Below are 66,139 nucleotides of genomic sequence, written 5' to 3'. Positions count from 1 at the left end.
GAGGACCTAAGCAACTCAGTGAGATCCTGCCTCTCAATAAAATATTTAAAAAGGGCTGAGGATGTGTTTAGTGGTTAAGTATTCCTGGGTTCAATCCCCAGCACCAAAAACATTTTAAAAACATTTTTTTAAAAAAACCCGAGGCAGGAGGATTGCACGTTTGAGACCAATCTCGGCAACTTAGCAAGACCTCGTCTCCAATAAAAATGCAAAGGGCTGGAGATGTGGGTCAGTGGTAAACCACCCCTCCGTTCAATCCTTAGTACCAAAAAGAAAAAGAAAAAAAAAAAGATAAGAAAAAGGAAAGTACTTGTCCACAGACAAGTATTTATTAGTCTTGGGATGTAAACTGCTGGATTGGGGGTAGAAATGGATGGAATGGATTTTTGTTCTTCAGGACATGCTCATTCTCTTGGGTGGACAGGGAGGTGACATCACAGAGGATGACTGTATTTTAGAGATTTGTTAAAAATGAAGGCTGTATCTGAAGCTACATAGGCCAAATGAAGTTTATGGGATCCTAAACAGGAAGGTGCTACCAGGGAGAAGCAGTCAGGAGTCTCTGTTATCCTTGTTGTCCTTTATTTATTCTTTTGATAATAGCACAAAATTCTTCTTTGGGAACCAGCCAGGCCTGGCCAACTCTGAGTGATGGTGGCTGGTTTGCATGTGGCCTGGCAGGGGAATTTGAATGATGAGACATCATCCTGGGGTCATAGCTCCCATGAGGCCACCGTTCCTGGTTCTAGATTTAAGTGACCTCAAAAAGGCATCATCTGGCCTCGCTTTGTAGAAATAGTATATGCCACAATGTCACCTATTAAGAAACTGAGTATACCTACCAGAAGTTCTTCCTTACGTTCTATTTGAAATTCTCCATATTTAGACTCTATCCACTTAATGCTATCATACTATTTTTTCCATATTTCTAATTTGCACATTATAGTTGTGCATAAGGATGGGATTCATTGTTACATATTCATACACCCACTCCGTATAACAATATAATTTGGCCAATATAACTTCCTAGTATTTCCCCCTTTTATTATATGAGTTAATAAAGCATATTAATAATGTTATTTAACACTTATAATATTCAAGTATTTATTAAATGCTTATTAGATAACAAGAATGGCAAGAGGCTGATGCTAAGTGATGAGCGATGGACATTCAGCATAGTTCTTTATCCTTATGAGACTTGAATATTTCCATAATAAATCGCTTAAAGAAAACTATCATTTTTTTCACTTCCTTTTTAAAAAATTATTAAATCTTATTTGTTCTAATTAGTTGTACCTGACAGTAGAATGCATTTGTACCTTTTGATAGATCATGCACAAATAGACTGTAATCTCTCATTTTTCCGATTATACCTATTGCAGGATCACACGGGTCATGCAGTCACACCGATCATTTTTAACAGGGTGGCCATATCGTAGGAAGTACGAGATAAAGCCCAACATTGAAGAAGTGTATAAAGTAAAAGAAAGAAAATACAGAAGTCTGGTCCATGTAGAAAAGATATGAGGTATGCAGGCATGGATACACATGAAGATCTGGGAGGAGCTTGGCCTGAGGGCATCAGATGGGCACACAAATAACAAAAACCGTGAATCTGATGGGACAGGTACCAGGGCTGTGTGTCAGAGGTTCACTAGCTCCAACTGAAACCTGTGTTAGTGAATGTGCCACTTCTGCTGAACCTGACCGAAGGTGGCCCATGCAGCAGGCCACTGAGGCATCAGCCATACGAGACAGATGAAGGCAGGAAAATGGGTTTCCCGGAGCCCATCTGGAGGGCGAGAGACGGTGTCCTCTGCATGCACAAGTAAGGAAAGTAAGGAATCCATTGACATCTGCTTGGGTTGGGGAACACGGCCTCCAGCACGCATGCCCTGGCAAGAGAGGGTGACAAATTACCTTCGAAGGTTCATGGGCACTGTGACTGCAGACGGGTATTAACTGCAGACATTGCCACCAGATGATGTGGGGTTGGATTCTAGCTCTACTACTTCTTTTTAAAAATTAAAAATAATTTTACTTGTAAAATATACATAACATAAAATTTGCATCTTCACCACTTCTTTTTGTTTGTTTGTTTTTTGTTTTTAGTACTGGGGATTGAACCCAGGGGCGCTTAAACCCTGAGCCCTTTTTTTAATATTTTATCTAGAGACAGGGTCTCACTGAGTTGCTAAGTGCCTCACTAAGTTGCTGAGGCTGGCTTTGAACTCACCATCCTCCTGCCTCAGGCTCCCAAGCCGCTGGGATGACAGGTGTGCACCCCACACCCAGCTCATCTTAACCATTTCAATCGTACAGTTCAACAGTGTTAAGTACATTCATACTGTTGTGCAACCAACCTCCAGAACTCTTTTCATCTTCCAAAACTGAAACTCAACACCCAACTCCCCACTCCCTCTTCCCCCCAACCCCCATCAGCCATCTTTCTCCTTTCTGTCTCTGTGAATTTGACTACCCTAAGTACATTGCATAAGTGGAAGCATTTGTCATTTTGTGACTGGCTTATTTCACTTAATGTCCTCAAGGCTCATCCATATTGTAGCAAATATCAGAATTTCCTTCCTTTTGGGGGCTGAATGCTATTTCACTGTGTGGATATCCCACATTTTGTTAATCCATTCATCTGTCAGTGGACACTTGAGTTGCTTCCAACTTTTGGCTTTTGTAAATAATGAACAAGAATATATACTTATCTTTTTGAGACTCTGCTTCCAATTCTTTTGGAAGTGAAATTGCTGGATCATGCGGGAATTCTATTTTTAATCTGTTGAGGAACTACCATTCTATTTTCTGTGGTAGCAGCATCATTTTAAGTTCTTACTAGTGATGTGTGAATGTTCCAATGTCTCCATGTTCTTGCCAACACTTGTTATTTTCTTTTTCTTTTTTAAAAAATTATTATAGCCCTCTTGGCAGGTAAGCTTGGATGTTTTAGTGCTTGCATGTGATTTGGAAAATATGAATCTATACAGTGCAATGTGTAAGAGGCAGAGGGCACAGAAAGTAGCCATAGTTGGTGGTAGCATAGTTGGTAGTCACATTGACGAGGTTCCTACAGGAGAAGGTCACAGACCAACTAACCAGTGTCAGAGAACCCGAAAGAACCAGCAGGAGCCATGGCTGCCCAGATGAGGGAAGTACAGTAAGGCACACCCAGAAAACTGTGCTTAGCCAGGGCCGCATTCTACCACAAGAATGTAGAGGAGAGGTTGGCAGGGTACAAAGAGGAACCAGAGCTATTAAAAGAATGGAGGAATTGGTCCAGAGCAAAAGACTGAAGCTCCAAGGGGTAGTTTGGGTCATCTGTGTCCACTGTTTACAATTGCATGATGCAGAAAACCTGCGAGGAAACTGTTTTTTAAAGAAATAGGGTGTCCTGAGTAAGGGAAACGTACTAGCAATATTGCAAAGCCTTTTGAAAAGGAGAATCTGGGTACAATATTAGACCAAAATATTAAATATAAAAGTATACAAAATGAGGAATAGTTTTACCAGAAAGTGAGGAAGTACTATTTTTGGAAATCTCTGCTGAAAGTAGTTCATCTTACTGGAGGGAAACTTCAGTCTTTCTGCGTAACAACCAAGTTACAGAAGAAGGCTCAGTCTCTGGCTTCTTTGAATTTAAAAAACAAAAAACAAAAACTTTTTTTCATTCAGAGTAAATAAACATTTCCCTGTTCCTTGTCTGAAAATAAAGTCACCTTCTTTCTCTCCTCCCTTTCTACTTTAAAATATTCCACTGACCCCGCGGCCTTTGGACTCGCCTTGGCATTGGTCTCTTCTCTTCGCTTACCAGTCCGTGTGGACTGAATTCTGAACACACCTGCTCTCTTCGTTCTCTGCTGCCCCTGATCCACCCCAGCTCCAGCCTTATCTACCCAGAAAGCCAGCCACTTCCCCACTGCTACTCTCCTCTAGTCGCTGTCCTCACCCCGGCAGGTGGCTTCCCCATGGCCCCGTCTTCTTCCCTGCCTAAGTCCCCTCTCCAGCACAGTAGTCCCACCCAGGTGGGGGATGCCTGAAACCCTGGGTACTGTTTTTTCCTAAACATACGTATGTACTTATGACAAAGTTTAATATATAGACTAAGCATAGTAAGATATTAAGAACAATAAAATAGAACAATTATAATAATATTTAGTAATGAAGTGTCTTTAATATTTATGAATTTTTTTATTTCTGGAATTTTCCATTTAATATTTTTGGACCATAGTTGACCTTAGGTAACTGAAACCAAAGCAGAAATCTCAGTGGCGGACGTATATCCCGCTAACCCACCTGCTCCCCAATTCCTCAACAGCTTCACTGGCCCCAAGTCCATGTAGGACTCCTAGTTTTCTGAAGAGGGATCTAGAAAATCTTACAATGATTCTCAGGTCCGTTGGCCCCACACCATATGTAATCACTGCATCCAGGACATATGCCTTTTTAAAGTTACATTATTGACAAAATATCAACATAGCAAACAAAAATTTAAGGCAGAAACCGCCCATAATCCCATCAGCTACTTAAATCAATTTTTTTATTACCTCCACATGGAATCACTGTCCCTGTTTGGTCAATGTTTATAGACTTGTCATAATATGGATAGAACTTTTTCTCTTCCTTTTTTACCTAGCATGTTGTCCTGAGCAATTTTTCCATCATGTGACAATCTTTTTCTAATCTCTGACTTTTGCCATTGTAAACCATGCTAAGACCTGTCTTGCTACGAAGATACCTGTGGGCTGGTAATTTTATCTGTAAGATAGATTTCCCTAGCATCATTTCTGGATTGAAGGGAGCATGCATTTTTAATTTCAATACACGTTGCCAGATTATTTCCCCAAAGCATCGCTGTCATTCATGTTTCTACCAAAAATGTACAAAAATGTCTGCTTTCAAGTATATTTGCCAGCCACTCTTTGATTTTTGCCAATTTGATAAGTTTTTAAAGGTGACCCAGTTTCTTCAAGTTCCTTTTCCTCAATTACTAATAAAACTGATCTTTCCATGTTCTTTATTAACATGCATTAATTGTACAAATTAAATGGGCTTAACTGGGACATTTCTGTACATGTATATTGTGCATTGGTCATGACCCCGTCCCTCTTGTATCCTTCCTCACTCTCCCTTCCACCTGGTCCCTTCCCAATCCCTAATAGTTATCTGTTGTTGTTGTTTTTTAAATTTCCATATATGAGAGAAAACGGGATCCTTTTTTGTGTGTGTGTCTGACTTACTTCACTCAACATGATGTTCTCTCATTACTTCCATTTCCCTGAAAAATGCCAGGATTTTATTCTTCTTTTATGACTGACTAGTACCCCACTGTATACATATATACCATATTTTCTTTATCTGTTCATCTATTAATGGGCACCTTGACTGATTCCATATCTTGACTGTTGTGAGTAGTACCACAATAATCACAGGAATGCAGGTGTCTCTTTTGTATGTGGACTTTATTTCCTTCAGATATAAACCCAGGAGTGGTATAGCTGGATCATATGGTAATTCTATTTTTAGTTTTCTGAGGAACCTCTGGACTGTCTTCCACAGGGACTTACTAATTTTATGTTCCCACCAACAGTGTGGAAGGATTTCTTTTTCTCCACACCTTTGTCAGTATTTGTTATCTTTTGTTGTTTCAATAATACCATTCTTACTGGGGTTAGATGGACTCTCAGTGTAATTTTGATTTGCATTTCCCTGTAGCTACAGATATTAGCCGTTTTTTCATATACTTATTGGCCATCTGTGCTTCTTCATGGAGAAGTGTTTATTTAGGTCATTTGCCCATTTTTGTTTGGATTGATTTTTTTGTTGTTGTTAAGTTTTTTGAATTCCTTATATATTCTGGCTATTCATCCTCTATCAGATGAAGAGCTGGTAAATATTTCCCTCCATTCTGAAGGCTGTTTCTTCACTCTGTTGATTGTTTCCTTAGCTTTTAATTAAAAGCAAAAGCTTTTTAATTTGATGTGATCCCATTTGTCAATTCTTGGTTTTGTTTCCTGAACTGTTTGAGTCCTCTCCAGGAAATCACTGTTTGAACCAATATCTTGAAGTATCTCCTTATGTTTTCTTCTAGTAGTTTCAAACTTATGTTTACATTAAGGTCTTTGATCTATTTTGAGTTGATTGTTTGGACAGGGTGGGAGCTATGCGCCTAGTTCTAAACGTCTGCATGTGGATTTCCAGTTTCTCCAGCATCTTTTGCTGAAGACTGTCCTTTCTTCAATGGATGTTTTTGGCATCTTTATTAAGATTCAGTAGGCTGAAGATGCTTTGATTTATTTCTGGACTTTCCATTCTGTTCTATTAGTCTCTGCATCTATTTCTATGCCAATACCGTGCTGTTTTTGTTACTATGACTCTGTAATATGCTTTGAAATCAGATTTTGTAAGGCCTCCAGCATACTTTTTGTTCAGGATTGCTTTGGCTATTCAGGGTCTCTTGTGCTTCCAAATGAATTTTAGGATTGTTTTTCTAGTTCTGTGAAGAATGTTTTTTGTTTTTGTTTTGTTTTGTTTTGTTTTTGTACTGGGGATTGAATCTAGAAGAGCTTTACCACTGAGTTATGTCAGCAGTCCTTTTCATTTTGATACAGGGTCTAAGTTGCTGAGGCCAGCCTTGACCTTGCAATGCTCCTGCCTCAGCCTCCGGAGTGGATGACATTACAGGTATATGCTACCACGCCTGGCCCATCATTGGCATATTTATGGGGATTGCTTTGAGCCTGTAGGTTGGTTTGGATTAGTGTGGCCATTTTAACAACATCGATTCTCTCAATCTATGAACATGGGAGTATCTTCTTCAATCTCTTTCTTTGGTGTTTTGTAATTTTCATTGTCGAGGTCTTCCACATTCTTGGATTTATTCCTAGGCATTTTAATTTGTTTTATGGGATTTCTTTCCTGACTTCTTTCTCAGTAAGTTCATTATTGATGTATTAAAAAAAAAAAGAACTACTGATTTTGTATGCCACTACTTTACTGAATTCATAACCAGTTCTAAAACTCTTTTGGTGGAGCCTTTTGAAATTTCTATGCATAGAAATGTATCATTAACAAAACAGGATAATTTGACTTCCTCCTTTTCTATTTGTACACTTTTTGTTTCTTTCTCCTGCCTAAGTGCTTTGGCTAAAAGTTCTAGTCCTCTATTGAATATGAGTGGTACAAGTGGAACTCTTGTCTTGTTCCTGACCCCAGGGGCAATGCTTCCAGGTTTTTCCCCTTTCCACATGTTCATTGCTATGCTAGTCAGCTTTCATTACTGTAACAATACCTGAGATAAATGAACTTAAAAAGAGGAAAGGTTTATTTTGGCTCACGGATTTTCGGGTTTCAGTCCATGGGCAGTTGCCCCCTTATTTTTGGGGACTGTGGCAAGGCAGCACCTCCTGATGGGAGGGGTAAAGGAAGTTGTCACCTTATAGCAGCTAGAAAGCAAAGAGAGCAGGGTGGGGCCCCAGTATTCCTTTCAAGGGTATGCCCTCAGTGACCTCACTTCCTCAAACCAGGTCGCACAACCAGAAAGTTCCACTATCTCCCAAATGTGCTGCAGGCTGGGAACCACTCCTTTACTCTGTCTGCCTTTGGAAGGTATTACAGATCCAAAATACAAGCTATTTAAATTTCTCCTCCAGTAAAAAAAACTTATTAAATCTTTTCCCCATTTTCCTATTTACTTGCTGGTGTTTTTCTTCTCAAGTTGAGGACCTTTGTCTAGTGAGGACATTAACCCTTCATCTGCCATCTGTATCACAAGTACTTTTTCTCAGCATAGATCTCTCCACTCCCTCTAGTCTTAATCAGAACACGAACTATTCCTTTGTCATGGCAAAGGAGAGGCCATCTAACTTACCGTGTCCTTGGGCACCTTGCTCCAGCATCCATCTCCTCCCCAATTGGTCAACCCCTTCAAAATGGAGTGATGTGTAAGTGTCTTGGATGGTCTGAAGGGCTGAGAGTGAAAAATCAGTCTCTTAATGAATGAAGGTATGGAATTTGGGACTAGCATAAGATATGGTTGTAGAGGGGAACAGGAGCTGGATCAGGTAGGACCTTGTAGAATTTAATTTGCATGCAAAGAGAGAGTATGAGCTAGGTTGCATTTTTGAAAGGATGTCTCTAGTTGCTGGGTGGAAAATGCATGGTCAGGGAGTAGTTAGGGACATAAGGAGCTCAGTTAGGAGTCTGTTGTGATCCAGATGAGAGGGTTGGGACTAGGTATTGACAGCAGGTGAAAGGTAATTTTGATGGATCTATTTTGAGCCATAATGAAGAGTTACTGGGTTGAACTAAGAATTTAGACATGGAGCAGTAAGGGATAAGATGTAGAGATTGGCACCAAGAATTCCAGCTTAAATAATTGGAAAGAAGGAACAGATTGGAAAGGGAAACATGATTCAGTCTTGTACTTGTTAACTCTGAAATCCCATCTGTGAAATAACCAGATGGAGAGGTGGATGTTGGGAGTCTGGGGCTCAGATGCAACATCCGGTCTGAAGATATGAATTGGAGACTAAACAGCAAATAGATGATTCTTAAAGCCAGGGAAAGAGTAAGGTCCCCTGGGAGAAGCATGGAGAGTTGCTATAGTTTGGATATGGTTTGAGTGTGCTTCCCCAAGTTTCATGCGTTAGAAGCTTGGTCCCCAGTATGGCAATGTTGAGATGTGATAGAATCTTGAGGAGGTGAGATCTAGTGGAAAGTGATTATTGGAAAGGATTGATATAATTCCTGCAAGGACCCAAGTTTGTTCCCACAACATTGATTGTTATAAAAATATCAAGCCTGGACTTGAATCCCTCTGGCCCTCTATCCCATCATGTGATCCATTCTTCATGAAGCTCTGCCATTGTGATGCCATCTACTGTGAAGTCCTCACCAGGTGTCAAATAGATGCAGCTGCTCAATCTTGAACTTTTAGCCTCCAAGACTGTGAGCTAAAATCACTTTTCTCTATAAAGTTCCCAGCCTTGAGGATTTTGTTGTAGCAACAGAAAACAGACTAATGCAATAGGGAAGACAACCAAGGCCTGAACTTGGGAAAGGAGTAGCTCATAAATGAGACTGAGAAGCAGTGGGTTGAAGCCAAGACAAGAAAGCATTCCAAAAAGAGGAGAATGTGAAATGCTGCCCAGAAGGAATGGGAGGTAAGGATTGAGAGGTAACTGTTGGATCTGGAAGCACCAAGGGCACTTATCAAGAGCTGTGGCAGCAAAATGCTTGGAGCATGGGGAGTAGATTGGACTGAGTTGCAAAATTAATGACATGTGAACAGGTAGAGAAGGTATATGGAGATGCCTCTCTCAAGAAACTTAGTTGTGAGTAAAGAGTCCAGAAATAGCTAGGTGGGTGAAAAGGGGGGCCAGCTGGAGAGACACATTGTGTTTTTTTTTAAGCAAGAGACCCAACCTCAGGGGTCAATGCTGATGGAGCAGCAACCCTGAGAAGGTAAGAGAAAGGTTCAGAGGGTATCATATTAGCATCGTGTCTCTCTGGCAGTACTGGATGCTGTAAGACAGTGGGCCGCTGTACAGAGTTCTGAAAGAAATTTAATTTTCAAAACCCATGCTCCACATCAAGTCAACGTAGTATTCAAAAGGAAAGCACAAAATAAAGGCATTTTCAGTTACCCAAAGACTCATAGAATTTACATGCACTGTCATCCCTGAAAAATTGGAGAATGAATCCCAGCAAATCAGAAAATGAATCCATGAGAAAGATGAGTGATGCTAAAAACAGTGACAAGCCATGAAACAGAGAGATAGAGAGTGTGTGTGTGTGTACGTGTGTGCACACATGTATGCACTTGTGCTTAATAATTGCTGGGATATTTTAAAATTTTCAAATTGATACACGAAAATTGCACATATTTATTGTGGGGTAACATCTGGCTGTTTTTTTAAAAAGACAGTTTGAAAGCCAAGTTGAAAGTCATGATGTGAACATGAGAGATGGGAGGAAGAGAGGGAGGAGGAAGTGAATCCAGTAAGTTCTTCATCTTGTTCAGGGGCAGGAAATAGATACTGCTTACCTCTAGGTATTGACAGAAAAATGTGTCTCAAAACATGTCGTGATGGGGTCTGAGAATGTAGCTCAGTGGTCAAGCACTTGCCAGGCCAGTGTGAGGCCCTGGGTTTTGACTCCCCCCTCCACACACACAAAGTGACCATCGCTAAGGTCAGCTCAGTGATAAAGTGCTTGCCTGACATGACTGAGGCCCTGGGTTCAATCCCCAATACTGCAAGAAAGAACATGGTAATCATCATCCTAGAAGAATAGAAGATGTACAAATCATATTCAGTCTAATTCCCAGAGGGAAAAGATGGAACAAAGAAAATCCTAGTCATTCAGAGAACACAAAAGACTTTTTAAATGAAAAATGAAAGTCAGAAAAATGAACTATTTCTATTTGGAAATCAAAATAGAAAATCTAAAATAAGATACTATAAATAGTTCCAAACATATCTCATTGAGGGGAGTAGAGTAAGTTACTAGAAAAGCATAATACAATTTCTTACCCAGCATGTGTTCTCTTATACCCCCTAATTGGAAGGCATGGAAGAACAACTCTAAAATTCTATTAATAAATAAACTGAGAACCACATGTGGTGGCTCATGCCTTTAGTCCTGGATACTTGGGAGGCTGAGGCAGGAGGATCACTTGAGCCCAGGAGTTCAAGATCCAGCCTGGACAACATAATAAGATCCTGCCTATAAATACTAAATAAATAAGTATTTATTATGGCTGCATAATATGTTAGTCCAAGCAGTAGAATTAAATATCCATTCAGATGGCTCATGGATTCTATGGATCAGATAAAATGGAGATGACCTGTTTGTGCTCCACGTTGGTTGGGGCCTCAGTTATAGGCCTCAGCTAAAAGCTGGCGTCACCTGAGGGTTAGTTCACTCAGGTGTCTGGTAGTTGATGCCAGCTGTTGGCGGGGGGCCTTGTGTTTTCTCAAGGTAGGCTGAGGCTAGGCCTCTCCATGTGGCCTGGGCTTCCTCACAAAATGGCATCTGGTTTCCAGGGACATGCATCCCAGCAGAAAACAAGCCAGGTAGAGACTGGAAGTTACAAACACCAGAGCTACCTTATATTTGTTAGAAGCTAGTCATTGAGGCCAGCTCCTTTTCAAGAGGAGAGGAATTAGATTCCATCTTTTATAACAGAAGTTGCAAAGGATTTGTAGACATATTTAAAAAGCATTATAACTGAAATTCTTGATAAAACTCATAGTATATAAATGAACTTTAAAATGTTAGTTCCACAGCAAGACATAGTTGTATACTATATCTTAGTAGCATACTAAACAAAGATAATATACAATTATTCAGATCAACTTTTAAACAGTATATGTCAGTATTTACCATTAAAAAACTCTTCATTACATTTTGCAAGTTTCCTCTTTCCAGACTCCAGATCAAGTAATCAGCCACTGGTTATTTATAAGCAATATGGATAAAACAAAATAACCATGAAATCCTTGAGGTAAAATGATGTAAAAAAATATACCAGATATCCTAAGAAAAATAATTCAGGATGAAAACATTAGAGAATTCCCTGTTTACTAAACATATAGGTGATCAGGAAAATAAAAACTAAAACAATAAGATATCAAATTAACAAAATTTTAAAGTATTAAGAAGGTCTGTTGTGCATGGGTGTAGGGGAAAGTGTGCACACTCACTATTGTTGGTGTGAACAGTTGTATAGGCTCAGGACAATTTGTGGTCTGTTAAATTTTAACCTTCTTACCCTTTGTCCCAACAATCCCATTAGTAAGCATTCAGCCTAAATATATCTACATACCTTTGTGTGTGTGTGTGTGTGTGTGTGTGTGTGTGTGCCAGGAAGTGAACCCAGGGGTGCTTAAACACTGAACCACATCCCCAGCCATTTTTACTTTTTTTTTTTTTTATTGTAAACAAATGGGATACATGTTGTTTCTCTGTTTGCAGGCAAATGGATGAAATTGGAGACTATCATCCTAAGTGAGATAAGCCATTTTTACTTTTTATCTTGAGACTAGCTCTCACTAATTTGCTTAGGGCCTCACTAAGTTCCTGAGGCTGACTTTGAACTTGCAATCCTCCTGCCTCAGCCTCCCAAGCTGCTGAGATTACAGGCCTGTGCCACTGTGCCCAGCTCAGTCTACATACATCTTTGCTGTAACATGCAATGCAGATTTTTTCTGAGGGGGTTGGTTTTGTTTTGCATTGCTGGGGATCTAACCCAGGCACTTGCACAGGCCAAGCAAGGGATTCTCCATGGAACTACACCCCAGCCCACTATGCAGTGTTTTTAAAACAGAGGAAGATCTATACATAATGATGTAGAAGGTTCTCCAAAACACAAAGTGAAAGAAGAAAAGCAAGCAGCAGGGCAATACACATAGCATAAACCCTTGTGTTTTTTAATCTACTTCATCTACATCTTGTTAGTTGCGGTTAATATACATACACTTTTCAAAAAGAAACATGAAGAAGTGTTTGCATCAAACTAGGATTAGAAGTTTGAGTTAAGGGTAAAATTGGATTTGTTTCCTCTACATTGTACTGTATTTTGAATTTTTTAAAATATACTTACATTTAATATACTTTTAAAAAATCGAATGACCACTTTTTCTCTTTATTTTACAGTTTTTTGATAAGTTTTTAATTGAAATATTCCCATGCCATACAATTCCCCTTTCTAAACAGCACGATTTAATGATTTATAGTATATTTACAGAGGTGTGCAACCATTTTCACCATAAATCTTAGAACATTTTGGGCTGGGGCTGAGGCTCAGTGGTAGAGCACTTGCCTAGCACATGTGAGGCCCTGGGTTCGAACTTCAGCACCACATAAATAAATAAATAAAGGTATGATGTCCATACATAACTAAACGATTTTTAAAATAAATTTTAGAACATTTTATTCATTCTCAAAAAAAAATAAATAAACCATGTTCCCTTTAGCTATTACCTGTCCTCCCAGTCTTCTTGTCCTTGGCAATCACTAATCTATTTTCTATTTCCATAGATTTGCCTATTCAGGATGCTCTATATAAATGGAATCCTAATAGGTCATCTTTTGTAACTGCCTTCTTTGATTTTGTATAATGTTTTCAAGGCTCATCTATGTTATACCATGTATCTATCAGTGCTTTCCCCTTTTATGGCCAAAAAATATTCCATTGTATGAATGTAACACATTTTTAAAAAATGTCTACTTTATTTATTTTTATGTGGTGCTGCTAAGGATCGAACCCAATGCCTCACACCTGCTAGGCAAACACTCTGCCCCTGAGCTTTAGTCCCAGCCCCTGAATGTAACACATTTTGTTTATCAGTGCAGTTGTTGGTCAGTATTCAGATTGTACACACCTTTTAGCTATTATAAATAGTGCTATCATAAATATTTGTGTGCAAGTTTTTGTATGAGTATATATTTTCATTTATCTTGCGTGTACACTTAGGAATGGAATTGTTGGGTGAAATAACTCTGCTTAACATTTTTTGAGGATTTGTAGACAGTTTTCCAAAGTGGCTGCGCCATTTTGTACTCCTACCAGCAGCGAATGAGAGTGCCAATCTCCCCACATCCTCACTGACACTCGTTACTCGTCTTTTTTAGTAGAATCATCCTAGCGGGTTGGAAGGGCCTGGCCCATTGTGTTTTGATTTGTATTTTCCTGATGATTAATAACATTGAGCATTTTTCCCACTTGTTTAGTGGCCATTTGTAGAAATTCTTAAGAGAAATGGTAATTCAACATTTTTACCATTTTTTTTTATTTGGGCTAGTTTTATTATGGCCCTGTAAGAGTTCTTTGTATAGTCTAGACACAAGTCCCTTATCAAATATGTGATTTGCACATATTTGATGTTTTTTCAACTTTTTTTTTTTTTTTTTTTTTTTTTTTTTGGTACCAGGGACTGAACCCAGGGGCACTAAACCACCAAGCCACATCCCCAGCCCTTTTTTATTTTATTTAGAGACAGAGTCTTCATGAGTTGCTTAGGGCCTTCCTGCTGAGGCTGACTTTGAACTCGCAATCCTCCTGCCTCAGCCCTGAGCTGCTGGGATTACAGGTGTGTGCCATAGCACCCCACTTTACTTTCTTGATAGTGTCATTGGAAGCACAAAAGTTTCACATTGTGATGAAGTCAGTTTATCTATTTTTTTATTTTGTTGTTTGTGTTTTGAGAGTCATATCTAAAATACCATTTTGCCTAATCCAAGGTCATAAAGATTTTCCCATAAGTTTTCTTCTAAGATTTCTTTAGATTTTGCTCTTACCTTTAGGTGTTTGATCCATTTTGAGTTAATTTTTTAATACAATACAATGTAGGGGGTCCAACTTTATTATTTTGCATTCGGATATCCAGTTGTCCCAGAGCTATTTGTCGAAGAGACTCTTCTTTCTCTGCTGTACGGTCTTGGCACCCTTGTTGAAAAACCAGCTTACCATAGATATGTGGGATTTTTTTTGCCTGGACTTTAAATTTTATTCCATTTATCTGTATGTCTAACCTTATGCCAGTACCATACTATCCTGATTACTTGTGCTTTATAATGCATTTCGATCAGGAAGTATAAGTTCATCTAACATCATTTTTCTTTTTGAAGTTGTTTTGAATATTCTACATTCCTTGGGTTTTATATGAATTTTAGGATCAGAGGTCTATCAGGTGCTACAAAGAAACCTATTGAGATTCTGTTAGGGATTGCACTGAATAAAATGGACTTTTAAAGTTATAGGTATTATGTTTCTATTTTATGTGAAATGGGAATAATATATCATTTCACCAAGTGGTGTTATAAAGACTTAACTTGCAGACATTAATAGATGTCAATGTCTGTCATTACCTAGATTCAGGATTGCCAAATTCTCATTATTTCGCTTTCTATGTACCTTTCAAAACCACATTTCTGGGCTGGTGATATAGCTGAGTGGTAGAGTGCTTGCCTAGCATACACAAAGCCCTGGATTCTATCCCCAGAACTGCAAAAAAAAAAAAAAAAAAAAAAAAAAATGTATATCCTTTCCTCTGCTCTACTTTCCTGGTTTGGGCCTCCAACATTTCTAATTTGCGTGACTGAAGCATCTTCTAGAACTCACTCTGCCTTCACTCTGGTCTCCTCTCAACCATTCTCCCACCAAAGTCAGAATCATCTCTCTAAAGCCTAAACATGATGCTATCTCTCCCTTTGAAAACCACTTCAATGATTATCCACCAGCTTCAAGGTAAAGTTGAAATTACCTAGTTCCACCGCTATGGAAGTCAGTATGGAGCTTCTTCAAAAGCCTAGGAATGAAGTCACCATATGACCCAACTTATGCCCTTGGTATTTACCCTAAAAGATTAAAGTCATCTTACTACAGGGATATATGTATACCCCTGTTTATAGCAGCACAATTCACAATAGCCAAACTGTGGAACCAGGCTAGGTGTCCATTAATGGATGAAAGGACAAAGAAAATGTGGTAAATACACAATGGAGTTTCATTCAGCCATGAAGAAAATGAAATGATGTCATTTTCAGGAAAATGGATGGAATTAGAGACCATCATGTTAAGTGAAATAAGTCAAACTCGGAAAGTGAAGAGTCATCTGTTTTCTCTCATATGAGGAAGTTAGAGAGGAGAAAACAAGAGGAAGATGTGGGGGCAGGGTTCTCATGAAAATCAGAGAGATCAGTAGAGGAAAGAGACCAAGGGGTGAAAGGCAGGGAGGGAGGGGAAAGGGGTGGGGAGTGATATTGATCAAATTATTTTGTTATACTGTATGCATGTACGAATATGTGACAGCAAGTGCCACCATAATTCACCAATAAAAAATGTGAAAAAAAACATGGCATTTGGCATTAAAGTTTATACCATAAGTATAAAATTAAAGATTTTCTCCCACCCTCAACCTTCATTTGTAATATCAATTTTTACTTTATGTATTCTGAGGCTGTTATTAGGTGCATACACATTTGTGGTTATCATATCTTCATAATGCATTGACCTTTTTTATCAGTGTGAGATATCCCTTTTCCTGGGGATTCTTTGCCTTAGAGACTATTTTACTGATATTCTTATAGCCCTTTCAGCTTTCTTGTGCTTAAGATGTTTTTGTTTTTGTTTTGGGGGGTACTGGGGATTGAACCTGGGGTTGTTTTACCACTGAGCCATATCCCAAGTCCTTTTTATTTTTGAGACAGGGTCTCACTCAGTTGTGCAGGGACTTGCTAAAGTGCTGAGACTGGCCTCAAACTTGGATCCTCCTGCCTCTGCCTCCCAGGTCGCTGAAATTACAGGTATGTGCCATGATGCCCAGCTTTAAGGTTTATATGATACATCTTTATTCATTTGTTGATTTTTCAACCTATTAATGTCTTTATGTTGAAATGGGTTGCTTACAAACTATATATAATTGAGCCTTGTGCTGCTCACTGCGGTGTATGGTTATACTCCCAGGGACTCAAGAGGCTGAGACTGGACATTCTAAGTTCAAGGCCAGCCTCAACAACTTAGCAAAACCCTGTCTCAAAATAAAAAATAAAAAGGGCTGGGGATATGGCTCAGTGTTAAGGCACCCCTGCTTTCAATCTCCAGAACTTCCAAGAAAAAGAAAATGAGCCTTCCCTAGTTATCCATTATGACAACCTCTGACTTCTAATGAGAACACTGGTTCTTTTTAGATTTAAGAACATCATTTTACTGTTTGTTTTCTGTTTGTCCTTTCTGTTCTTCCCTCTATTTCATTTCCTTCCCTGTTTTAGAATTCCATTTGAACTTGTCCGTTGACTTTGTAGCTGTACTTCTTTGCCTGAGGATCCCAATATGCGTCCTTAACTTTTCGCAGTGTGCTGAGTTCACACTGCATCACTTCACATAGAATGTAGAAAGCTTGCAACTGCACAGGTCTGCTTACATATCCTCTCCTTCCTACTTACATTACTAACCCCGTAAAAAAATGATTTTCCCTTTAGACAATTATTTATAACTTAAAAGAAATTAAGAGGACAAAAATAATGTCTTACATGTCTCCACACATTTACCATTTCCAAAGACCTTCATTCCATTCTGTAGATCTGAGTTTCCATCTGGTTTCAGTTCCCTTCAGCTCGAAGAACTTCCTTTCGCATTTCTTGTCATGCAGGTCTGCTGCTGACAAATTTCTTAGTTTTATTTTTAATCTAAAAATATTTTCCCATATTCTTTTTTTTTTTTTTTTTTTTTTTTTTTTTTTTTTTTTGGTACTGGGGGTTGAACTCAGGAGCACTTGACCACTGAGCCACATCCCCAGCCCTATTTTGTATTTTATTTAGAGACAGGGTCTCACTGAGTTGCTTTGCACCTTGCTGTTACTGAGGCTGGCTTCGAATTTGAGATCCTCCTGCCTCAGCCTCCCAATCCACTGGGATCGCAGGTGTGCACCACCTCCATATTTATTCTTAAATTATATATTCCCTAGATATAGAATTCCAGGTTGACAGAATTTTTCCTAGTACTTTAAAGATGTTCTTCTTCCACTGTCTTCTGGCTTCTTTGTTTGTGATAGAAGCCCCAGATCATTTGTACCCCTGCATATGAGACTGTGTTCAAGATTTATATTTATTTAGTTTCAGCAGTTTGTGATATTCCTAGGTGTGTTGTTCTTGTTACTGTTGCTCTTGTTCTAATCCTACTTGGGAGTTGCCTGAACTTGATGAGTCTGTAAATGTGTGTCTTTCCCAGCTTTGGCCATTATTTCTTCAAACATGTTCTTTCTCATTTTTCTGTCTCCTTTCCTTCATGGACTCTGATTATATGAATGTTAGACCTTCTGGTATTGACCAAAAGGACCCTGAATCACAACAAATCTTTATCAGTCTTTTAAATATATATATATATATATATATATATATATATATATTCTTCCAAATAGATAATTCCTATTGAGCTTTCTTTAATTTCACTGGCTCATTCTTTTGTCATCTTGCTTCTGCTTTTATGGCTATCTAGTAAATTTTTATTTCTGGTACTGAAATTTCTTTTACAAAATTTCCATTTGACTCTTTTCAACGGTTTATTTTCTAAAATTTTCTCACTTTATTTGTGGCACACATATTCCTTTCTGTTCTTGAGCATAATTATAATAGGCACTTTAAAATCTCAGCTAATCCAGTATCTGAATCATCTTGGAGTTGGTCTCTGTCAACTGTCCTTTCCCTTAGAATAAAACATGTCTTGTTGGTTTTCCGTACTTCAGGGAATTTTGTATCTTAGACACTCTGAATGAGACATTGCAAAGGTGCTGGATTCTGTTATGTTCCTCTGAAGAATATTGATTTGGTTTTAACTAAGAATTAACTTGTTAGAAATCAACCTGTAAATTCTGCCTCCCCTTTGATGGGTAATAGTTCAAATTTAAGTTCAATTCTAGCCTTGTCTGGATGCTTCTACACTTAAATTCTTCATCTCCTCTCCTTGATCTCTCCCTTCGATTTTTAGTGATGATGGTTACCCAGAACAGTATCCTCTGGTTCATCAAGTCAATGATATTGTAGGTTTTTCTATCAGAATTTTAGCTGTACTACCCGGTGCAGAGTGGGGCCTACCTGCAGGCAAAATGTTATTTAAAAAGAAAGAAACTCACTCTGTGATGCCCCTTTTTCCAAATGTCAATCCCCCTGCAGTGTCTGCCTGCTTTTGTAAATTTTCAAGTGTCTTTGGGTAGTTGATTTTAAGATTTTGTTCAGAGTTGAATAAATTCTTCAATTTCTGTTGATTAATTCTAAAGGGGTCTATGGCCAGAAAAAGGAATCCCTGATATAGTTGCTCAAGGGATTATGATTTTTATCCCATTTTAATAATGAATTTTCTAACTCCCTACATTAGTCTTCTTCTCAGTATTTTTTGTTTGTTAGTTTAGACTTGTGGGTAGAGTTAATCCCCAACATTAATCTGAGTGCTATTAATTGGTATTTTATTTAATCCTTACAACAACTGTATGGAGAAGTTGGCTGTATTATCTCCATTTGAAAGATGAGGAAATGGAGCAAAAGAGGCTAAACCTCTTGCCAAAGTCCCTGTGCATAAGTGGTTTTCAAACCAGCTGCTGAATGCATGGCCGTTTTTTCTTAACCTGGTTGTGAGAAATGGCTTATAAAGAGAGCAAGGTGTCAGGATCAAGGTGGTAGCTGGAGGGAGAAGGTAGAAGGAGTCATCTGTGACTTTGAACTTGGCCAGGTCCTCATTAGTCATCTGAGTCAGAGGCTTATCCCAGTTGGGCATAACCAAGAATCCATTCCAATTAAAGAGAAAATAAATGCATTAGAGGATGTTAGGAAGTTGGCAGCATCTCCAGGAAGGCCAGAGGATCCAGCCTGAAGACCACATGGCCAGTTACAATAGCCATAGCATGCCAGATGCTGTCCTTGGCTGTCCTTAGCAAAGTAGAATCCTGCTCGTTCACATCTCGCACGCATGCCCTGATGGTTCTCGCTGGTGTGTGTGTTATCAGATCCTTCACTGCCTGCCTCATCCCAGCTGCAAGAGAGGCTGTGTGAGAGTCCTTCTGCTTTCTGCACAAGGAGATGGGACTCCTAAAGAGAAATATCCCCACACATTGGAAAGAGGATCAAATGGTGCCTGCCAAAGAATTCAATCAACATCCACCCAAAGGTACACTCCATGTCAGTGAGCACGTTCCATGTGACCTGCTTGTTACAATAACTTCCCCCAGAAAAGTAAGAAAATAAAACATCTCCTTTCTATGCTGACCAGCTCTGAGTTTCCCTCATTTAGAGGAATGCTGAACTCTGGAAGCGGACAGTTTTATAGGAGTGTGACTCATGCTGGTTTTTGTTTAACTGTTATGGCACCTTGACTAAGATAAAAAACAACTGCCTTTGGAACTCAAGCTAGGTTTTCGAATCATTTTTAAAGTTGGGTTCTAATGATGTACTTCGGGAAACTCAATTTGTTCAGCGTCATCTCTACTTGTTGGCCAAGCAGAGAGAAGATGTGTAGCCATGTTTTCCTGGTTCCCTGGACCCCACAGTGGGATCTGGGCTGGGGGCGGTTATCCAGTCAAAAGGGAGTGTCTGGATAGCTTAGTGGGTTGTGTGCTTTCCAAGTGACCTTTGGAAGTTTGACTGAAAGTGGTAGAAACGAGACCAAGTGGAGAAGTAGGATGGGCCAGTCCTACCCCGTCCACAGTCCCTGAACTGCTAAATCAATACAAACAGGAAACGCAATTGCATGTTGAGGGAAATGGGTTCATGTTCTATGAAAGAGCTTTACTGTAAGTGACTGGTTTATAGATTTTCCTGGGGACCACCAATGAAAATAAAGTACCATGAAGTCTTTTATGATCCATTTGATTCTGTTCAATTCCATAAAACCTAAACTAAACCCCTTTCTCGTTACTTTAAGGTTACTGAAACCATATGCTTTGGGATTTGGGGAGCAACTCAAATTCATTATTATTTATTGTTTAATTATTTTATTTACCTTAATGTACAATAAAAACTTCTCACCCAATTGCAAGTCCTTTTTCTGGTAGTTTTGCTGCTCATGTGCCTTTCCTCAGATATTCCGGACAGAGATAAGCATCTTTGCAGGTCCTCCCCCTACTTTTTTGCAGAAATGGAACATATTATGCATATTTTCTGATTGTGTGTCTATTCTGTGTATTCTGTATATTTTGGGGAGGGGTTGTAATTCTTTTTCATACCGATTGGCAGTCATTATCCATGTATAAATAAGTAAGGCTCTTTCTTTAACAGAAAGATGACGCATTAATGTAAAATTAAATGTGATTCAGTGTCTGTAACTGTGATCTTCGTATGAGAAGACTCACATATCCGTCAACGGTCCATTCTTCTGCATGGTTTCCAATCTATGTATACATATGTATACATATGAGTGAATAAACACCAGAGGTCTTTTCATTGTCCTCCTCTTTTGGGGCTGGCGATATAGCTCAGTTGGTAGAGTGTTTGCCAAGCACAAGGCCCTGGGTTCAATTCCCAGTAACACACACACACACACACACACACACAAAAGGGAGTCCTCTTCTTTTTTAGCAGAGACTCAGAAAAGTATTAACTGGCTAGCCCATGGCTATTCACCCAGCCTTCTAGTAACAGACATTCCACTGTTTCCAAACTTTTAAGCAGTGTTGTGGTCAATTATATGTACCTTTTTGTGTATATATAAGAGTTTAGGGAATTAAATTTATAGAAGTGGAATTGCTAGGTGAAAAGAACATGACACATTAACACTGGATGGGTATTGCTAAATTGTCCTCCAGAGAGCTTGCATTAATATGTAATCCTCCCTGGTTGCTCTACCCATTTATTAGTACAGCACATTATCAGGTATTTTCATCTTCATGTGTCCAACTGGTGTAGTTTTAATTTGTATATCTTTCATTCAGATTGTTAGCACTTTTAAACATGTTTAAAAGTTAAAAGTCATTCACATTTACTGTTCTTTAAATAAACTCAGTATTTTCCATTTTTCTTTTGGATTGTCAATCTCTTTCATGCTGATTTGTAGAAGTTTATATGCATAAATAAAGGAACTTTCTTATTTTAAGGTAAAGATGACTTGTTAAATGTAAAATAAGTGTGATTTATTGTCTATAACTGGGCATGATTCTTCACATGAGAAAACTCACAAATCAGAAAAATAAATCTATTCTCAGAGCATGTTCCCAGATTTTTTTATTTGGAAAACATGGTCATTGGAAAGCATTTTGAAGTTATTACAAAACTATGCAATCCATTGCAGCATTTTATATTTGAGGAGTAAATTAAGGTGACTTAAAATATTTTATAGTTTACAAAACTATAAAAATTATAAAACTATAAAACTCAGGTGACTTAAAGCATTTTTATAGTTTATAAAACTGTAAAAGTAATAAATACATTCTCATCTGTTTAAAAAGTCCAATATACCTAAGTCTATAAATTACAAAGTATGCATTATCCTACTCCCTACAAAGGTGGAACCAGTGTTAACAGTTTGGTGTGCGGTTTTCCCAATTTCTTTCTATACACCCACAAATATACATGCTATTCTGCAACTTCCTTTGTTTCTTTCGTGTACTGGAGATGGAACACAGACGTGCTTCACATTGAGCTACATCCCCGGCCCTTTATTTTTAATTTTGAGGCAGAGTCTCACTAAGTTGCTTATAACCTCATTAAATTTGCTGAGGCTGGCCTTGAACTTACAATTTTCCTGCCTCAGCCTCCCAAATCACTGGGATTACAGGCGTGCGCCACTGCACCCAGCTGCTATCTGTTTTTTTTTAATCTGTAAATTGATAGTATATCACCCTAGGCCATGGTAGGACCTGGTAATGACTTCCTTTGTGCAAAATAAACCCCAGATAACATGCTTGAATAAATGTGGCTTTTGGAAATGTAGCAAAGAGCCCACTGTGTGCAGTTCATTTCTCTCATAGCTTTTTTTTGGGGGGGTGGGTCCCAGAGATTGAACTCAGGGGGCGCTTGACCACCAAGCCGCATCCACTGCCCTATTCTGTATTTAGAGACTGGGTCTCACTGAGTTGCTCAGAGCCTCACTTTTGCTGAGGCTCTTTGAACTCTCGATCCTTCTGCATCAGCCTCCTGAGCCACTGGGATTATTCTTTCATAGCTTTGAAATCCACACTTGGGGAATTTTACACAGAATATTGAGGGGACTGATTTTAATCACAAAGTGCAGCCAGCATCTAAAAATCTCTTATTTGGATTTTTCACAAAATTTGGCTCCTTATCTTGTTTAGGACATTTTTTTTTTTTTTTAATAGATACACCTTGAGGCGCAAATCCTTGTAATTGACAAGAAGGAACAGGGTGAGAATGGAGGGTGCACAGGAGTAAGAGTGGGCACAGAGCCAGGGTCTGTCAGGTTCACATGAAAGGGCAGACCCCGCCTCCCTCATGAGCCTGCAGTGAGGCAGACCTCTTTGCTCAGGCGAGGCTGATGTCCAGCTCTATTCAAGGACTGTCTGGTCTTGCCATGCCCTATGGACAGGAGTGCTCTGGAGTCCAGAGAAGGGGCACTTCAGGGGCCAACTGAGGGGGCTTCTGCTTCCCAGGTCTTGCATTCTGCCTGGATTTTCCCAGAGAAAGAGATCCTTTTTCCTTCCCACAAAGGCACTTTTTGCTGGGCCAAGCCCCTGGGGGCCCCATCTGTGGAAGAGGGAGCCTCTTTCAAGTTAGCCCAAAGGCACCGTGAAGATTCTCCAAGACCTGGCAAGTCTTGCCTGGAACTGTTTTAGGAAGCTCTGAATTGGGTCTGCCCCTGGGAGCCTTGACCCAGGGGGTCCGGTCTTCTCCACATCCTTCAGGGCCACCCTCAAACAGCCCTCCTGGGCTGGGGGAAAAAAACTGAGTTCTAGGAGGGTGGTTGGATAGCAGTTTTCTTCAATAGAATCCATTCTGTGTTCATTCAACAAATATTTGAGGCTCTACCCTCCGCCAAGGCCTGTTCTAGCTCTGGAAATATGCAGAACAGGACAGACAAGGTCCCTGCCTTTGGAGCTGGCATTCTAGTGGGGGAAGCCAGATAAGGAACAAGTAAAATAAGTAAACAAGACCATTTTTCTGAGCATGCTATGAGGAAAATAAAACTCACACTGGCCTAAGGAGCGATGGGGGAGGGGCGGCTAGCGTGCAGCACGTACCTGAGAGGAACTTCTGAGAAGGGGACACTCAAATGACAGGAAGGAAGGAGTCATGCCAACCTGGGAAGGGGATTTCAGAAAGGGCTTAGTGCAGCACCTACCTGGAACTCACTCTGCTTGGCAAAAGGAATAGTGGAGAGCCAGAGAGAGTGAGTTTGAGGAGAGATGAGGGCTCCTTTGTGCAGGGTTCTGGGGCCTGGTGTGGCCTATGTGTTTCTTGCACATACACAGGATGGTCCAGGGAGGGTCTAAGTAGATTAATGATGTGACTCAAGTGCACCATTCTAAGAATACTCAGGATGTCCCATGAGGAGAGTTGGGGGCAGGGGCATGGAGTTGATGCAGGCAGTAGGGACACCAGTGAAGAGACTGTGGCAGTGGTCCAGGTGAAAGGGTGGTGGCTACAAGCTCTCAATGGCGAGATGGAGAGGAGGGACGAACTGGGGATGCAGGTTGGGGATTCTCTCCCACTGCCATGTCCTCCCACAGGTGCAGGGACCGCGATACAAGGCAGGGGTAGCAGGACCACTGCTCTCCTGTCTACACTGAGTGAGTGCAGGCTCACCCAGGGTCTGGGACTCTGCCTGGCATACGCCCAGTCTCAGGCACAGGCACAAGAGCCCCACATTAGAGGGCCCCTCATGACCTCCTCTGGTGCTCCTTCCTTGTGGAGCAAGAATTTCCTGTGCAAAAAGCTCAGAGCCACTACCTGGGTCTCTTTAGGTGTTGGCCTGTGTGCACACCTCCAGGTCCGAGGAGGAGGTAGGTGACAATTTTCAAGAAGTATGGGCAGCATTTGAGCACTGTGCTGAGAACCTACACCTGCCTGACCAAGGATCTAAGGACCCTCCTGGAGGGAAGTGGGACAGGGAATGAGAAAGGTCGGGGGCGGCTGGTTCTCCCTACACCATCATGTTCTAGAGTCGAATTCTAAATTTAAATCTGGTCCTCTAGGACATTCTGAAGATGTATTTGTTAAAGCAGAACATATTTTATCTAACAGTTTCTTAGTTTGATTGGTAACTTTTAATATTCAAACAGATGGGATGGGGGCTGCCACTTGTATTCTTGTCCTGGATCCCGCAAGAGCATGGCAGGACCTGCCCACGTCGACTGCTTAGTTCCCAAATGCTAGATGGGGAGCTGGGGCCCATCATCCACTCAAGGAGTTTCCCACCAAAATATCATAAAGGGCTTTTCCTAATTTGCTAAACAAAATTAACCTAAGGGATAAAATGTTCTGAATGTTAACTTTTTATATTTTATTTTTCAGTTGTGGATGGATACAATACCTTTTATTTTATTTTTAGGTGGTGCTAAGGATCAAACTCGGTGCCTCATATGTGCAGGGCAAATGCTCCACCACTGAGCTACAACCACAGCCCCTGAATTTTAATTTTTGATTTAATTTTCTTTTTTCTAGGATCTTTGGTGCCTGCTGCTGCTTAGTTTGCAGGTGCAAGTAAATAAAATAGATATATGGCAAACAAGGAAAGAAATCACATGTTATAGTAGAGGACTAGTAAGAGAAAACTAGTAAGAGGACTAGTAAGAGGAAACAGCAGATTCTTATGAATTCAACAGTGAGGATTTTTTAATAGACCCAAGTACCCACAGGTATGATTTTAAATGGTGTTCATTCAATACAGTTATGTGATTCCTTACAGCTTTCTAGCTCATGCTGATGAAATAGTGATGCCTTAAAACATTCTGCCGAGAGTACCATGATTTCTAGGTGCTTTGTCTTAGATAACATTGAGAACCCTGGCCTAATACATCGCCAGACATTTGATAACTGTGTTGCAATGAGTTCCTTAATATTCAAAGGCTCTGAGGAAAGGAGAGCCTCAGAAGTGTGCTTCTGGAGGTTAGTGGGTAAGAAAAAATGCAGCAAGCTGTTATTATCAAGCAAGCATCCACAGCATACTAGGAATTGGCCTCAGCATATATTTCTCCCTAATCCTTCTAGCAGCCTACAATGAATTATTGTCCCCAGTTTACAGAAGAGAAAACAGAGACTCTGGGAAATTCAGCAACTTGTCCAAGCCCACCCAGCAAGTAACTGATGAGGTAGGTGTTTTAATGGGTCTGAAGAGTCCCCCACACCACTGGGCCTGCGGGTGAGATGTGTAACTTGATGAGTGACTAGGAGGGCTTCCCCAAGAGAATCGGTGATAAGAAACATCAGTCTTCTGATTGTCCACTGGGTTCGTGTGCTTTCCCTGTTGATACCTACAGCATAAAATGCGTTAGTGGAAAACTCATTTGTGAATGCATTTGTAATAAAAAGTAACTGGTATTTCTGTTTTGGTTTGGTTTTTTGTTTTTGTTTACATTTTAAGAATGTCTTTGAGAGCATGTTATTGAATCACTGAAACCACACTAGATATACCCTATTAAATACTCTTGCCTCTTAACCAGAGCTCAGCTGTGCCTGAAAAAAATGGTAGTTCTCACCTTTTACCTTAATTGCTCCTGCTTCAGAGTGATGGATCTTACATCCACACCCTAGCTTTAGATAAAGTTAGAAAATTACATCAGAGGGATTAGTTTCATTTTTGCTCTTCAGAATTCAACTAATTTTCAAATTTACCTATAAAGTCTTTTTTGTGTATCATATTAGGAAGGTTAAACCAAAGTCAAATAAAAACTTTCAAGGGCAGGTCTGTTTGTTTTCCCAAAATGGTTAGCATTGCAAATGCCTCTAGAACCAGGCTTCATCCTGGAGAACTCAAAACTCCCAACCACTATGTATGGAGGATTCCTTTTCCCCTCTCCTCGGCTTCCCCCCTGGCCTGTCCTACCTTCCCAGCACAGCAGCCTCCTTTTCTGACTATAAGAAGCACAGGTCACTTTTATTAACTGCATCTTCATTTCTGTTGCTGGCTGCCTCCTCTGTAAACGGTAAAGTCAGAATCAGAGCATGCCTCTTCTCTCCCTGGCCCCTGCAGTGGCAGAAGCCAGGCCAGAGGTAGCTGGCAGCCTGTCAAAGCTGCGGTCCCCACCACACATCTCCAGTTGCCTGCTCTGCACAATGAGGCAAAGCTTCTTTGAGAGCCCTCCCTTAGCTCTCTCTTCAGAGGCCACCAAGATGCCAGATCTTAAAGGTGGGCAGAGAGGGGACTTACAAGATTCTCTTATTACTGGTTTTGTCTCCACTGAGGGTAAACCAAGGAGTCTTCTCTCTCCCAGGAGATACCCCTTCATTCCTATTTCTCATACTGACAGATAACCAGCTTTCATGGCCAGGTCTTCCTTACTTCATAGGTATCTCTCATGTAAAGAGGTTCCAACCCAGGCAGCTCACCTAGATTTCCCACCAATGCCCGCTTCAGGGCTTGGATAGCTCCTAAAGCCTCTCACCTCTGAGCATTTGTCCAGGGACCCACTACTTGCCCTCTAGACTGCTTCCTCCTCATCTCAAGGTACTCTTAAAAGGAAATGCAGGTGATGGCAGGTGGATCTTGGTAGCTGATCCTGGGCCAAGTCCTCTCCTCCAGAACCACAAAGCAGACAGGTAGTGCCTTGCAGGTAAGTCCCTGGTGGCCTCCCAGGGGCTTAAGGAGGGTATTATGTATGTCAGGAGAGGTAACTCCAGCCAGTGCAGGCATTCAGTTCCCGAGTTCTGATATCTTATTCAAATCTGTCCTGTCCTCTGTCCCCACCCTGGTGTGCCTGTGCCTCATCTGGCCAACACCCACCTACCACTCCTGCCAGAATAGCTTCTCAGGAAAACCAAATAGGATAGAGAAACTCCCCTGCTACACACAAGAGGACAAATGTAAGGGAAGGCATTTTCCTTCACCTGGAATGGCCTTGGTCATCAACCCTTCCCCGTCTGTGGATCCAGCCTTATCTAAGCCCCTCCCCAGTTCACCCCCCTCTCCAGTCAGTCAAACACCATGTCCTTGGCTACCAGAGCATGCCAGGCACTCGCAGCCTTTCCACCTTTGCACCTGCTGTTCCTCCTTCCTAGAAAGGTCTTCTTCCCTAGATTTCTGGCAAATTCCTGTTCCCTCCTCAAGGTGCAGCTCAAAGGTCCACTTCAGAATGAGACATTCTCTCACCTCCTGTTTTAGCCTGCCCCAACCAGACACCACAGACATTTGCTTTTCACAGCCCTGGACACTGGAAGTCTGAGACCAGGATGGCAACATAGTGGGTTTCTAGTGAGGGCTCTCTTCCTGGTTTGCAGATGGCCACCACTCTCTCTGTGTGCTCACACTGTCTTCCTCTTCTTATAAAGCCACCAATCCTATCTTATTGAGAACACACTCTTAGAACCTCATTTAACCTTAACTACCTCCTAAAAGCACTATGTATCCAAATTTCATGTGTGGGGAGTTAGGGTTTCAGTTTTCTAATTTTGGAGGGACACAATTCAGTCCACTGCACCTCTCCAAAGATGGTGGCTACTTCCTCCAGGGCTCCATATTCACATATTCAGGATGTCTTTTGATCACAGCACATCTATCCTTAATCCCCACCCAAGTCTCCAACCAATGGGATGAATTCATGGATGAGGGCCCGCCCCTGCTGTTTTGATGTCATTTCCTCTGTGAAGAGAATCTTTCCTCCCAGAAGACTGTGTATGACTTGTCTGTCTTGCTGCAGGTGTTGTGTACCCTCAGAGAGCAGGGGCTACTTCTCACTCATCTGGGAACTCAGTAACTTGCCAGGGCATGCCTGGGCAGGTGAATTCGGGTTCCACTGTTGAAGTACTTGCAGCTCCAGTTAGGAGCCCCTCTTCCTTGCCTTCCTCACCCCACACACTAATCAGACCCTTCCTTATTGGAGGAGGTCTTATTCCTAAATTGCAGAATCTTTGGGTCCTAAGAGAATTTCCTTTCCCTGGCCAGGTGAAGCCAGGTGTCATCTTACTGCCTGTGTCTGTCTATGCTAGGAAAAGGCCACTTTCTGCAGCTTTTTCTTTGTTCCTACATTGGGAAAAGACGTTATTTTCAGTACTGTAGGAAAACTGAAAATCCCTCTTAGCCTTTTGAATTTCCCTCTAGTTCTCCTTCCACAGGTGCATGAAATATTAATGGGTCCCGCATCTGGCCAAGAGAGAGCGCTCCTCAGCTTATAGCAGCTTATTTATTTAATATATCTGATTTTTCACTCCCTCAGTTCAAAAGCATCAAACTAAAAATATCTTGTTTATGAGCTTTGGACCAAAAATGAAGCAGTTGGGCCATTAATCACTGGGATTATATTGAATAGGAACTTGATTAAAGCATAGGATGCACTCCCCAGACAAAGCTGGTTCTTTACTGTGACCACAGTATTAGCTCGGGCCTCCCCAACGGCTTTTTTAGCTGCGCCTCTGGGCGGGTCGCGGCGCCTTGCCAGGCCTAAGAAGGCCGCTGTGTGAGGGTCTTGACCTGTGCAGCCGGGGATTCTCAGGCAGGCGCACCTCCAACTAGCACCCTTTGGCAGGCGCACCTCCAGCGAGCACCCGTGGGAGGGCAGGAAGTGGGAATCGGACCTTAGCTCAAGATGCCGCAAGGGGCTGCACTGGGTAGAGGCAGAAGACACTTGCGTGCTGGCGACACCCCCATCTGTCCCCCCCACTCCACCCCCAGCCACCACGATCAGGCTAGAGAAGGCGCGGGACGCCACGTGGCTGGGGAGACTGCCTGCAAACTCCTACCCACAGCTGTGAGCGCGGAGGCGGTGCGGTGTCCAAGGGGGCCGGGTCGACCTTCAGGATCCTAGGGACCCGGCCTGCGGAGCATGCGGCAGAGTTCCCTAGTGGGTGCTCTAACTCTGTGGCCCTGGCTCCCTCCACACCGCGGCGCCCACCTGAATGGGACTAGGAAAAGAAAGCGTGGCTTGGGCCTCGAAGACTGCGGGCCTCGGGGTTCCAGTCCTGGAGTCAAGTTTTCCTCTCAGTGCACCGCACTCCCCACCACCACCACCACCTCGCCTTGCGCTTGTCCGGTGTGTCCACTCCGCCAGTCCTAGGGACCCACCCGCCTGCCCAAAGTCAAAACTTGGCGGCTCCGCACCGGGTAGCAGCGCTAGCTTAGTGCGCCAAGCAACCCTCACTCTCCGGGCTGAAGAAGTAATTATAAAGAAAGTTTTCCAGCCGGGGCGGATCGACCGGCCGGGCTCTCCAGGATCCCGGGCCACGGACGCCTCCGCTCCTGCCGGGTCCTAGCGCCCTGCACCGCTGAGCCCGCAGCACCCGAGCATACTCCCCAGAGGAGAGCCAGGGAAAAGTGCTTCTGCCTAGAATCAGTGGGAGCCGCCTGAGGATCAGGGGTAAAAGACCTAGAATCTCCACACTCCAGGCCTCTTCACTCGGCAGTGCGCGCTGAATTTCGCGAAGCAGTCCCCATCCGCCCCCCGCGCCGCCGCTCTGGGTCACAGTCTTCCAGAAACGCTGGTACCGACAGGCCTGGTTCTAAGGTTTAAGGCGTGTCCGAGTCCTGGTAGCTCAAAACTAAGGTTCGCCTCCACCAACCCCCTGCGCGGCCTCTGGATGCTCCCGGGCTCCCCGGCCATGGACTGGAAGTGGGTACTTTAGAGGGGCTAAAGGAAGGGGCCCAGCCGCCGACCACGTGTGTGTGGGGGCGACTGCCCCGCCAGGGGTGGGACACTAAGCGGCTGCCGGGGTTCGACTAGCAGCGCAGGAGGCAGTGGGCGTTGCGCTACAGCTCCTTTCTGCGAGCGCCGCGCTGCGGCCCCACTTACCACCCCCCGCAATAGGCGGGCGCTAAGACCCAGCAGGCGCCACTTTGCCTTCGCCGGTGGCCAGAGACCAACTTGGACACCAGGGGGCGACGGCTGACCCCGTATAAAAGCTGGGCCCGCGCGGGCCTGGTCATTCGCGACCCGGAGCTGCGCGGGCGCGAGCCAGTAGGGGCTCCGGTGGGCGGTGGCAGCAGCGGCGCTCGGCGCAGGCTGGAAGCCACCGAGGCTCGCCATGCCGGGAGACCTCTAGCTCCCCCATGGAGTCGGCCGACTTCTACGAGGCGGAGCCGCGGCCCCCGATGAGCAGCCACCTCCAGAGCCCCCCGCACGCGCCTAGCAGCGCCGCCTTCGGCTTCCCCCGGAGCGCTGGCCCTGCGCAGCCCCCCGCCCCACCTGCCGCCCCGGAGCCGCTGGGCGGCATCTGCGAACACGAGACGTCCATCGACATCAGCGCCTACATCGACCCGGCCGCCTTCAACGACGAGTTTCTGGCAGACCTGTTCCAGCACAGCCGGCAGCAGGAGAAGGCCAAGGCGGCCGCGGCCCCCGCGGGCGGCAGCGGCGAATTTGACTACCCGGGGGCCCCAGTGGGTCCCGGAGGCGCAGTCATGTCGGGGGGTGCGCACGGCCCCCCTCCCGGCTACGGCTGCGCGGCGGCCAGCTACCTGGACGGCAGGTTGGAGCCCCTGTACGAGCGCGTCGGGGCGCCGGCGCTGCGGCCGCTGGTGATCAAGCAGGAGCCCCGCGAGGAGGACGAGGCGAAGCAGCTGGCGCTGGCCGGCCTCTTCCCCTACCAGCCACCACCTCCACCGCCGCCGCCACACCCGCACCCGCCGCCTGCGCACCTGGCCGCCCCGCACCTGCAGTTCCAGATCGCGCACTGCGGCCAGACCACCATGCACCTGCAGCCTGGCCACCCCACGCCGCCGCCCACGCCTGTGCCCAGCCCGCACCCAGCGCCAGCGCTCAGCGCCGCAGGCCTCCCGGGCCCCGGCAGCGCGCTCAAGGGGCTGCCGGCCACGCACCCTGACCTCCGCGCGGGCGGCGGCGGCGGCGCGGGCAAGGCCAAGAAGTCGGTGGACAAGAACAGCAACGAGTACCGGGTGCGGCGGGAGCGCAACAACATCGCGGTGCGCAAGAGCCGCGACAAGGCTAAGCAGCGCAACGTGGAGACGCAGCAGAAAGTACTGGAGCTGACCAGTGACAATGACCGCCTGCGCAAGCGGGTGGAACAGCTGAGCCGTGAACTGGACACGCTGCGGGGCATCTTCCGCCAGCTGCCAGAGAGCTCTTTGGTCAAGGCCATGGGCAACTGCGCGTGAGGCGCGCGGCTGCGGGACCGCCCTGGGCCGGCCCCTGGCGGGGACCTGAGGAGTGGTTTCGGATCGCCGGATCTCAAGGCTTCCCGGGCCATGCAAGCCAGGACTAGGAGATTCCGGTGCCGACTGAAAGCCTGGCCTGCTCCGCGTGTCCCCTTCCTTCCTCTGAGCCGGACTCGGTGCGTCTAAGATGAGGGAGTCAGGCAGTGGCTTCTTTCTCCCCGAGACTGGGGAGAATTCTCCGTGGGACTGAGCTGGGAGCCCGGCAACTCTAGTATTAAGGAATAACATTGTGCCTTGGAAATGCAAGCTAGCTCCGATTCCTACCGAGTAGGGGGAGCGAATATGTGCCTTGACATTTTATTTGAAGGGTTCCTGCCTCTTCCGAGGCTGCAGCAGGCCCCCACGAGAGAATGAAGGGTGCAGGCCATGGCAGGAGGAAAGTTCAGGAAGCTGAGATGCAGACAAGCCAGCCCCAACCACTCCTCTGTGCCTGTCCTTAGAGGGGAGGAACTTAGGGAGTTGGAGCTTTGAATCCAAGGTTGTTCCTTTCGTTCTCCAAGGAGGTAGAGGGTCCCTAGTTCCTTCCTTCTCCCACCTCGACCACCACCGTCCCAACAGGCCTATGACAGACTTGGCTTCCTGGGTAAGCACTCACTGAGATGGGCTTCACCAGGTGACTAGTGGGAGTCCCCTACCCCTATTCAGACCAGAAAGCTAAGTAGTGAGTTAGCTATAAAGGACATGTGTTCAAGGGAGCGGTGGTCTGGTGGAAGAGGGGAACCCGGAGATTTGGTCTTGGGGTGGGGGGTGAAGGGACACTGGGACCATCAGCCTTGTCTGTACTGTATGTCGCCAGCATTGCCATAAGAACATGAAGCACAATCAGTCCATCCCAGGGGGACCAGAGTTATGACAAGCTTTCCAAATATTTTGCTTTATCAGCCGATATCAACTCTTGTATCTGGCCTCTGTGTCCCAGCGGTGCCTTGTGCAATGTGAATGTGCACGTCTATGTTAAACCACCATTTTATTTGGTTTTTGTTTTGTTTTGGTTTTGCTCAGATACTTGCCAAAATGAGACTCTTTGTCAGCAGCTGGGGAAAGGGTCTGAGGCTCTCTTTCCTTTTGGTTTTGGGGTTGCTTTTGCTCCCAGGGGACCATTGAGGTGAGGTGGGCCTCCCTTTTCCCCTCAGCTTGTGGGCCTCAGCTCCCTGTGGCTGGGGCTGCTGGCGGGCTTGTCCCCCTGGAGGCCCTGGCTTGTGGTCTGGAGGGAAGGCGACCTCCAACCAACACGTACATATCGCTGGGGTTGGGAGCAGGGAAGGACCGCTTGGTTCTCTTCTTTTGGGGAGAACATAAGAGTTTCATGCTAGATGTTTTATGTATTATATCTATAATATAAACATATCAAAGTAAATTTTGGTGTCTTTTTAAAACCAGAAAGAAGCTACTTCTGAGGTTTTCTGTGGGCAGGTTACATTTGCAAATCATCATACCATTTGCTGTGACTGAGATCCTGATGAATTAGTATCTTCTGAGTCCCTCTTTACTTTAAAGGGTGACTTGCTTCCCCCATGCAAACAGATAACGGGAGGAGGACAAGCCTCCAAGCTGAAAATGCCCAGAATCCGAAGAGAAAGTGGGAAGGTCACTGGGCTGAGGTTTTGGTGTGGCCTCTCATTTGCCTGAGAAGAAGAGGGACCCCAGAGAAGGAGCCCTCTGCCTAAAGTGTGGGCCCACCCAGCTCTAGGCTCAAGGGACCCTTTGGCCGTAACTCACTTCCAATTGCTCAGCTCCAACTCTGGAGCACCTTGGCTCATACTTGCCTTCACCCCAGCATTCCGGTGAGACCCTGGGTGGGCAGGAAGAGGCCTAGAGTGGTAGGACCCTCTACCCATGCCCACTTTCCCTGGGCCACATGACTGTGACCTACCCCAGTCATGCCCAGAAGGACTGCCTAAAGGCTCAGCCCGCCTCCACCAGTCCTGCCCCTTTACCCTAACCCTAACCCCCCCAGGAAGGGGCCCCAGCAAGCCTATGGTGGGTGTATGGCCCTGCCCCACATTACACCTGTCCAGGAACTGACCCCAGCATCCATCTGCTCTGCTATTCCCAACCTATACCAAGCAGGAGACTGAGACCTGACGTGCCCCCCCGCCACTGTGACGACTGTCCCATGAGCACAGGTGCCGCAGCATCCCCTTAGCAGCAGTGATAACCAACCAAGGGAGGACAGACCTCACCCCCACCTTCGTCCAGGAGGCCTGGGAGGCAGCAGCCCAGGAGGCAGCTCACCACCACCTGAGATTCCATTCTCTCAGAGGGTAAAAGATAGAACACTTTTTATCTCTTTTCACCAGGAGAGAGCTCACTGAGCAGCTTACAGGATATGCCAATGTGGTCCGGGGCATTTTTGAGAAATTATAAATTCTTATAAATTCTGAAATCTTCAGCTTTACCTGCCTATGTGGTTAATTTGCCCGCTTCCCCTCTGCCCCGTCCTGTGCCTTGCTGCCTTCTCACCCATGGCCACCCTTGGCAGAGGAAAGGCCATGAGCCCAGTGAGGAGGCGGCATCCTGCCCCGCCACCCTGGGAACCGAGGAGGCAGAGCCCCACCGCCTGCCTAGAGGCTGGGGCAGGCCACAGCTTGCTAGGCCCAGCAAACCCTCTCTGAGTTCAGCGCTAATTCCAGTTTTTCTTGTTTGGAGGGGCTGATCCTTAGCTTCCCTCTTTGCCCCCCAGAATAGGTCCCAGGATGAGCAGGGGAGGGGCGACCCTCCTGCCCTGCCTTTTCCCTCTCCCTCCTGCTGGGCCATCCCTACAGGGGCTTCCAAAGCTGTCCTTGTGGAAGGGTGCCCCTCCTGCAGCACACCCTGAGGTCCAGGGTGGGCTGTGTTGTGGGCAATGTGAATTCAATCACACCTGGCCCCAGGAAAAGAAATGGGGAGGGTTAGGTCCCCAGTATGACCCGAAGTAGACAATGTAGCCTGCTAGGGGTTGCAGAGCCCTTGGACAGAGTGGGGTTAACCTGCCAAGTGTGTTCTGTGCCCAACCAGAGGTCATCCACTTCTGGACATCCACTGCTTCCTGCAGGGTTCCCTCCTGACTTTAACCTTCATTAGGAATCACTCCAAAAGCCTGGCATTGAATGTACTCCAAGTATTTATTGGATACCTACTGTATGCCAAGGCCTGTGCTAAGGATCAGGATACTCACTAGGAACAAGCAGGCTCTGCTCCTGCGCTTGGGGAGCTCACAGCCTCTAGGCACCAAGCTGTGGTGTCAAGGTGACAAGCACAATAAGGGGGATAAGTCCATCAGGGAAGGCTACCTGGAGGTTGCAGTTTTGACCCAGCACCTGGTGAGGGCAGACCCACTGGGGGCCAGTCTCAAGATCCCTGAATGCTTCTGCCTTGCACTGATCTCCCCATGACAGATAATACCTGACTGCAGGGACCTCCCCACTTCTGCAGGCCTCTCCTGATCCCTGTGTCCCTTAACAGCACAGTTCAGGGGAGTCAGCCTTCAGGAAAGGAGCAAGGGTACAAGGGAGAGAGGCAGGCCACTCCTTTGCCACCAGATGCTTCCTGATGGTTTAGTGCTGTCACGATGTCACCCTTATCTCTTGGATCTCCTGGGAATCTGTGAGCATAGGGTTTGGCCCCAACACCTGTGATGAGCCATTGGGACTGGTGAGGAGTGTCTGCCCCTCCCAGATCTCCCGCCCCCTCCTTCCCAGGCAGGAACCTGCCAGGCCTCCTCCAAGAGCTGTTGATTTCACAAGAGGGGAGGGGGGCCCCTCAAGGTGAAGGTCAAGGGGGAGCAGAAGCCCTGACTTAGCTTGTCCAAGAGGCCTCTCCTTCCAGGACATCCACAGGTCTTTTGCAGACATGGGGCAGAGTCCTTGCTGGATGGTATTGATCTCTCAACTATTTCTTTCCTAAGCTGATGGGGAGAGGAAGCCCCTTCTTTTCTTTTCTTCAAGTAAAACTGAACCACCAACACCTTGAAAAGATCTTTTTCTTCTTTATTTATTTATTTACTTATTTATTTATTTACTTACTTATTTATTTATTTTTCAGTACTAGGGATTGAACCAAGATCCTCATGCATGCTAGGCAAGTTCTCTGTCACTGAGTTACACCCCCAGCCTGAAAGATTTTTCTCCATAATGTGAAAGACTTCTGCTCTCATCTCTCTTAACATTCCTACCTCTCCCCCTCCCCTGTCCCATACCCATCTGTGTGGATGGAGCATTTGACGTAAGCTGAGACATAGGAAAGATACCAATTCACTATCAAAGCATCCTAGCCCCATCCCAGAGCAATTAAAAAGCCAGATGGAATCTCTGGGAAAACGGCATTAATAACACGAACAATCTGTGCAGGCCGGCAGGAACCCAGGAGCCTCAGGCAGGGGTGGGACTTGGTGGGGGGAAGGCTGGGGTGCTGGAGTGTGAGCTTGCAGCAACATCTCAGCCATGTGGTGGCCGGCCAGGGATGGGGCCATCAAAAGGGTATGCTAGGTCTGGCTACAGCTGGGCTGTCCCCTCCGGCCCTTACAAGGCCCACTGTGCACCCGGGATCTTGGTGGCTGCAGACAAAGCCAGACAAATGTGGAACCCATTACTCAGACAGCCACAGCCTCGGCCAGCCCTGTTCTGGCACTCGAGAGCTTTGCTTCTCTTCACTTTTGTTTTTATTTATTATTTTTCTAGCTTTCTGGCCCCACCTACTAAGAACAGGCCTCCCTGGGTGTATGGCTTCCAAAGACTCTTTTTTTCTTCTTTTGCCATGCCTACATTAACTGTGCCCCACAATAGCAAAAGATGGTGCTAGAGGACCCCACTGGGGCCTGAGCCCCAGGAGCTCCCCTTATAATGCAAAGTGGCAGGAACTCCAGGCAAGACCAGCAGAGCTCTTGGAAGAGCTGGTGGGGACAGGACCCAGGTGTCCACATTACCTGATTGCCTGGAGAGCCCAGAAGGGGCTGGACAAAGACTTCAGGACCACTGTGATGTTTTGAAGCATGGCCTAGGCAGAGCTGAAAAGCTAGACTCTTCTGTAGTAGTGCCATTTTTCAAAGCATGGTCTGGGGGCCCATATGAGATGAATTTAAAGATGGAGTTTTCTTATAGTCATCAGGTTAGAATGGGAATTTGCTTTTTTAAGAAATAGCCTCTGTGATCCTCATTTAGAGATCCATTTTCTGACCTTCATTCTTACTGCCTCCTAGTCCTCATCCTCCCAAGAAACCGTTCTCCCCAAGATCACCACCAGCTCCTAGAACTCCTCTGGGGTCCTTCCTGCTGAACTTGGCTTCCTGCTGAACTTGGCTCCAACAGACATCCAACGTCTGGCCCAAGGCAGGTCTTTGACACATGTGTTTGAAAGCAAGGAGCTCCAGCTCATCTCTCTTCTTTACAAAACATCCTTGTCCTTGCTTTTCCATTCAGGGGTCTGCTGGGTTGACCAGAGGCCCACCAAACAGGGGCCTAAGGGACCAGGGCCCACCATTAGTAAAAGGAACATAAGGTACTAGAATTAACTTCCACCCTAGTGGGCCCCTCTAAATGAGTCCTTACTTCTACAAAGTTGCTTTTCTTAAAAATTTTTTTTTAGTTGTAGATGGACACAATACCTTTATTTTATTTATTTATTTTTATGCAGAGTCGAGGATCGAACCCAGTGCCTCACACGTTAGGCAAGTGCTGTACCACTGAGCTACAACCACAACTCCCAAAGTTGTTTTTAAAGTGTTAGACGGTCACCCAATAAAGGTGACCCATCCCAGTCCTAGATGATCCTCAGTGTCTACATGGTGTTTGTTTATCACCAGAATCTTAGCCCTAGCCAGGCTCCTATGGGATGGCCATGCTCTCCAGGGACACTGGACAGGGAGAAGATGGGATTTCACAAAGAAGGGGCAGAGGACTGAGGGTATAGCTCGGTGATAAAGTGCTCATCTAGCATGCTGTTGGCTCTGCCTCCCATTCCCAGCATCACATGGGGGCTAAGGGAGAAGAGAAGGGTGGGGAGGAGAGAGAGACCAAATCTGTCAGAGCTGCCAGAGGCCTGGGGCCAACCAGAATCACATTTCTGTTTCAAAAGGTATTTCAGGTCTTCGTGTCTATCCTCTTGTCCCTGTTCTAGGATGACTGGCAAAGTCCTTATGAAGGAATAGTGGCCTGAGGGTGGGAGCACTAGTGTTCAGATGTGGTAGCCAGGACCAGAGCATGTGTCACCCAGTGACCCAAACAGGCCTGAAGGGAACCATCACAGCCTGACCCAAGCCCTCTTGAACCCGAAGATATTTCTGCTCCTTGGCAAGTGGCAGCTCCACCTTTCACCTGAATTAGGCCTCTTCTCCCTAAACAAACCCCTGTCCCTTCCCTGTCTCAGTCACGGAGACCTCAGGGAGTCCCCCCTGCTCCCCGCTGCCTTTTCTGAAGCCAACCAGACCACCCTCCCCAGCACCCCCAAGACCGCCATGCCTTCTTTCTAATGAGGAAATGCAGCTGATTTATGGTGGTGTTTCCTGCGCACACGTTGGGCAATGGACTCAGCTCGACGTGGCGGCACAGCCCCAGTCCAGAGAACAGGGGGCCCAGGTGTGGCAGGGATGGGGTGCCTGCTCCACAGGGAGCTGTGGTGACCTTCAGCATCAGGTTAGGACCCGTCTGAAGTGGCCTCCTTGAGTGATTTACAATTCGCAAACACGTTTTATTTGATTCCTGAGTTTTGCTAGAGCAATTACAGTGACTAAGCATGACAAATCACTCCCAACACAGTGTCTGCTCGCTGTTAGGAAATGTGTTCGCTTCACTATTTTGCCTGGTGCGGCAACATTTTAAAAATAGACTCATTCACTGTACTTGAAGGCAATTTGTTCCAAATTTTCCCACTAATTTGATTTTAATCTGATATTTAAAATTCGTGTGACCGCATTCCCACTGATTTATAGGGAATAAGCCCTACCTGGCAGCAGTTTAATTGGCCTTCACCCAGGAGTCCACAGGACAAAGGATTTATCCCAGAACAGTTTGAAGCCACTGAAGTCTCTAATGCTTTCAATATAGTCTAATTCAGCATTGCAAGTGCCACTTGCCCCGGGGGCAGGACACTGAGTGTCCTACTGAAGGCTGCTATGGTTCTGCAGGGCTTTGGCACATAGTAGGCTGTCTTGCACTGAGCAGATGAATCAAGGCCAGATGCCTTGACTGGATGCACACCTGAAGTGTGTTCTGGATTGGACTCTGGAGGGAAGCAATTTGTACCTGTTTCCTGTTCCTCCCATACCATCATGGAGATAGTCCTCGCTGCTTGGACATCCAACTGAAATCCTGGCTTCACCTCTTGCTAAGTGGGGGCCCTCACCAAGTCTCTGGACTCCTTTGATCTTCAGTTTCCTTTTATGCAAAACATATGCAAAACAGTACCACGTCACTGGTACCGAGTTGTGAAAGGTAAACAGGCAAAGCTTGTGGGACACTTGGCTCAAGCTAACCATTCCTGTGGGTTGGGCAGAAAGCAGAGTGGAAGGGGTAGGGTGCATCTCCGTCCCGGAAAAACTCCAGTGGAAGGACACAGTCATCTGAATCATTTAAAGCAAAATCATTGTCCCAGATACCCAAGGAACTGCAGTTATGTTAGCATGACTTAGACGCCCCCCTCCCCAAAGGATATCTTATTTTTTTTTGCTTAGAAAGAACTTCATGAACTTCGACTGGGTGCAGAGCCCTCTTGCCTTGAAGACTCAAAGGTCAAAACTTCTACTTCTCTCAGTAGAGCAGGCACAGGTGTCCTGGTGTCCCTGTGTGCTTCTGGCAGTAAAAATTTCTTTGTCCAAGTGCAGAATCCCAGATAGTGACTACTGGTCACTGAGGACAAGCATTCTCACCAGGATGGCAGTCTCTCCAAATCCTGACAGATCCCTCATCCCCATAGGGTTCCTCCAGGAACTTCTTTATTTGGAAAGTTGAGACCTCAGAGGGTGACGTGCTCTTAACTTCCCTTTGCTGGTGGGACAGGAACAGGAGGCATATGCTGTGTGTTGGCGGGTGGGAGACACCTCCTGATCTTTGTCCCCCTCTGTTTCCCACTGGGTCATCTCAGTGTTAGGCCCACAGCTGGATCCCATTTGCTCAACCTAGCACAGGCCCAGAACGTGAGGAGGGAGGCTGTCCTCTACCCTGTGGGAGGGCTGATCTGGTCAGGCCTCAGACAACCAGGGAAGCTTCTGGAGTCCCAGCGGGGAGGGGCACAAAGGCAGGTAGGAGGAAGCCTTGGCCAAGCTTCCCCAGAGCCAGGACCACCAACAGGAAAGAGCTCTGGAAACCTCTCCTGCTCTTTCCTCTTGCAGCCAGGAGGACCATCATGAGAGGAATTCCAGTTAATGAGCAAACTCCTCAGGCAGGGAAGGAAGGTGGCTCTTGGGCCCAGCATCTCGCTGCTCAAGTACAGGAAGTAGTCGGATTCCACTTGCCGGGTCAAGGGAAGACAACAAACAGATACTGAGTGGGACCAGGGGCCTTACATCATTGACTTCACACCCAGGTCAGCTGGGCTTGGTGCAGAGCAGCAGAAAAGAGAAAGGACAGGCCCCGGCCGTGGGTGAGTCTCAGGGTAGCCCAGGGAGAGTGACATTGTGTGGGTGCCAACTTGGGGCCAGGAATGTGCCACAGGCAGACGAACTTGGGACTGATTCCGAGGCTTGGGTTGGAGAAGCAGTGTCCAGGCCCAGTAGTGTAAAGGGTCCCCCCACATTCAGCTGCAGTTCCCAAGTTCACTGGGGCCCTATCTCCTCTGCTTGAGGACCAGTCTCATCTGGGAGAGGTGGAGGCATGTGAGTCACGGGCCAGGCCCCTGGACCTAGGGGAGGTGGGGACGATGGCTGTGAGCCTGAAATGTGTCACAGGAGAGATGAGCATCTTGAGGGACGCGAAGTTTATATAATTATGTGGGACAGCACTGCCCAGGTGTGTGTCAGCCACAGTGGAAAGGAGAACAGCCCTCTCCAGGAGGATCCTTTACCTCCCTGGGCTGCACCAGGTGATCAGAGACCCAGCATCCCGGGAAGTGGCCCATCAGGATGCTCAAAGTCACAGAGTCACAGCACATCAAGGGCTCCATCCCACCAGGCAGGTGGTAAGACCAGGGCTGGGGAAGGGGCACAGATCAGCCCCTGGGCTTCCAGACCTGGGATCCACAGGGGCACTTCAATCTCCACCAACCCTCAAATCCACCCGGAGCAGTGAAATGCTCATATTTTCCTAACGCTCTCATAATTGGCTTCATTCCATGACACCTCCCCCCTTCCCCGCCTCCACTTAACAGTTCTCAATTTAGGTTTTAATTTTTTAAATTAAATCAGCTGCATCTTGTTTGGAACAGCTTTGAGAATTTCAAAATTGGAATGGTATGTCCGAGTCATTGTAGAACCAGGTTTTCAGGGGTTGGGGGTGGACAGATGAAACCCCTGTCTTAAATCATCATGCGCTGGGAGATCAACGGCCAGGGCCACCCCTTTCTGCTTTCCCATGAGACAAGCCTCTGGGGTTGGTATCATCCACGGCACAGTGTCCTGGGGGACGCTGCTGCTGGTGGGGAGGTGCCTGAGGGCCAGGGTGGGACAAGGGCCTCCATGAGACTCCACCGGGAAGGTGCTCATAGCACCCAGGCCCTGACGCTGGTTACATAAGGGCTGGGCCTGCATTCCCACCCACTGGGGGTGTGAGACCATGTTTGCCCTGGCCTCAACACACACCTGCTGTGTGCCCAGCCGCAGGTTTGGCAGCCTCTCTGTTTGAGCATGTCTAAGAGGTGTGCCGAGATTCCCACAGGCAAGATGATGAATGGTGTTCCTCTGAGACAGAGCAACCACAAGAACCTGATCCCAGGGCGAGTCAAGTGAGGAGGACAAGGGACCAGGCCACCTGGCCACTAAGAAGAGAACATGAGTCAGGAACTAACTACCCACCTGGCAGCCAGATCACTCTCCCATCCAAGAGAGTTAAGGGTTGGGAGCTACAGGATCCAGGATTGGTTAATTCCCTGGCTGCCTCTGGACCCAGCTTCTGGATCCCTGCCAGTCAGGCCCAAGGTGATGCTGATGGACTGAGCAATGAGGACATTAGTACTCCTTGGACCATAGTGGAGCTTGGGTTGGAGGACCCTGGGGCGATGCTGGCAACATCAGGCGTTCTTAGATATGGCAAATGGGCATTTCAGCATCATCTGTTCCAGATCCCACCCACCCCACCCCCACTGAAACCAGTCCATATCAGTCAGCCAGTCAGCAAGTCTCCACCAAGCACCCTTCAGAGTTCACACCAGAACCTGGAAAGAGGACAAAGGACAGAAGGGGAACAGAGTCTAAGAAAAGGATATCACACTCACTACTGGATGGGAGATACACCTTCACTTCACTCATCCATGCCATAGAGCCCTCATCCACTATGGAGGGACACTGGAGAATGTTGTCCTGCTATCTCCCAGTGACTAGTCCATGAAGACTTCAGGAAAGAAGAGGGAACAGGAAGATGCAGCTTTGGTCATCAAGGCTGCCCAAATAGTTCCTAAGAAGACAGACAAGAGTTGCTTTTTTTTCTTCACTCCCTGATCTTGTTTTAATGTGTCCCTTGCTACCTTTTACATGGTAAACAACATCACAGCTCTTGGTCAAGAGAAGATTGGGTCTAGAATCTTTCAGGAATGTTTTTGAGTTCTGGGGTGTCCAAAACATGGATCTGGATTGTCACCAAAGCGTAACTAACCATTAAACAGCTCAGTGCTTGCCTTCATGCATTCATTCATCAGTACCGGAAAATTCTTGTCCACTAATCCTTAAAACACTATCTCTGCCCCTTTTCCTTCCTCCTCTTCTGCATGTGCAATATTAAATATATGGTACATCTTTCCTTTCTCTTCACATATCTTGTTTTCTGTATTTTCCTTTTGTCTTTTGTGCTATATTTGTGATCATTTCTTCTGAGCTCTTTTCTCGTTTGCTAATTTTCTTCTGAGCTGTGTTTAATCTACTATTTAATGTGTCCATTGAATTCTTGGTTTTGATTATTATAGTTTTCCTTTCTAGAGATTCTACTTGATTCTTTTTCAGATCTTCTATTTTCTTTTTATAGATTTTCTATTCCTAGTCCATGAAGCCTGCAGGAGGGAAGAGGGAACAGGAAGATGCAGCTCTGGTCATCAAGGCATGCCTTATTTCTTTAAACATTATATTACAGTTATGGTGAATAATTTGAAGATTTTAAGAGTGTATTTCTGTTTTGTGTTGGCTCTCCCAGTTTTCACTCATAGTGTCTTACTTTCTTGTGTGTCTGATTATTTTTGACTGTGTGCCAGTCATTGTTTATGAAAAAAAAAGTTTACAAGAAAAAAATGGGATTTAAGACAAAGGTACCTTCCACTAGACAGCATTTTCATTTGCTCCAGCCAAACATCAAGAAATATTGCTAGTTTAGGACCACCTTATTCAAACTTTAAGTTTCTCTATCCCACCCAGGAGATGAGAACCTAGATTGAAAGAACACGTGAGTGCTGGTTTATGTAGCTTTTTGGAGTCCCACATCAATGTGGGATGGGTGTCTTATTATATGCCTGTGTGAGCCCTAAAGTTTAATGTCCATCTCTCTCATTCTATAAGTCTATCAAAATAAAGTTCAAATTCATTAGAATCAGAAAATGCCTCACGCAAAAAGCATCTTCACTTCTTGCTTACCTGTCTGGATTATTTTCTCCTCAGTGTTGGTCTAGCAATTCCCTTTGTTACTATCAATGTATTAAAAACATTTATCCAACATTTTAGTAATTTTCAGTGAAAGGATTGACCCAAATAATCTAGCCTGCCAATACCAGAAACTGGAAGCCCTTCCTTCCTTCATTCAGCAAGTATTTGTGGAGTACTTACTATGTGCCAAGCATTGTGCTGGGGTACAAAAATAAACCAAACAGAACAAGCTCTAGAGGAGTTCACAGCCTCTCTGCAGAGACAGACAATAAACACAGAGTTACACAATTGATTAGTTAATTGTAGTTGTGACGCATATTGTGAAGTAAGGAAAGGGTGAGAGTGTCTGACCGGGAGTCCTCACCTGTTTTGTGGACTCAGGGCAATCATTTATGGAGGTATGATTTTTAATCTGAGATTTGAAGGGCCAGTGGATCTTTAAATAGTTAGGGGTTGGAAAAGAGAATTCGGTTAGAGGGAACAGCATATGCAAAACTCAGACATGGAAAGAAGCACAAAGTAGATATTGAAAAGTGACCAGTAGGTGTGGCCACAGTGCACAGAAAAGAGTGGGGGCAGGGAACAAGAGGCGAAGCCAAAGAGTCAGCTAGGTCAGACTCTCACACACAGGGGTTCAAACTTTAGTCAATATCCAAGAGCAAAAGGAACTGTGGAGAACATTGAGGTCAGGTTCACTTATAAAGAAGATCGAGCTACTGATGTATGGAGGATGGATCAAGGCAGGCAAAAGGGACATCAGGTCAATGAGAGAGTTCTGTGGCATAGAAATGGATGAATTCAAGAAATACTTAGGGGACAGGATAAGAAAGATTTCCACCAAGACTGACCACAGAACTGTCCCGAAATTCCTTATTTGGTCTTGCTGGTTCTTCTTCTGACCCTCAGATCCACTCTACACCCCATTCCTTTCTACACCAAGGGCGTCCCATGCCTTCTGGCTTCCTGCTGGGTTTGGTTGATGCGAAGCACCAGCAGATCAGAGGGAGGAAGAGAGAGGTTGGGTACTTCTTTCCCATCTTTCCCTGCCTCAGGGCCCCCTGGTTCCAGTTCTCACTAGTTCTCAGCAGAACCAATACACCCGTGTCCCTTCAACCTTACAAGGGTGACAGTCACTGCCATTGCTAGTTTCTGGGGGGCTCAATACACCTTCTTGACTCCCTTGATCCTGCTTACATCTCTCTAAATGATTCCTGTTTTGACAGCTCTTTATTGAACATAGATAGGGTGAGTTTGGTTTCCTGAGTGATCACCAACACTCAGGGTTTGGTGTTGCTGCTTTGGGGTTTGTGTGTGTTGTGTTTGGGGGGTTTGGGGTTTTGTTTTGTGTGTATATGTGTGTTTTGTTTGTTTGGGTTTTGGGTTTTGTTTTGTTTTGTTGTGTTTTTTTGTTTGTTTGTTTGTTTTTGTTTTTGTTTTTTTCTTTAAAGAATCCAGAGAAGCAAATCTGTCTGGGAATCCTGGAGGGGGGCCAGCCCATTGTGGCAGCTAAAGGGGTGGTGTCAGAACCCACAAGAAGGCCCTGCTGCCATCTGCATTCTGTAAACAAACACGCACATATGCACACCCTGCAAGCCAGAGCCAAATGACAAACACGGCTGTGACAATTTTATGGAGCCCTGGTATCAGCAAGGAGAGAGGCAATTAGGAAAATCATGAACGTATCTGGTGTTTTCTGTCTGGCTGTGAAATCCCTGTGTCTGTCTGCTGGGAATTCCAGCCTCGGGGTGGATCGGGAGGGTGCTTTGCAATCTGCATTCAGATTCAGGTCCCAAACTCTTCTGAAAAGAAGCATCTGAGAGATTGAGGTTAAAGTGCATCTGATTTCTGGGGTGAACTCACTAGGTCCAGTCCTGCATGTGGTTCCAGGAAAAACTCTTTCTGCTCGCCTGCCAATCAGTCCATTTCTTCTTCGCCTTTCTTCCCTTCCCTGTTCCCCCTTACCCTCCCCAGCTGCAATTTGCTCCACTTCACTTTCCCTTTGGAGAACCCCCTCACCTAGTCAGAGGTTGCCAGATGCTTGGTAACCGTGATCCAAAATTCAGCGCTCCCTCCCTGTCTGCCTCTGTGCTGGGGGCTCAGGCATGCAGCCAAGTGCAATGAGGAACACAAACAGAACCTCGGGCAGGGATGTGTGATCAGGGAAGGGCTCTTTGAGCAGGCAGCATGGAGGCCAAGCTGACAAGATTGACCCAGCCGCTCACAGGACTTCTCCAGGTGGGGAAAGAGTGCATGGTCTAATGAAAGGTCCATGTGGCCCCATGAGGGGAAGGGGCAGAGGACGGAGACAGCTCCTCAGGCGCCCTGCAGGTGGGACAGCCATGCCTCTCAGTTTGCCTGGTATGGCTCTGGGCTTGTTTCGTTATTGTTGTTGTTTTTTTTGTTTGTTTTTGGTTTTTGTACCAGGGATTGAACTCAGGGGCTCTTAACCACTGAGCCACATACCCAGTCCTTTTTTGTATTTTATTTAGAGACAGGGTCTCACTGAGTTGCTTAAGGCCTCGCTATGTCACTGAGGCAGGCTTTGAACTCATGATCCTCCTGCCTGAGCCTCCCGGGCCGCTGGGATGACAGGCGTGCAGCACCACACCCAGCTGGTTCTAGTTTCCTTCTGCTGTTGACCCCCAAAACGTGTCCTTATTTGTTCCATAAATGAAACAGTCACTCTCCTCAGAGAGCAGAATCAGAAGTCTAGATTGGTATTGTTTAACTGTAGTGAGGAGCCATTAGAGGCTACCAAGCAAAGGAGTGACTGAGTTGGGACTTTTCTTTCATCTACTAAATATTTACCAAGTGCCTGGCATTGTCCCTGGTTCCAGGCACAAGCAATCAGTCACATTGGCTGAACTTCTGTTCTCGTGGAACTTAACATTCCAGTGTTGGGATAGCGATGTCTGAGAAATCTAACCTTCCTTTGAATGCCTGGATAGAGCAATGTGCCCACTGAACAGATAAAAAGATGAAGTCAAAAGAATAACCTGCTGTGATTTTTTTTTCCTTGAATTTAATCATTGGAACATCATGGAGCTCCCAATTTCACCCCTGAGGGGAGGTCTCCATGGGAGCTGCCCGCAGTGTGGTGTACCCCTGATTCCCATTCTCACCCACACATCCAGGTTTCTGTGGTTGGTGTGATGATTGGCCCAACCAGGCTTCTCACTTGTAGCTGGTTTTAGCTCCAAGTAGCTGGTTACAAATGTTCACCGAATCCCAGCTTGAGTGGTCTACGTAGAAATGGGCGCATGACCCTGGTACAGTGCTCCAAAAATCCTGTAACTGTGCTGCAATTCAGGCATAGATCTGAATACAATGAAACAAAAAAACAAAAAAGCAGGATAGGATGTGTCTTCAGGTACAGCTGGAACCAGCAGTCCAGGCTCTATCATCTGGAGTCCTCTCTCACTCTATTTCCTGGTTTTGCCTTCCTTTGAGTCAGTCTCCAGGGTGGAGTTCCTAGTAATACAAGGCCTCCAGATAAAGACCCAGCAACTCAGAATACAGCTTCAATTTCTGAATAATTCTATCAAAATCTTGGAATTGAAATTGGACCATAGGCTTATCACAGAACCAACCACTATATCCAAGAGACTGGAAGATGCTGTTGGGTCAACCCTGAGTCATATCGTTGCCCCTCCTACAGTATTTGGGTGGCGTGGGAGTAGGGTGTCCAGCACCACCCAAACTGCATAAGTGTGGGGAGGGAAGGTTCTCAGAGGAAAACCTATGTGTTCGTGGAAGGAGAGAAATAGAGGTAGAGGCAGGCAAAATGATTGGTGTTGGCTGTGCTTGCTGCTTGTCCCTGGAGGAAACGGAGCCCTTAGAGAGTGATGGTAACCCCTTTGTATCTGCTTCCATAGCAAAAGTGAGTCCAGGACCCCAGTGGAGGTAGGTTTCTGGAACCAGTGTGGTTGGGGTCCCAGGTTTGTTCCTGACTTCCACCTTGCCTTGGGCTACCAGGGTTTTTTTCCCACAGGTGCCTTCTTGAGCCCCAAGCTGCTCATGAGGTCGGTGACTCCAATCTGTGAAAGCAAAGCTGTGGGGAAGACACATGTCACATCCCCGAGAGAGAGGTGGGCAGAAGTGAGAGACTTCAGAGGGAGTCCAGGCCGAGCTCACCCTGGCACCCCTACCAACACCTGCCTTGGGGGTACGAGGGGAGAGGAGGATTTGGAAATTGTGACCTGTGGCCTCTGAAGGCTCCAGGTCCTGTTCCCAGGGGCAACTGGAGCTCCTGGACCCTTCTGAAGCCTCCAGTCTTTGAGGTGGGGATTCAACCTCCTATTCCCTGGGATCAGAGCTAAGTGAAGAGGCTGCTCCGAGGAAGGGAGGCTGACAACAGGGGAGGCTGGGAGAGGACCCCTGCCTTTCTGATCTTGGGAAGAGCCTCGGAGAAACGGGTGGTCCGTTGGGCCACTCAGCCTGCCCTGAAGATGTTCCTTAACGGCAGCGAAGGAAAACCAATGTTTGGCACCAACTGCATGCAGACACATTCTCAAATCTCTCCTTCCATGCAGTCGGCCGCTCTGGAAGGTGGTCCCACTGTCAGCGTGTCCATCAGGTGAGGGATGGGGGTTTCCCAAGGCCTTTTGGGATTTATGCAGAGTCTCAGGCTGAAAGAATGGGAGATGAGGTCAAAGAAGGAGAGGACAGAGGCCTGGGGAGGTGCAAATAAGCCGCAGAACTCGTCTGCTCTGGGACAAGACCTCCCCCCCAACACACACACACACACACACACACACACACACACACACACACACACACACACAGAGGCCCAGGAAGGGAGGCATCACTGGGGCCCAGCCCAGCAGAGCGGGGAGCCCCACCAGGGATCAGGAAGACAGTTTCCTCTCAGTGTCTTCATGCCACAAGATGTAAAATAATCCCCTCGGCTCAGAAAAACACATTTTATGGCTGTCTGACTCATTTCCCACAAAGCTAGGTTCAGCACCCACCACCCCCCCAACGTTTAAAGCTTTTGTTTTGAAAAATATGTTGAAAATTTTAGGATGACTTTTAGACATAAATCGTCCCCTTCCTCACCCTCGTCCCAGGACCCCCTCACCTAATTTCCCAAGCCCTGGCTGCCGGAGCCTCAGGAGGACCATGTCCAAGTGGGTGGGGTGACTCGGGGACCTCGGGCCACACAGCCTTCAGGGGCAGGGCGGGCTCATGCCTGCTGGGCACTGAGATGAGCTGTTGGGACACTCCAGAGAGGCGCCTCCCTGCCATCTGCCGCAGTGCTCCTGATCCTTCTGGTTTGGGGTCCCCTTTGGGCCCCAATAGCGCCGTCGCCTTCGCCAAGCCTCATAGTCTCTCAGGCTGCTTCTGAGAACACAGGCAATATCTGGCTGGTTGCTTCTAACCTCAGCACCAGACGGCACAGGACCCACAGCAGCTGAAGGAGGCCTGAGCTCAGAAGAGGGGGCCCCCTCCCAGCTCCTGCGGACCCCACAGACAGCACAGGGGAGGAGCCCAAGTAGAAAACCTAGGGCTCACACCCAGGGCTCTGTGGGCGGGCCCCTCCCCAGAGGTTGCCACACCTGGAGGACCCACTGTCCACAGAGTTGACCTCCCCTCCCTGGAGCTTGGCACACATAAGGTCCTCCACATGGTGCCCAGAGGGGCAACCTGATCATCCTAAGGGTCTTCAGGGAGAAGTAGCAGCCGGCAGCTGAGCAAGGACACCCACCTGCATCAACTTCTATTAGACCGGGAGCATTGAATGGGCTACACAGAGAAGCCTTAGGCAGAGACCGTGGGCCTGTGGGAGCTACCCAGGTCTGCCCAGGTCTACTCTGGCTCATTTCCATTTCAGACCACGGTCAGCTCTGGACGTGGCCCTGGTTCTAGTTGTCCATGGCTCTGCACTCCCCACCTGGGAGCAGGACGCAGTTGCGGGAAGTCTCCAGTTGTGGGAAGAAGATGCAGAAGGGAGCTAGCGCAGGCATCCCTCTTGTCAGGGGGTATGTGGATTGTGGTCCTCCAGACTGGCTGGGCCATGGGCATCAGGGGAAAGGCCAGAGGTGACCGGACTTCCTTAACCACAAAAAAATGACTCAGCTAAATTGAGGAAGGCTTCCGTTTCGGCAGAACATTTTTTCCACTATGGTAAGAGCTTTTCACCCACGGGCTCCAGGGGAGCTGAGTACCCCAGAGGGGGGTTTAGGGAGTTTCGGTTTGAATAACCAATGCCGATTCTTAATCATTATTTTGAAGAGGCAGCTCTTGGTTTTCCAGCAGGTGGCTGGGTCCCGGGCAGTCAGGCCAGGTGTGTGTGCGTGTGTATGTGTGTGTGTGTGTGTGTGTGTGTGTGTGTGTGTGTGTGTGTCGCATGCTCATGTGCATGCACATGCATGTGCATACATGCAAGTACGCACTTGTGCCCTGAGGTCCCTGGGGCCCAGGAAGCGGGAGAGTCAGTTGTGATCATTCCCTTTGGCCCAGCAGTCTCTTCCCAGGTCTGCAGATAAGACAGGGATTCTCCAGTCCTTGTGACCCTTCCAGCCTGAAAAGGGCCAACAGCTACGTTGAATTTAATTGTGCCAGGCAGCAGGTTGAGCACTTACCTATATTATTACCTCTAGATGTTCACAACCTTGGGAAGTGGGTCCCTCCCAGATATCAGATGAGGCTCAGAGAGAGGAGAGAGGACAGCACCAGTCAGACATGGCCAAGCACACCCAGGGAGCCTAGCACCATTGTAGCCCTCCCAATTACTGCCCTGCCTGTCCTTCGCCCAGCTCCTGACACTGCCGAGGGTTGTCTGCTGTAGCAACTGGCCACCCTAGACTGGTGAGGCCGAAGGGTTACTTTCCAGCCCATCAGTGACCAGAAGCTGGGTCTTGCCCTGGACTCTGGGATGTAAAGTCAGGGTATCTCCAGTGTGGCCCTGAGCCCTGGGCAGCCTGAGTGACAGGTAGGATCTTCTAAGAAGGACAAGGCTGGCCCTGGCCCTTGACTTCTGGCCTAATATTAATGGTGAGGAGAAGGCCTGAATCAGGTACTTGGTAGGGCAAAAGGCTGTCTGCTTTGAGTTCCTCCCTTTTCCTGTCCAGACCAGGTGGGGACCCTGGAGGTAATAGTAGCAGGTTCTGGCCTGGACCATGAGCACAGTAAGGGTGTGGGAAGGGCTGGCCCCAGGCATGGCTGCCTGGGCAGGAGAGTGCTCCTTCTCCCATCCCCAATGGACGGGAGGCCTGGTGTCTGCTCCCACCTGGCGAGATCCCCAGCCATCAAAGATTCCTACTTCCCGTTCCCTTTCTAGGGCGGTCTCTTCCCTCAGGCCTCAGCTCTGGGCAGGGGGATGGGGAGGGGTGACAAGGGCAGGACCCTTCTCCCCACATCATTGTAGGCTGGATCTTAGTTCTGCTGGGGCCCTCCATGTCCTGCTCCTCCCTGCCTCCTGCTCTGGCCTGTGGTCAGTTTTTCCAGACTAAAGCTGCTTGGTAGAACAGGCCTTGTTCAGTCTCTAGGGATTTCAGAGGGTAGATTGGACCTGGCTGGTGGGGCTCTGGGGCCAGGCTGGGGTGAGTGTGCTGCCTGGGGCCAGGACATGTGTCCTGGCTCTATGGCCTCCCCAAGGCCCAACTCACTGGACAGATTCCAGGGAGGAGCAGGGGCTGCAGAGGGTGGGGGAGGAGGCCAGGGCTGCAGCCCCTGGGGTGCTGGCAGCTCCAGAGCAAAGGGCAGATTGGCTTTGGCCAGAGCAAGCAGGGCAGGGGTTAGTGTAAAGATGAGGCTTGGCCCAGGGACCAAAGGAGCTTCTGAGTGGCCCCCTTGAGAAGACAGAAGACGGGATCAATAGGGAGAGTGGGGAGCAAAGAGTCAAGAAAGGAACAGGACCATAATAGGCCAAAGCCAAAGGTGAGGCAGGGAGAAGAGGAGCAGAGGAAGACAGAATTGAGGAGCAGCTCAGAAGGACGGAGCAGACATGGCAGGGCCCCAATCCTGCTGGTCCCACTGCCGGCAAAGAGCCTCTCCCCAGGCCAGGGCCCCAGGAATGGGACAGGAGCCAGGTTGGAGCTGTAGGGTGTGGCACTTTCTGGAGGGCCAAGGGCTGCCTCTTGCCCTTTTTCTTTATTTCCTTGCCCTCTGCCCACACAGAGGCCCCCACCTTTTCCACCCCCAGGGCTCACACAACATAGCTGTGTCTGTGAGTGTTGTTTCTGTGCACAAGTGTGCACGTCCTCATGTGCACATGGGAGTGCAATATGTCTGAAGCCATTGCATCTAGGACCCGCCATATCCAGGATCATAAAGGCATCCTTCGCGCCAGAACATGGCCTCTCCTGGAGCCCAGCCCCATGCGGCCAGCCCTTCCTGGGGGCCTGGGTGTTCCAGTAGAGTTGATTCTCGCTCCTGCAAAACACCCAGATAACCCTTCTGCCCCACAGTGGAGCAGCAGAGGAAATTCCCTGGTTCCCAGGAACCGCACAGTCCCCAATAGATGGAAGGCCTGACTGAGCAGAGGCCCCAGACCTACTTCTTCTCCAGAAGAAGGGAATCAAGGTGCTCCCACGTAGGCCACAGAAAGTTCCTCACCTGCAAAGCTCAGTGTGTGAGTGTGCACATGTGCACATAGGTGAACACTCACATCCACATCTGTCTCCTTGTCAGTGAGGCCTGTCAGCCCCACTCACCATTGCTCATCATCCCTTCATCCCGATCCCTCTGTGGCTCCCGAGGACCCAGGGTATCAACTCAAGTTCACCACCTGTCACTACCTGGCCTGTCCCAGCCCTTCTTCTACCATCCCCAGTTCTTCCCTCAACCCCCTCATCCAGCCAGGTGGGCCTCCCCACCAGCCCTGTTCCTCATGCACATTTTCCATGCAGATGTTCTGCAGTGCATGCACCCGGCAGCCACTGTGTATTTGTGGCATCTGCCTCTGCACAGGCTGAGTTGAGTGAGAGGTTGTCTGAATTGGGGAAGAAACCCAATTCCCACTGCTTTGAGCATGAAGGACTTCACTGACTCCTGCAATGGGAAAATCCAGATGGTTCCAACTCAGGCGTAGCCGAGTCTCAGTTATCAAAATCTGTATCCATATCTCAGCTCTCCTTCCCTTTGCACTCAATCTCCAGAAAGACTCCCAGTAAGAAAGCCAATTATCTCACTTGCATTCTCCAACTTTGCCACCCAGGGAAAAGAAAACAATGTTTCTCTGAATTTCCAGCACAAGTCTTAGGACTGATGACCATTGGCCATACCCAAGGCACGTGACCCACTTTTGGAGCCCAGCTTTTAGCAGCCCTGCCTGAACCATGTGGTCTGACAGAGGTAGAGGGCTGGTTCTTCAGAACAATACCAGGGATAGTTCCAGCAGAAGGAAGTGAATGGTAGGCAGCCAGGGTCTCAGCGGTCTATCCAGGTGACCTCATGTGCAAGTGATTACCTGGGCAGGGTGGGGACATGTGCTATTCCTATCCTTGGTCTCACTCCAAGTAAGAATGGAGTCTAGAATTCTGGAGCTCCATTTCTTATTATACAGATGAGGGAATAGGCTCAGAGAGTCAGGGGTCACACAGCCAGTTGGACCCAGACAGATTAAAGCACAGGCCTTCTGACAGCTAGTTCTCACTGTCCACTAAGGAGCCACAGCTGCACATTGGAATCACCTGCCCACCCTGCCTCTGAGTCTGGGACGGTGATACTTCAGCAAGTCCCAAATATCTGCATCTGCAAGAATAGCATCAGCCCTGCTCACTCGGCAGAAGTTCAGCACTGAAGGACTTGACAGACTGATGTGGGCCCTGAGCCCAGGGCTTGTGATACCCCAGCTGCAAAACCTGGTCCAAGAAGGAGGAGCCCACTTCAAAAGCCAGAAGGGCAGGGAGAAGGGTGCAGAGAGAATAGGACCAGGGGCAGGGGTGGGAATATGTGGTAGACTGATCCAAGGTGGGGTCGGAGAGGCCCAGGTGTCCAGACCTCCAGCCACTGCTTCATCTCAGCAGCTGAGGAGGGGGAGGGAGGCCTGGACCATGACTACAGAAGAGGTCAAGGGGCAGAGAAGCCAGGAGGGGCCCAGCAGACTCGAGGGCTGTGGATGCTTGACCAGAAAGGCCTGTTTACTCAGAGGCCCACGAGGTCAAGGCCCAAACCCAGGGTTAATTATTAATAGCTTGCCCAGCTAGTGGCTGCCTGATGTGGTATAGGCCAGAGCCCAGGACCCAGGCACCACCCCCCACTGCCATCCTGCACAAGAGGGCCCCTGGAGTGCTTCACAAAACCCTGGCTCTTGGCAGAGTCTCTGGAACTCTGACGTCCCCCATCACAACAGGAGAAAGGCCTATGCCAGGATCCTGGGAGCACCAAGATAGGCAAAAGGTGTGGGTGTCCCATAACTCAGCCCCTGGGGTGTCCAGAACTTGTTCAGGAAAAGGGTCATAGGGATTGGGGTGATATGTGGTTTCCTGGCAGGGGACAGGTTTGGTGGCAGGATCGGGGTCAGGAGTGGTATCTGTTGGGGACAGGCATCCTAGGCTGAGCTCACCAGGGTCTGGGCTAGAGGTGCTCTGGGGACCCCCCCAAGGGACTGTTGTTTGTGCTGACCCTGTCTCAAAGATAGCTGAGTCCCATACCATGGGGCTGCAGCACCACCACCACCTTCCCCAGAAGTGCTGGGACAGGTACCTCCTATGCCCTGGGGACAGCACCTGCTCTTTCCAAGGAGCAGGTGCTGACAGAGGAGCTGTAGCAGCTTTAACAGCTTAGGGCTGCAAATCTCCGCTTTGTCCTGCAGATTTGGCCCTTGCTCTAGCATTTGGTGAGGGAAGGGAACGAGGACTTAGTGGTATTGTCACTGTCCACCCTCTCCAGATTCAACCCCCCTCCCAGGCTCCTGGCCCTAAGGCAGCCTTGTCCTCAGCCTGACCCAAAATCTGGAGCCATACCAGTAAGAACGGTGTGCACGGTAAGTGTCTACTGTCCCTGGACCTTTGGTTGACCCAGCGTCTCTCAGAAGGAGATGGTGGTGCCTCTGAGGGAATCTGCTGGTTGGATCAGATGCTCCTAGAAGGTGGGTGCAGCCTGGGACTCTGTACTTCTCATGAGCTCCCAGTAAGGTCTACAGAACTCCCTGCCCCTGAGCCAGGTAGTCTTTCCAAATAGTCCCTGAACAAAGCTCCCATGGGGCTTTTCAATAACCTTTAGATTCGTAGACTGTCAGCCTTTCTTCATGTGTTAGGCTTTGGGGGATGGGACCCAGGAAGGGAAAAAGCTGCCTTGCAGAGAAGGGCCTGAGACAGCCAGGTCCTGGGCATGTCTGCAGCTCCTCTTTGTAAATGTGGTGCCATCTTGGGTGGTGGGGAGGAGGTGATTGTCCCTGCCTCCACAACAGTAATGGTGATGTCTAGGTCCAGAGTCCCCATCCTGTGTGGCCAATGGGGAGCATTTAGGAAAGGCTCTAGTACATGTCCCATGGCCCTGCTCAGGGGAAGGCTTTTGTGGCTGCCTCTGTCAATCCAGCCAAGGCTCAGTGTTTGCACATGGCATCTCAGCTTGGGCCCCATGGAGCACTGCCCAGATCAGACCCTCAGGGTCCACTTAGGACAATTGTTCCCTTTTCAAGGCACCACTTCTGCACGACCAGGAAATCCTGAACCAAAGCTGCCTGTCCCTCCCTGAGTCAACACTTGCAGAGGAGGGCTGGGGAGCAGGAACACAAGCCACAAGACTTGGCTTAGCTGCACCAGCCCCAGGAGTGCAAGCCAGAGACAACCGCACCACATGCAAGCAGAAGCACACACGCATGTTCACACAGACACTGGGCCACGCACATGTATAGTCATCCATTTACACTCAGATACATGCATTCATAAACACACTAGTGGTCACATAAGCATGTTCATACCGATATGCACGTACATGTACAAACACGTGGGCCCACATGCATGGACACACAAAGCTTTGCTGCCTCCATAACAAAGTCCAGGCCTGCTCTGTCTATCCTGGCTCCCTCAACACACCACACAAACACACTCACATGCACACTCTGCTCTGCTGTCCCAAAGTCTCCACAACCTTCAACCTGCAAACAGCAGCCACCCAGTGCCAGGAGCCTATTCTCCTGGCACCCCTGCAAGTCTAGACCAGGACTGAGTCCTTAAATCTTGTTGCAATATGTTCTGTCTTTGGGGTTAAATGCTGCGCACAGTGCCCGAGTGCCACTGGAGAAATGGGAACTTCTAGAGGAGATGCCGCATTCGGCATCCTACAGAGTCTAGCTAGGCTGCTCTGGGCTGGGCTGGGGCTACAGATCCCCCTGGGCACCTGTCTCAGGGCTTGCTCTCTGACCAGATCCACCTGTTTCCAGTTGGTCTGTGCTATGGTTTGAATATGAGCTGTCCCCCAGAGCTCCTGTGTTAATGCAGAAATATGCAGGGGTGAAATGATTGAATTATGAGTTCTAACTTAATCAATCCAATCAATCTAGTTTGAATGGACTGACTGGTGGTAAGTGTAGACAGGTGGGGCATGGCTGAAGAAGGTGGGTCACTGGAGTGCATCTTCCCCATGGTCCCTTCTCCCCACCTTTCTAATTCCTGGCCACCATGAGCAGAGCAGTTCTCTGCCAGGCCCTCCCTCCACGATGCTCACCTTGGGCTCACAGCAATGGAGTCAACTGACCATGGACCAAACTTCTGAAACCATGAGCCAAAATAAACTTTTCCTCTTCTCAGTTGCTCTTGTCAGGTATTTTGGTCACAGCGACCCAAAGCTGACTAACACAGTCCGCCTGGCTAGATGGCCCCCGACACAGGAGCTCTCTGGCTCACAGTAGACCTCTGCAGACAGAGTGGTTGGATAAAGAGTTGAAGGCCTTGCAGGAGGGTTCTCTGTCCTCTGGGCTGACCTCAGGGCTCTGGAGGTCCCTGCTACCCTGCCACCTGCCTCACCTTCCTGGATCACCTCCACCACGTGAGAGCAGGGCCCAGGTGAACCAGCCTCCCTGCAGCTCCTGTCTCTGGGTGGCAGGCAGGCAGTCCCAGGACGTGCCCACACACAGCTCCCCCGCGGCCGCACGCCAAGCCAACGCCAGAGCCAGGCCAAGAGCAGCAGTCTTGGGGCCTGCCCACCACCCACGTCCTGCCCGGCCTTCCGCGACTGCTCCGGGGGAGACCTGGCAGGACTCGACTCCCATCCACACACCAGCCCCCCAGGGAGGACAGGCAGCTCGCCCTGCGGATCTCGCAGCAGCCACGGATCTTTGCAAAGGTTGACCCCATCCTGTTCCAGGCCCAGCCCCTGAACGCTTCCCAGGCCTTCAAGTCTGCTGCCCAGCCCCCTGCGGCCTGCAAAGTCCTGACCACCTCCCCACCTCCATGCTTGTCACTCTGTTCCTCCCTTGGGCTATGCTGGCTTCCTTCCGTCCCGTCTCTCCAGCAGCCGGCTCCTGCCTCTGGGACTTTGCACTGAGGCTCCCTCTGGCTCTTCACCTGGCTGGCTCTCTTCCTTGATCAGGGTTCAGCTCTACTGCCACCTCCCCGGGGAAGGCCTCCTGAAGTGGTCCCTGGTCACGGCCTGGTTCTGCCTCGTGGTTCTGTTCCCCTTGCTCTGGGGGCCTCACTTCCGTGGCTCTCACCTGCCTTCCGTGCTGGATTGTGGGCTGCATGAGGGTGAGGACCGAGCTGCTCTCGTTCCCAGCTTGGAAGGGGCCTGTCTCACAGCTCGTTGGCAGTCTGCTTGTGTTTGTTGAGTGAATGAATGATGGAGAGAGGGCAATGCTGAGCCCAAATGCATGAAATAGGACCAGCTCTGTGCCAGGTGTGGGGACAAATCTGTATGGGGGATGTTGGGGGCTCTGAGGGTCCTCCTGACTCTTGTCATTCAGTCAGGCCCCCCAAGTGGGATAGTCCTAAGATCAGGATTTGGACCTGTACATTTTGCCCCTGTTGGGATTTAGGCTCTGTGGGCCGCTCTGCTCTGTACAGCAAGGATGTCCTTGTATCTGATCTCCTGGATATAAGTGGGGTCCCAAATCTGCCAGTTCTTTCCTTCTGCCAGTTCTATCTTTGTCACAGACTCTGGCCCCTGGAATGTCTCCTCTTATCTGGGCCTGGGCAAGCCTTTCTCATCCCAGTGCCCTACCGGACCCCCTTCTCCACCTGACGCTGTGTCCTTACCACACCCAACTCTGAGGCCACACCCAGCTCCTCTGCCAACCTGTACCAGGAACCCATCAGGAACAAGGGGCCATAAGAAGTTTCTGGGCACTTCATAGGCTTCTCTCAGGTTTTCATAACCTTGGACCAGTGTGGGTAGAGATCAATGAGGTGCTTGGAGGACAAGTTCAGAAGAGGTCACTCTGAACCCAGGAGATGAGGGCTCAGTGAACTGGTTAGTGGACTGGATAGTAGATTACTTAGTTCACTCATGTATGTTCTCTTCGTTTGTTGAATATGCACCACGTTTGAGCCAGAGTAATTCTGTTTCTTCTCTCTATGCAGTAGCTGCTGGGCTCTGGGGAAGGACTGCCCAGGCTGGTCCAGGACAAGGCAGGGAGACATTGACTTGGTTCTCCCCAGAAGTTAGCCAACAATACCCCTCCTCCCCGAGCCAAATACAACCTGCTGCCGAGTTGGGAAAAAAATCAAAAAGAATAACATTTCATGACATGTGAAAACGATACAAAATTCACATTTCTGTGTTCATCAATAAAGTTTTATTGAAACACAGTCACATCCATTCACTTATGGATTGTCCTTGGCTGCTTTTGTTCTGTAATGGAAGTGAAGTGTTGCAACAGTGATTCTATGGTTCACAAAGCCTAAAATATTGACCATTTGGTGATATTTTAGACAAGACTTACGGTCCCCTGCCCACTTACTGAGGGCAAGTCATCTCTGCTCCTAGGACTCAGTTTCCCTTTTGTAAAATGCAATGAGCAACACTTTACTGAAAATGGCAATGTGGATTCCAGGATTTACCATCTCTCCCCAGTGACATGACTGTCCCACTCTTCCTTCACTCCAACATGTAGGAACTGAGCACTTACTAATTTTGTGCCAGGCAAGGGGCTGACCTGATACCAAGTTTCTCCCATCCAGGAGTATGGAGACTGTTAAGCTGGATGGACCCAGAGGAGGGATGAGGAACCTGGCCTGGAACTTGCAGGTGGCTTCTAGAGGGAGTGATGCCCCCAACTTAGTATTAAAATACGAGTACCAGTTCGATAGGGGAAGGAGCAGGGGTGTTAGGAACAGCCTTTGCAGGGGTACAGAGGCTGAGATGGTGGCAGGCCTGGATGTGGTGGGGGCACTGTGAAGCCAGGTGATGGGGGACTCTGGGGAATCGGAGGCCACCCTTCCTCACCAGCCCCACCACACCCCACCTAGGTTTGGCTCTAGGCTGGCAGTGGAGCAGGCCAAGGGTGGATGTCAGGATCTGGCAGGGAGGGTGGGGCATTGAGGATGGGGGAGGGAGGGTGCCCTCAGGACCCCACCACTCCTGGGGCCCTGCCCACAGCTGGCAGTGCCACTGGAATTGGAGGAGCAGGCTGGTGGGCGGGAGCCTGGAGGGGGAGCTTCCAGGACTGGGGCCGCCTGGTCCTGCCCCTGGCCCCGGGCAGTTGATGGAGTCCAGAGCGGAGGCAGGCTGCCACAGGCGGGGGAAGCTGGCAACAAAGGCCTATTCTTCAGGGTTTAAAAAAGTCTTAAAACCTGTCCAACTTTCCTTCGTTAGATGCTCCGGGATGTTTCCCCTTCTGAGGCTGCTCAAGATATGTGGCTGATAAGAGCCAGATTTGAGGAGACTTAATTATGGCCCCGAGACCTTAGTGTAAACAATTGGCAAATGTTTTATACCTCCCTTCAGTGTGAATGGGGAGCGCAAGCCAGGTGCCAGGCAGGGGGACCCAGTGACCCCAGGCTTTGTGGGTGCCCCACACTGTCTCTCCTGTGCGGGGAGGGGTAGTCTCTGGGCAGAAAGGCAGCTAGGACCAGAGTTTGGCATGAATCCCTACCGTGTGGCTGTGGGCTTCGAGTCTTGGCTCTACAGTCTCCTGACCATTTGGCCTGGGGGTGTTCATCTGTGACAGTGATAATCCTCAGGCACTAAAGGAGTCAGTCTAAGTCAAGTGCCCAGCATGTAGAGAGTGCTCAGGATATGCTGGACAGAAGCATGGGGGCAGACCAGGCCCTGTCCTGACCTTGATCTGGGTTCCAGTTCCTAGGAGGAAGCATCTGGCTCCTCAACTCCATCCCTGACCAGCCAGATGAACAGGGAGAGGGACAATGGTTCTGCCTCTTTGCATTCCTGACATATTTGCCCCCACACCTCATCCTCAGGCCCAGGGTACTCATGGGGTTTCAGGGTCTGGCTGGGGTTGCTCCTCCTAGAAGCACCGTGTCTCCAGTGGATCAAGGTCCCACCTGAAGTGGCCACTTGAGAACTGCCCTTTGCACCCTCCCTTATTCATGCCCACCTCCAACATCCTGGGTCCTGTGCATACCCTAAACCTACCTTAGGCAGCCCCTGAGGAGTTCCCTGGGTGAAGGAAGCCTACTTCTTCTCCTATTCTCCCCTGAGGGCATAATTCAGCTTCACTGGGGAGAGGAACTCTGCTCAGTGGTGGAGCAGGCTGGAGTTGGGAGGAGAGATGATTCCCCCAGATGGATACAGTCGTGCACTCACCGAGAGACAACAGGTGCACATGTGCAGATCCCACATGACCTCGCCTCCATGCACACACATGAGCACTCTGGCCAGGTGTGCACTCCCCAGGCCAGACCAGGCCCTGCTCTCCCTCCAGTAGGCAGCAGCTCTGCTCCCAGGGGGCCATCACAAGCTAGGTGTGTGTGCACGGCCAAGGTGGTGCTGCCTGTACCATGTGTCCATACATTGGGAGGAAGCAAGAAGGAAGGAGTCCCCCATGTAAGGTAGCAATGCTCAAGGTCATTCTAGCAGGACTCAGGCCCACTATGACCTTGGGCAGGTTCTCACAATGGAGTCTCCATCAGGAAAGTCTTCACGGGAAGGGCTTCAAATCAGCCCTCAGCAGCTGCCACATCCCCGAGGGTATAGAACCCCCTTCCCTCTGTGGAAGTCCCTTGGGTCATGGTGATCAGCCCCCACTAGGCCTCCACTTGAGACCAGGAAGCCATTTTGATCCGTGATGAGAAGAGGAAGTTCCTGTGGCCCCAAAACAGAAACAGGAAGCTGGGGGGGCAGTATGGATAGGGAACGGGAAGGGGGACACAGACAGCCGGCAGATGCACCCAGAATCCCTCAGCCTTCCTGGGCCCCACACCAGCAGCCGTGTCTGGTTATCTTTGCCTGACCCTAGTGCCTAGGACTTTTCTATGCCCAGATGTGCCCACTTAAGGGGCAGATATGCTGAGGGTTCCTCAGATGCTGGCTAACTGTCCGTTGAGATATGTTTAATTGTCCAGTCTGATCTGGTTCTGGTGGAGAGGGTTGCTTGAACCTTCAAGTGTTTGCCTCTGGCCATGACCTCTCCCTGGCCCGAGTGCTGCCCCATGTCATCGTCCACAGGGCTGACCTGACCCACCATGTCATTGTGACCAAGTGATCCTTCCCCTGACTAAGTACTCCAGCACCCAGCCTTCTGGCCATGAGTCTGTCCTGCTGCCTGTTGGATTCTGGCATTGGCCACTGACTCCCAACTCTAGCTATTTCCCCAACTGTCTTATGGGATGTGGCAGGTCCACAGTCCCTACCTCTCTTGATAACTGTACTCAGGACTGTCCTGATCCCCTCAACAGAGTCCAGAGCTGAAACTCTGTCCCTTGGGCACCTCTGCCTCACAAGGTCTCATCTGGTGCCTTAGTCCCTACCCTGTTATATGGGCTGAAAGGTAGAACGTCTACAAAATGCGCAGTGGCCTCAACTCATTGTGCTCCTGGACAGAGGGATGGTGGTATTCAGAATCACCCACCAGCCACTGGAAGTGAGAGTCTCCACTTACAGAGAGCCCAGCTGGGCTGAAGTAAAGTCCATGGAAGCCAGGAGAGCAATTTTCAGGGGAAGCAACTGCCTGTTCCTCCTCCCCAGGTTTGGAGGCTCCTGCAGGAAGACTCTGGGGGTGAGTGGGCGGGGGCCAGAGCCCAGGGACCAGAGAGACACATGTCACCAATTTCAGTTCTGCCCCGACTGGCCTGAGGCAGTTTGGGACTTCCCAGGGTGGAAGGACTGGCTGGGGCACCAAGCCACTTGGGGGCAGGGCTAGTTCTTGAGGACCCCTTCCCTACCATAACTATCTGTGGAGGAGCAAAGGGAAGCTCTGGGGACCCAGGGTGGGCTGCACATGGGAGGCATGTGCTTCCCTGATTGTCTCCTCTCTCCCTGGGCCCCCAGAGCAGGTCCCTCCACAACTTCCCGCTGGTCAGCCTCAACCCAAGATAATGGCAACAAAAGACTTCCTTGGCCTTTTGTACCCCAAAATGAAGCCTTTAAAAGTATAGCTGTCACAAAGGTATCTGAGGAAGATTTTTCAGTCAGGGAATGAGCTATACCAGGTGGCTGACTCTCCTACCCCAAGCTGAGGGATGAGGTAGAAGACACAGGAACCCCACAAATGGCTCCACTCTTAATCAACTCCCTGTGGTTGTCCCCCAAAGAAGGAAAATGGGGAATGGAGTGGGGTGGACCAGCAAAACCCCCACCTGGGCCCAGCGGGCAACGGGCAGGCAGTCAGGCCCAGAGTCAACAGGGAAACGGCCCGGCCGGAGGGAGCACATCTGACCGGACCCTGTTCTTGGGAGATCAGTTGTGAAACTTGCTTCAAACCCCCAAACCACAAAAACGGCCAATTTTCCCAGCTCTGTTCTCACGTTTCTTAGATCAACCAAGGAGACTTCAGTATTTCCATCCAAGAGAATTCAGGCCAGCTACTGGCCCAGGGGGACAGGAAAAGCCCCAGTACATAAAGATGTGGGTGCTACGGAAACCCCTCCCACATTTGTCTGAAGCACCCTGTTCCTGTCAGTCACTTTGCAAATGTGGGGTTCAGAGACAGGACGAGGAGGACTGGGCCTAATGGAAACATCTGGAGATCAGGACAGAGGGGCCCAGGAGCTGCCTGAGCTGCCTCAGAAGACTTTTCCAGCACCCTTGCTGGGGGAAGATGGCGTCTATCTGATGTAGGGTCAGAAGGCAGGTTGCTGGGGAGATGACCTTCTGTTTGGAGAGAAGAAGGTCAACAGAAGTGTCACCTCACATCTCCCCATCACATTTGCAATGTATGTAGCTCTGGTTGTCCATCCCTCAGGGACTGCTTATAGTAGAAAAATGGGCTTGCACCAAGCAAGGACTCCTGGAGGACATTCAGAGAAATGAGCAGGACCTGAGCGGGGAGGCACAGCTTTTCTCGGCTGTGTCGTGAGTGATGGTTAAGGCCTTCTTGGAAAGAGAGAGGCTGCCCAAGGGTGCTAGGATGATGGGTGGCCTCGAAGCCTCAAAGCCCTATTCCCCACTGCAGGGATGAGAGGACCCTCTCTGTTGGCGACAATCCACCCCTTTCTTCTTTCTTCTGTCAGATGCCCCACCAGCAAAGGAAGCCAGATGAGGACCCCATGCGCCGCTGCTCCCTCCTGCAGTCTGCCCTGACCACCCATACTACCCCCAAGGCTGTCCTCATGTGGCCTGGTGTCCTGCTCTAGGCCTGGCCACCTGTTTCCAGCTGCAGCCTCTTGCAGTGGGGGAGAAAATCCCTGATCTGGATGAACTTTAGTGGTGATTCCAAAAGCAAAATGTTGCTTTGGAGAAACACACCAAGCTGTAGCTCATGTGTCCCCTGCACTGGAACTTTTCATGATATTACATGAAAGAGGGAATTGATACCGACTGCACTCCATGTGCAAACCATGGTGCTGGTTAATATTGGCTGTGATTGGCATGAAAACCACTTGTTGTAAGTGAAACACTGCACAACCACTGCTAAGGCCCAGAGCCTTCTTCCTGAGGGGCCTGTGGTCTGGAAATAGTGCTCCATAGCCAAGCCCAAGGTAAGAGTCACAGAGAGCCCGCCTGAGGGACAAGGTTAGGGGGTGGCCACCAGCTGATGAGATGCAATGAACCCAGAATGCAAAGAAGACAGTGGGCTCCTGTGTGTGCCTCAGTCACATGCATGCGCCTCTCTGGATATTTCCGCTTGCATGTCTACATCTGTGAGTCTGACCGAGTGTCTATGTACGTGGGAATTTCCAAGCATTGTCTACACGTGGGATGTTTCTGTGTGTGGGCCTCAGCTCATCCGAGTCTCAGGGTGTGTTTATGTATATGTTCACCCAGCCACTATCCAGTGTGACCAGGCCCAGCCAGGTACTGGATAGGCAGTGGAGGACACAGTTCCTGTCTCATCTTGTCCACAGTCTGGTGGTTGGGGAACAGGAAAGAGAAATTACACCTACGACAGTATAGTCAGGACAATGATATAGGAATTGATGATTTGAGGACAGAGAACGGGAGCCAAAGCCCCCCCACATCAAGGGAGCTGATGTGGCTTGGCATAGGGAACCTGGATCCTCTAAGTGACCTGGGATGCATGGGAGTGGCCAGGTGAATGGTGAAAGAGAGCCTTCCAGGCAGAGATAACCACATGTGCCAGAGTTGGGGGCTCAGGAGTGGTAAGAGGACCAGGTGGCAGGAGCTGAGAAAACTGACAGTGTGGAAAGCATGGGCAGTGCCAGGACAAGAGACAACTGGATGCCTAGGCCTAGAGGCCCCAGTAACAATAGTGGACTGATTCCAAGAACTGTAGGAGCAATGAAAGTGGCCAATCTGGTGGCCATTTGATAGGATCACTCCATCTGCTAAGAGGAGCTGGAGGAGGATGGAGCGGCCATTCAATGAGAAGGGACAGTGCTCTGGGACTTGAGGGACATGAGGACATGTGGAGGGGTACATGGAATGCAAAGTGGAAGAATGAGCTGCACAGCTTGGCGATAGAGGTTATAAGGACTGAGGCTTCCTGGGTGCGCGTGCATGTGTGTGTGTGTGTGTGTGTGTGTGGAGCGGGGTGTGCACCTGGGTACACCAGTGTGGGTGCACAAGTGTGTCTGTGTACATGTCTGTGAGGGGCTCGGGCCTGGCCCTCCGCCCTCTCCTTCTCCTCTCCATCCTCAGGCCCCCGTCTCCCACAGCCTTGCCGCGGACGTGACAGGGACGGTAAGAAGGGTTCAGTGTTGCAACTGCATTTCCTCTCGAACCCGGGGCCGCCAGAGATTAACTGAGAGCCCCGTGTGCACTGGACGATAACACCCCCACCCCCCATCCCGTTTCCTAATCTCTGATTCATTTCCAACTGATAACAGGATGAGACTGTGAGGGCCGTGGCGACTGAAAAATGGCCCAGCCAGCCTCCTGCAGGGGCTCTGGACAACAGCCACTGAGGCAGGCCAGGGACGGGTAGTGGGGAGTAGAGAGCTGGGTAGGGAAGAGAGAACAAGGATAGAGAAAGAGGGAAGGGAAGAAGAAAATTACAGAATGAGAATGGAGAGAGAGAGAGAGAGAGAGAGAGAGAGAGAGAGAGAGAGAGAGAGAGAGAGAGAGAGAGAGAGAGAGAATGAGAATCAGGGAGAGAATGAAGACAGACAGACAGGGAGGGAGATAGAGACGGAGACAGGGAGATAGACTAAGGTCAGGGCAGGGTGACGGGAAAGAATGATAAGGAGAGAAAAAAACAGGAGAGCAGCAGAGACAGACTGATAGATGTGTAACTCTGCAGAGAGGGACCGGGGGTCTGGGGATGGGAGGAACTTTACTGAAGAGACTGAGGGAAAGCCAGAAGGAGAGAAGAGGTTGCCCAAGGTTAGGAAAGATGGAGAGAGTTTAAAATAAAAAAAAAAAAAGAAAGAAAGAAAGGAGGGGAAAAAAAAGAGAGGAGATGAAGACTGGACTGGCCTGGTCCTCCTGGGGCCCTGCCTGTGGGATCCGACACAGTGGGGAGGGGCAGGGAGTGGTCGTGCTGACCTGGCCTCAGCCAGGTACAGGCCCCAGTTGAAACAGGGCAGTTAAGGATAATGGTTCCAGCTCCCCTCTCCGTACACAGTCCTCTTAATCCAGGGGGTCCAGACCCTCAGAGCCCCTGAAGGAACATGCTGGGCTCGGGGGCTGCACACAGCTGGGAGAGACTGAGCAAGCCACGCTCCCCTGGGGCTCAGCAGCAGGGGCACTCAGTCAGAGGAAAGGTAGAATAGTCCATCAGGGTGCCTTTGGGTCCTGATAGGGTCTGGTGGGGCTGGCCAGTCAAGGAGGGCTGGGCTGGGCTCAAACCAGAGGGCTGGGATGGCAGAGGGTCTCTGCTTTACTGGCAGAGACCAGTGGAACTGGGAATTCCTGCAAGGAGGCAGGGATGCCCCTCAGGCTGCTGCTTAGGGATGGGAACAGGAATTCCCAGTCTCACCTCTTATCAATTCCCAGGCCCAACCGTCCTCTTGGGTCAAAATCTGGGTCCGGTTCAGAAATGATGTTTAGTGGAGGTGGAGGGAGGGGGGCTCCAGGAAGAGCAGAGCGCCGTCTCCCTCCCTGGCTTCTAGGCTCCTGCACCTAACAACAGAGAGAGGGGCACTGAGAGCTGCCCTCCTGAGGGGTGTCAGGAGCTGGGAAGGCTCCCCAAAACTCCTAGGTTCAGGCCTTCTTTTGAGGGAAGAGGGTCTTCCCGGAGCAGTTAGGCCAGAGACAATGGGCTTCCCAGAGGGGAA

General features: G+C 48.1%; 1 protein-coding gene and 1 long non-coding RNA gene across 5 annotated transcripts; one reads left to right on the top strand and one right to left on the bottom strand.

The window, feature by feature from the left end:
* Positions 1–30,506: 30,506 nt before the first annotated feature.
* On the top strand, positions 30,507–34,169 carry CEBPA (CCAAT enhancer binding protein alpha). The gene has a single exon (XM_079118541.1). The coding sequence runs from the start codon at positions 30,647–30,649 to the stop codon at positions 31,709–31,711; it is 1,065 nt and encodes a 354-aa protein (XP_078974667.1). The 5' UTR covers positions 30,507–30,646; the 3' UTR covers positions 31,712–34,169.
* Positions 34,170–36,189: 2,020 nt separating this feature from the next.
* LOC306648147 lies at positions 36,190–57,006 on the bottom strand. Of its 4 annotated transcripts, XR_013760307.1 has the most exons (4): positions 56,076–57,006; positions 46,639–46,778; positions 42,110–42,225; positions 36,190–41,827 (listed from the first exon to the last, which is right to left on the bottom strand). It is a non-coding gene; the product is annotated as an uncharacterized lncRNA (long non-coding RNA). The 4 variants fall into 4 exon arrangements; XR_013760306.1 differs by having other exon boundaries at positions 36,190–42,225; XR_013760308.1 differs by having other exon boundaries at positions 36,190–42,225; positions 56,628–57,006.
* Positions 57,007–66,139: the final 9,133 nt, after the last annotated feature.

Source organism: Sciurus vulgaris (assembly GCF_902686455.1).
Source record: "Sciurus vulgaris genome assembly, chromosome: 17".
Classification (NCBI taxonomy): Eukaryota; Metazoa; Chordata; class Mammalia; order Rodentia; family Sciuridae; genus Sciurus; species Sciurus vulgaris.
This window is presented reverse-complemented; position numbering and strand designations above follow the sequence as displayed.

What these genes read in the sequence shown, in the direction of transcription:
- CEBPA (XM_079118541.1), top strand. Translation starts at nt 30,647, where the DNA reads ATGGAGTCGGCCGACTTCTACGAGGCGGAGCCGCGGCCCCCGATGAGC.